This window comes from Cyrtonyx montezumae, unplaced genomic scaffold, assembly GCF_038088225.1.
Source record: "Cyrtonyx montezumae isolate F1298 unplaced genomic scaffold, pur_monq_1.0 scaffold_50, whole genome shotgun sequence".
NCBI lineage: Eukaryota > Metazoa > Chordata > Aves > Galliformes > Odontophoridae > Cyrtonyx > Cyrtonyx montezumae.
The window spans coordinates 646,938-711,318 of NW_027072057.1; the positions used below are offsets into that span (position 1 = coordinate 646,938).

The 64,381-nt window shown below is 39.6% G+C and overlaps 3 protein-coding genes across 4 annotated transcripts in view; 1 reads left to right on the top strand and 2 right to left on the bottom strand.

The window, feature by feature from the left end:
• DHRS7C (dehydrogenase/reductase 7C) overlaps positions 1–181 on the bottom strand; it is an 8,986-nt gene extending 8,805 nt beyond the window's left edge. Inside the window, exon 1 of the mRNA XM_065748620.1 lies at positions 66–181. The gene's annotated coding sequence lies outside the window, so the exon portion shown is untranslated. The remainder of the gene's footprint in view (positions 1–65) is intronic.
• An 11,199-nt stretch (positions 182–11,380) lies between these two features.
• On the bottom strand, positions 11,381–24,765 carry GSG1L2 (GSG1 like 2). The gene is made up of 5 exons (XM_065748627.1): positions 24,420–24,765; positions 22,492–22,539; positions 20,153–20,305; positions 15,113–15,224; positions 11,381–11,674 (listed from the first exon to the last, which is right to left on the bottom strand). The coding sequence occupies exons 1-5, from the start codon at positions 24,763–24,765 to the stop codon at positions 11,419–11,421; spliced, it is 915 nt and encodes a 304-aa protein (XP_065604699.1). The 3' UTR covers positions 11,381–11,418.
• Positions 24,766–27,570: 2,805 nt separating this feature from the next.
• GLP2R (glucagon like peptide 2 receptor) lies at positions 27,571–60,675 on the top strand. 2 transcript variants are annotated; one of them, XM_065748625.1, is made up of 13 exons: positions 27,571–27,753; positions 34,302–34,395; positions 36,885–36,989; positions 40,179–40,300; positions 42,015–42,121; positions 42,339–42,495; positions 43,631–43,790; positions 45,521–45,581; positions 48,224–48,293; positions 50,122–50,210; positions 51,259–51,397; positions 56,761–56,802; positions 58,986–59,492. In XM_065748625.1, the coding sequence occupies exons 1-13, from the start codon at positions 27,649–27,651 to the stop codon at positions 59,322–59,324; spliced, it is 1,590 nt and encodes a 529-aa protein (XP_065604697.1). In that variant the 5' UTR covers positions 27,571–27,648; the 3' UTR covers positions 59,325–59,492. The 2 variants fall into 2 exon arrangements, with proteins under 2 accessions (XP_065604697.1, XP_065604698.1); XM_065748626.1 differs by lacking the exon at positions 27,571–27,753 and adding an exon at positions 60,062–60,675 and having other exon boundaries at positions 34,350–34,395; positions 58,986–59,141.
• Positions 60,676–64,381: the final 3,706 nt, after the last annotated feature.

A 64,381-nucleotide genomic window follows, 5' to 3' on the forward strand; every position in this document is an offset into this window, starting at 1 on the left:
ATAAATGTTTCCTGTTCTGAAAGATATAGAATAAAAAAACAAAAACAAACAAAAAACCCACTTACTATGACTTTGTAGAATCCTGGTTTGGATAAATATTTTTTTCAATGATTTTTTTTATTGCGAGTTTATTTAATGTCCTTCAAGATTTTCACAGAAGATTGCATTTGTTGAGGCTGCTTGCCCTTGCCCTGCATGAGAATGGCTATGTATAGCCTGCAGCTGTGACAGAGAGACTTCAGAAGTAAATATAGCATCTACAATGTGATTCATATGCTTGACTGTTTAGCTCAACAGGCTGGAAAGTCGTGTAGAAGCTCTTAGGTACAGTATCAATTACACTGTACAATGAAGCATTTGTATTTTTGTCTTCCCTTTGGCTGCAGTTGTTCCTAGGAATATCTCAATTCCCCTTCTCAGGTCTTCAAATAACTTTATACTAAAAAATAAATAAAAAAACAACCAACAACAAAACAAAAAAAATTTGTATGAAATCCATGATGATTATATGCTTTAAAATTATCAGAAAGAACTTGCAATTTGAAATAGTAACTGTTCTAAAATATAAATCACATAATCACAGAATTGTATGGGCTGGAAGGGACCTTTAGAGATCATCTAGTCCAACCGCCCTGCCAAAGCAGGCTTCCTAGACCAGGTTGCAAAGGTAGGCATCCACACACATGTACTGGGAAAAGGTCTCCACACAAGCTGGCTTTGGGAGCTGACATTTCATAATTAGCCAAAAGCTGATGCTGGGCAGCAGTGTATTGGAAGTAACATATGGGGCACATACCACTTTCCAGTTTTGGTATTTATAAGGTAGATGTGTATCTTTTCCAGTAATTTCAAGACCTTATTAATTTTAGGTTATCACCTCTTACATTTCCTTCAGAGGCACAATTTTATTAACCTGACAGACTTGATTATAGGATTTTTTGAGGGAATTGTAGGGGAATGTATCATGAATCATTCCGAATCTTTTACCACAATCATATGAATGTAAATGCTGACAACAAATACTCCTGTTTGTGATGCGTAATTAGTCATCTAAATTCTACAGTGCAATTCTCACTTCCATGAGAAAATGACAAGATTAGAAAAAACACTGAATCATTGATATTGGAGTTTTGTTACAAGAAGAAAAGATGTTGTCACTCTCTGCAAGTATGAAATAGTATTAGTGTTAAACAGATGTGAAGCGTAGAAAGTTATTCAAAATGCCACAGGAAGGAGACTTAGAGTTTATAATTCTAGCATCTAATAATACTGGGAATCAAGATGCATATTCCTTTCTGTGACAGTTGGATCTCTCTGCCAAGGAATGCAAGATTTAAGAATCATAGAATCAGAATCACAGAATCATAGGGGTTGGAAAGGACCTCAAGAGTCCAACCCCCCTACCAAAGCAGTTCCCTACACCAGGTCACACAGGTAGGCATCCAGGCGGGTCTTGAATATCTCCAGAGAAGGAGACCCCACACCCCCAGGGCAGCCTGTGCCAGTGCTCCGTCACCCTCACCGTAAAGAAGTTCTTGCACACATTCATGCAGAACCTCCAGTGCTGCAGTTTCTGTCCGTTTCCCCTTGTCCTGTCTCCACACACTGCTGAAAAGAGTCTGGCCTTGCCACTTTGTCCCCCACACCTCAGATATTTATAAACCTGGATCAGGTCCCCTCTCAGTCTTCTTTTCTCAAGGCTAAAGAGACCCAGTTCACTTAGCCTTTCTTCATAGGGGAGATCCTCCAGGCCCTTCACCATCTTTGTGGCCCTCTGCTGGACTCTTTCCAAGAGATCCCTGTCTTTTTTATACTGGGGAGCCCAGAACTGGACACAGTACTCCAGATGAGGCCTCACCAGGGCAGAGTAGAGGGGGAGGATCACCTCCCTTGACCTGCTGGCCATGATCTTGGCCATGAGAGCACACTGCTGTCCACCAGGACATCCAGGTCCCTCTCTACAGAGCTCCTCTCCAGCAGGTCATCCCCCAGCCTGTACTGGTGCATGCAGTTATTTCTCCCTAGGTGCAAGATTCTACACTTGCTTTTGTTAAACCTCATCTGTTTTCTGACTGCCTGTCAGGAAACTCCAGCCTGTCCAGGTCTTGCTGAATGGCAGCACAGCCTTCAGGCATGTCAGCCAATCCTCCCAACTTCATATCATCAGCAAACTTGCTGAAGGTGGCCACTATCCCCTCATCAAGGTCATTGATGATGTTGAACAAGGCTGGACCCAGCACAGACCCCTAGGGGACACCGCTGGTTACAGGCCTACAACCAGACTCTGCACCGCCAATGACAACCCTCTGCGCTCTGCCAGTCGGCCAGTTCTCAACCTACTTCACTGTCCACTTGTCTATCCCACACTTCCTTAGCTTTGTTATAAGGATGTCATGGGAGACAGTATCAAATGCCTTGCTGAAATCAAGGTTGACTACATCCACCCAACCAGTGACAACATCACAGAAGGCCACCAGGTTGGTCAAGCATGACCTCTCCTTGGTGAACCCATGCTGGCTACTCCTGATAACCTCCTTTTTTTCCAGTTGTCTGGAGATGGCATCCAGCACAAGCTGTTCCATCACCTTTCCATGGACAGAGGTGAGGCTGACTGGCCTATAATTACCCGGATCTTCCTTCTTGCACTTTCTGAAGACCAGAGTGACATTGGTTATCCTCCAGTCATCGCGCACATCCCCCATTCTCCAAGACATCTCAAAGATGATAGAGAGCAGTTCAGCAATCACCTCCGCCAGCTCCCTCAGCACCCGTGGATGCACCCCATCGGGTCCCATGGATAATGTCCCATGATCCCATGGAATATTAGCATTGCCTAGGTGCTCACGGACCACCTCTTCCCTGACTAAAGGAAAGTCTCCAATTCCCCAGACCCTCTCACTAACCTCCAGGGTCTGGGATTCCTGAGGGAGAGATTTTTCACTGATGACAGAAACAAAGAAGGCGTTCAGTATCTCCGCCTTCTCAGCATCTCCCGTTACCCTCACCTAGTAGGGGGCCCACATTCTCCCTAGTCTTACTGTTAACATACTTAAGAAGCCTTTTTTATTATCCTTTATCACTTTTGCCAGAATCACTTCCAGATGTGCTTTAACCTTCCTTGTTGCATCCCTGCAGGCCCTGACAACCTTTCTATATTCTTCCCAAGTGGTCAGACCCTTTATTGTGGTTTTGTGGTTTTGATGCCATTATTCCACATCAGAACATCATGCAGGCAGTTAATTAGTTAATGCTGTTGGGGAGCAGCAGAGGCGCGGAGCTCCACACCATGCCAGGCCGCTGCTCTGTCAGCTGTCATGGAAATTCAGCAGGTGTGCTTCCCCTGCGGTTCCTCCCTAAGGTAAGCTCCCAGTTTTTGTTTTGGAAACTGTCTCTCTCTCAACTGTTCAATTTTATTAGATTTAGTAAAGTTACCGTTCCTTCTCAAATTGTGCCCTTGTTTTTTTAGTTTTTTTTTTTGTAGACCCATCTCTTCCCTTTTTTTCCCCCTCCCCTGGAGCGCACAGCTCTGCTCTGGTGACCGCTTGGCCACTGATGGTACAGGTTTTTTTCTTTTCTTTTTCTTTCCTTTCTCTCTCCCTTCTCAATTTTCCTTTGGTCACTGTCATGGATTACACCGTGACAATTATTGGTGGAGAATGAGGGCAAAACAGTATTTGTACTCTATTGTAAAACTGGTGCTAAGTGGACTAGGGGTTTTCATGTGCCATAGAGCATGCTGGCATTTTTTTTAAGCTCATGTTCAGCACTAGAGTCATATCAGCATACATCGACTTTAGTGTGCTGATGGGGTTACCTGCCTCCTGCCTAAACACCTTGGCTAATGTGACAGACTATACGGCATTTGGTTGGTTTCCAGGTACTCTTTTCAGGTCTTTACCTATATTCAGGATGCCAGCCTGGCAACTGTGTTATCTGTTTTTCTGCATGCACTCTCTGCAACAGTAATTTACATCATGTGGAGGAAGCCTTCCTCAAACCAGAGAGTGTTGAATGGCAGAGAAGGTGGAAAAAATTAGGAAAGAAATTAGAAGCGTGGGGACCCCCGGTGTTATGAAATTTTGATCTTGATCACCTGTGGGATCCTGAGAAATTCAGTGAGTGTTTAGGTAAGGAGTCATGTAACTCAGAAAGATCTGAGAAGGAACAGATTGTTTGGGGTTTGGCTTGTGCTTATTGAGCTATAAATGATATTCTGGAGAGAAATGGTTTCCAAACCGACGTCCAAAGCAAAAATGGAAACCTCGAAGTTAGACCTGACCAATCACAGGAAGCTCTGCCATCAATGTCGGTTGCCCCTGTGAAAGGCCAGAAATGGAAACGGGTGTCTGTTTTCTATTTCTGGCCTTCCATTTTCATTTTCAAAATATTCCTTTCCATTTTCAAAATATCCCCTTTTGAGGTAATCAATACCAAGTATACATGGAGCCCCTGGGCCAGTCACAATAGGATGCTTTTGCCAGTCTTTACCAGTGAGGCTTATTTCAGCCTGCAACATGGTTAACTCTTGGGAACCCCCAGTCACCCCAGAAATATAGATTAATTCTGTCCCTTGGTGACTCGAGGGCCTTAGAGTGCACTATGCACCAGTGTCCACCAGTGCACCAGTATTTTTGTGGTTCTGATGTGCCAGGCCATTGAATCCACACAGTCCAATAGACTCTATTATCCTTTTCCCCCACCTGGCTGGGGGGCAGGGGCTATTGTGGCTGGTAGGGACCTTGCTCAATTCTGGAGGAGTACTGTTCAGACAGGAGGACATCTCGCTCAAACCGGAGGGCATCTTTTTCAGATTGGAGGGCACCTTGCTCAGATTGGAGACCATCTTGTTGAGACTGAGGGTTGTTGAGTTCAAATTGGAGGGCATCTCGCTCAGTTTGGAGGGCATCTCTTTCGAACTGGAAGTTGTCTCGCTCAGTCTGGAGGGCGTCTCGCTCAGTCTGGAGGGTGTCTCGCTCAGTTTGGAGAGCATCTAGATTGGACTGGAGAGTCTGATTGTCAGCTAAAAGACTCTCTTTCTGGATCAGGAGACTGTCCCTTTTGGCTCGGAGACTCTTGCTCTATTTCAAAGACTCTATGCCTATCTGGGATAGTATTGAATAAGGCCTGGTAAGCATAAGCCAGACCCCAAATAATTTGGGCCTCCTCAGATCTGTCTGAGCCTCAACATTCCTGTCTCAAATATTTGCTTAAGTTCTCAGGATCTTGCACGTGTTCAGGAGAAAAATTCCATGACACCGATGATGCCCATTTCTCTAAAGTCTCTCTTAAGTCCCTCAAAAATCCCTGCCAGTCAGGATTCTCTGGCTCTGGGGAAAGCTTTCTCAAAGTATTATAAATACAGATACTGATGAAGAGTACGTTCAGGGAGACTGACACCACAGTCAGTACAAGCATTGGATGGGCATTTAGAAAATGAATAATGAATTCAAAGGAGAGGCCTGGAGTCTGTTTAAAAATCACAAGTTCCATAGAGTTAGCAACTCCATCTGGAGTTACTCCCTCTGGAACTGAATGCCACATCGTATACAAAAGCCAGGTAGGTATGTCCATCAGTGTTTTCAGTTTATCATATAGAGACCAAGCTCCATGGATCAGACTGGCAAACTTAATTAAGTCCCAGTATGTTCTGAGCATTACAAGGGAAAAACCGATGAAATGCAGTCCCTTTAAGAGCAGTTTAAAAAGAGAAAGCATTTTTTTTCCTTTTCTAAAACAAGCTGGCAGCACCCAAAAAAGTTTACAAATATCCCAGAACAACTGGCAGTACACCCAGACTTCAAGGTCGTGTTTTGCCGTACAGCACCTGCAGTACAGATAAGCTAACGAAGCTCTTTCTGAGAGCAAAAGGAGATTCGTTCTAAGAGTATGTCTCTGCCCGTCTAAGGCAGCTGATTTTGCCCCACGTTGGGCGCCAAAAATGTCAACAGTTTACGGGCAGGTTCGGCCCGGTTCCGTGATGATTGGTGCGGGGGACCCACGGACCCACACCCTAGGAAAAGGGAAGGGGGAAAGGGATAAGGGAAAAGGGAGATGGGTCTAGAAACAAAACAGCAGCAACGATCTGAGGAGGAAAGCTGATTTACTAAATAGATATAGGAAAGCAAAATAACACAACATAATACACTATAATTGGAATTAAAGCTAATAAATCAAATAAAATGAGCAAGTGTCCGATAAACCGAAGGCCTTACGCTAACGCTGAAGGCGGATGGCAGCGAGCACCCACTGCTGAGTGGATCCCAAAGAGAGAGTCCCGTGACCGCAGACAGCTTTTATCTTTCCCTCTGAGCGTAAACACATAAAAACGCAAAGCATCACACAGTCCTCTGGGGAATGTAGTTCTTCTCTTCTGAGACAGGTATACCTGGAACTATCGATGATCCACGGAGCTGGAGCATTAACTCTTTAACTCCAAATGCACTACATGATGTTATGATGTGGAATACCAGTACCAAAAATCATAAAACCATGACAACGGGTGTCCTCGTGCCTAGAACGGAAAGAAGAGGAAGCAGAGAAAGAAGAGGAAGATCCAGGTGAGGGGCCCTCCTCAGCACCACCACCACCTAAAAAGGCCACTAAGAAAGGTGAGAGACATGGAGAGGACAGTGATGATGAAGAAATCACTGTTACCACTATTCGTCGACCCCTAAAGATGACTGAAATCCAAGGTTCAAGAAAGGAGTTTGTACGGCGCTTGGGTGAATCTGTTGTCACCTGGTTGCTGCAGTGTTGGGATAATGGTGCCAGCAGCATGTCCCTAGATGGCAATGAAGCCCGCCAACTGGGAAACATTGCTCAAGACCCAGCTATCGACAGAGAGATTAGCAGATGTCTGAGTGGAGTTGCTACCCTCTGGGAACGAGTACTAGTGGCTGTAAAGGAGAGACATCCTTACAAAAATGATCTGGAGCCTACGGTGGAAAGATGGAATACCATGGAGAAAGGCATCCAAATTTTGAGAGAAACAGCTGTAGTAGAGATGCTGTATGATCCCAATTTCATCCCTAACAATACACACTGGGACTGTGATCCTGAGAAAGTAAGGTGTACACCCGATGTATATTGTAAGCTCTCAAAAGCAGCACCAGAAAGGTACGCAAGTACACTGGTAGCAACACCCTTTTTCCACATTTCATGGACCTTCTTCCCTTTGAGTTTGCGCATGAACTCCTTGCTCATCCATGCAGGTTTCCTGCCACCCCTTCCTGATTTCTTGCTCAAAGGGATGCAGTGATCCTGAGCTTGGAAGAAGAGCTGTTTAAATGCTGACCAGCTCTCAAAGGCCCCCTTATCTTCTAACATCCTAGCCCACAGGATATCTCCAAGTAGGTTCTGGAAGAGATCAAAGTTGGCTCTCCTAATGTCCAGGGTAGCAATCCTACTTTTTGCTTTGCTCCTTCCACTCAGAATCTTGATCACTACAACCCAAGCTTCCTCCAACCTTTACTTCCTTCACAAGTCCTTCCTTGTTAGTGTGAATGAGATCCATTAACACCCCTCCCCGTGTCGGTTCCTCCACCATCTGCATCAGAAAGTTGTCTTCAACACATTGCAAGAACTATCTGTACCGTGTGTGCTTGGCCAAGTTGCTCATCCAGCAAATATCTGGACAATTGAAGTCCCCCATAAGCACCAGTGCCTGGGAATGTGACACTACTTCTAATTGCTTATGGAAGGCCTCATCAACCTCCTCTTCCTGATCAGGGGGCCTGTAGTACACACCCACAACAATGTCACACTTACCAGCCTGCCCCTTGATTCTCACCCACAAGCTCTCCACTGCTACATCATTCTCCCCCAAGTGGAGTTCAATACATTCTAACTGCTCTCTCACAAATAGAGCAACTCCACCACCTCACTTTGCCAGACGATCTTTCCTAAAAAGCACATAGCCCTCCACGGCAACATTCCAGACATGAGAGCTGTCCCACCCCGTCTCTGTGATCACAGTGAGATCATGGCCTTGTGACCATACGCAGATCGCCAACTCTTCCTGTTTTCCATGCTGTGCGCATTAGTGTACAGACACTTAAGGGAAGCAGCATCCCCCTGCCTCTCACCATGCCTAGGAACTCCACTCTCTTCACCCAGCAAGCTCTGTCTTGAGCCTTGAACTACCCCCTCAGCCTCAGCAGCCCTCATTTTATTCCCTTCCCCCTTCATACCTAGTTTAAAGATCTGTCAATAAGTCCCAGTTCCTCAGCTAGAATCCTCCTACTCCTCAGAGACAGGCTGCTTCCACCTACAGCCATCATGCCAGGTGCCGAGTAAATTGCCCCAGTTTCTCCAGAAAAGGTTCAGGGAATTGGACATCAAAGCTGAACATGTATTAACATTGTCCTTTTCTGTAGAGCCAGGTAGATTTACCATTAAAATAAGTGAATAATATTTTTGCTCCTTTTTGCACTTCCTAAATATCAGCAGAAATTCATTGCTGATTTCAGACATTTTAAAAACTTGGAACATTTCAAGGAATGAAAGGGAAAATGGTGGGAATAACATCAAGAGATTTTGAAACTAGGAAGGAAAAGAAAGTTATACCTAAACACTATTAAAATGCATAAATATGTTGTCAAGAGGATAGAACTGTTCTCCCATTCTCTTGTTGTAGGACCAAGTGCTAAAATTACTGAAAAGGAGATTTACAGGGTAAGAATTTTCCACTAAGAATAGTTAAGCATTAAGAAAAAATTGTCTAAGAAATTAAGAAATTTTAGAATGCCTATCTTTGGAGGCATTAAAGAACAGATTAATGAAGCATCTGTAAAAAAGCAATGTAGCTTTGGCTTATCCTGCCTGGAGAAAAAGAAGGATTAAATGACCTTTTAAGTGACCTTTGAAATGGGTCACACTTTTCAATAATCCTTTGGGTTTGTTTGTTTGTTTTTGTATTGAGAACAAGATTTCTCCACTGACGTTTCTGAGTTGTTTTTATCCCCTAGAGAAATGTTTTATTTAATATAACGCTTTGTTTCATTTCTCCTTGTAGTATGTCAAGAGGCCTACAATAAAGCTTTAACAGAGATGGTAGTTATAGAACAAGGGGCAATGGCTTTACATAAAAAAGCAACATTTAGTTTAGATGGCAGCAGCTCTTATTCTTTACCTCCCATAACACTTGTAATCAGTGGAAAGGAACAGGTGTCTGGAGTCTGTGATTTGTCTGATGCAAACCTTAGGATTACATAAATTGCATCCTGGAAGTGCCTATTTCTGTCACAAACTTTTGCTTCACTCTGAGTAACCAGCATAATTGTAGCTTTGTCTGTATGGACCTCTGAGCACATCTTATTAAGATGTCATATCCATCACACTTGATTGGGTCTGCAGTATAAACGCCACAATATTTGATGGTATAAATGCCTAACTGACATCTTTTTGCAAGTTCCACAGTGCTCTCTGCAATGAAGTGTCTGCTAGCAGGACTCGGTCCAGCCCATCCACTGCCTAGTGATGCCATCTTGGGTTTGTTTTGTTTGTGTTTAGGTGTTTAGAAGTTGGGAAAAGGATAAATACCAAATTAGAGAAGGAGAATACAATGGCATTGATCCTTCTAAAGTTTGTGAGAATGAAGTAATGGTGCACAATGACCATGAATTAACTGTTCTAAAGCTAGCAGACTGTACTTCCTATTTAATTCTACAGGAGATAATGCTTAAATTCTATACCCTGAGATACTGTTACAGGACAGGAGCTGATGATTGTAGGAAAATACAGGCTGACGACAGGGATTTTCTGCTACTGAATAGAGGAAACAAATCTTGAACCTTGAAAATGAAGGCCCATTTGGTATTAGAAATATTCAGAAATAAGCATGAGATAGGAGAAAATTATTTTTGAAGGAGAAATTCCAAATATTTCCCCATAAGATTCAGTTTTGAGGGAATGAGGATTACTCATGTGGGAAGAGACCTTAGGAGGTCTCTGGTCCAACTTCACAAAGCAGGATCGTGTCCGAGGTATGACCAGAGATTTTTTTTCTCAGAGATTTACCAAGGCCGGTCTGGAAAGTCTCAAAGGAGAAAGACTGGGGAGACTTTGTCACTCTTGATGTCTTCATAGTGGAAAAGTTTCTGCTTACATCCAGTCCAAGCATCTCTTTTCTGAACCTCTGTCTAGTGTTTCATGTCCCACCATACACCAGTTTAAAAAGCCCAGCTCTGTATAATTGTTGTAAATACCAAAATGCTGCTCTATATACCGTGGGTATCTGAGGGCTTCAGGTCCCTTTGAAGCCTTCTGTGCTTGTAGAACAAACCCTTTTCCCTCAGACTCTTATACCACATGTAGTCCAGCCCCATGACCATCTTTGTGGCCTTCTGCTGAAAGACTGCTAAAGTTGTCAAAGCCAGCTATGCAAAACCAAGTGTTGCTTGCAGCATCCAGGCTCTTCACCCAGACTTTCTTCCTGTAAGGTCAAGGAAAACACCTGGGGTAGGTAGCCTGCTTTGGCAGGGGGGTTGAACTCGATCTCTAGAGGTCCCTTCCAACACCTATGATTCTGTGTGATTCTATGTCTTACACCTTCCCCCACAAATCAGAGTTCTGGCAGAACTCTGGACATGCTCAAGTCCTCCCCAGTAGTATATTTGGTGTCCACATGGATAATCAGCAGGGGATAGTAGCTAGAGGGCAGGACAGACTTTAGCAGATTCCCTGAAACACCTTACATGCAATGCCTCAACAGAGTGCAAACATCCCTATATGTTATCAGATCACCAGAAAACAGCCTTCAGTCCCTGAAGGAATAAGCCTCCCACTGCCGTCACAAACTGGTGCTACTGCATATTTCAGGATTTGCAGTCTCTGAGCTCACCCCAGATAGAGCATCTAACTCCTTGCCCAATGCCAAACCAGTTCTGCAGTTGAAGATCTGCTAATGGGGAAAGAGCCATCTTCTCAATGGAAGCCACAAGCACTCAGCATTCCCAGTCCCATGAGCCTCCAGCAAGCAGTGTCTCCAGCTGTTCTTTCTTCTGTGCATATTGGGGTTCAGGCACTCGTCTATCCACAAGTTATCTGTCAGTCTCTTTTTCATCATCCTTGGTGCGATGCAGCCTGCTCACCTCCTCCCACAGCTCCTTAACTCATCAAAACAGCACATCTCCAGCAAACAAGGGCACACATCTTCACTTTTCTGAGCTTCAGCAAGATACATCAGGCAGAGTCTGCTTAAAAATCAGAGCAATGCAAAACCTGTAACAATGTTTTTTTCTGAACTAGGACACTGAATCTGCTTTACCAACACTAAGACTTCCTTGAAACATTAATGGAGTTATTATTTTTTTATTAGAGAAGATCACTAAGACTACACAAATATACAATTTTATTAAATAATATTTCATTCTGTTCTGATTTTATGGTTCACAGTATGCCTTGAGAAAAGGTTAAGATTTATAGAACTGAAATAGTGCCCCCATGATGTAAATCTTTCACTGGATGCGCATGGTCCTCTGTAGTGTTGTGAAAAGAGTTCACATACACATTGCAAGCTTTCTCTGGAGCTGCATGATCAGGAAACTTGTATTTAATCTTTAAACTCCTTTCCAGCATTTTTCTTTTGTGCTTGAATTCCAAAATAGTTTTTGTGTATTTGTTAATAGTGGTGACAGCTGCAGCCATACAGCAAGCGAAGGAAGTCCAAGCGAGGCTATAAACAAAAAAGTTTATTAGAAATTAGCAGAATATTTTCATATCCAAGTTCTTCAACTTTATTTTTGAAAAAAATTAACCCAAGTGGTTGCATTGGTTTATACTAGGGAAAGAGAAGAAATATGTTTAGTTAATGGCCATCCGCATATCTGAGTTATAGAATAGATCTCTGTATAATACTTATCAACATTTAATGCCTCTGATGCCTCTGTTAATTCTGAGTTCATTATCAGGAAAAGGAACTACATAAAAATGAAGATACTTAAAAAATTAAAATGTGCAGCTACTGAGACTAAAATCTCACAGGTGCCACTGAAGAAAATCTGCCAGTTACCTAGAAAGATTAGTAGGAAAAGAGTTAAATAGCAGGCTCACACACTGAATTGCATTCCTGAGAGTATACAGGTGACAACTAAAGAGAAAGAAAATGACATTAAATGTTTAGAGTAACACCATAACAAGACAGAACTAAAAAATGATATTGAGGTACAATTTAATGAAGATACAGGAAAAATCTAGACTAATGAGCGGGCAATGCATGATAGAAGTGTAAAATTATCACGTAAAAAATGCTCACAGTGGAACAAATTAGAGTTTACAGTGGAGAAATTTAGCTTTCTTAACATGGCAAGGTCAAGATAATCAAATAAAATGTGAGCTTCTGTGGAGAAATCAGTTTAAGCAATTCCTGTTAATGTCTTTTCTCCTTCATAGCTGTTTGATCCCACATCTTTGCTGTAGTTCAATGAACTCATTTATGTTGTTAAATAACTTTATTTTATTTTATTTTTCCCTTTTGAGTACTATTTTCAGCAAGGATTATTTTCCAGGATAATCACACAATCAGATGCGTTGACACAGTTTAAGTGCAATGGAATATGGTACACAGACACAGGACTAGTAGGAGCAGAAAGAAGGGGGAACAGTTTCAGCTATATTTTCTCCTCAAGTGAGTCAAATTACACGTTGACTTACCATCTAAAGTATGAGGATAAGTGGAAAAAACCTTGTAACAAAGAAATAGCAAGAAATGGGGAAAGTCAGCATAAGCAGATAGATGTACATCACCATTCAAACTGAACACAGATGGGACAGCAGATCTACCTGTGGTGATATGTAACCCATGGCTTGAGCCAACTGTAGTAGAGAAGAGCTGAAGATGGCAGCAGTGAAATCAAGTCTTAGCCTATAAGATACTTTAGTCTATCTGATTCATGTAAAAAGCATTTTGACTGAATAAATAAAACACTAGCATTAGTAGAAAAATTGATACAGTTATTACTAAGAAGCGCAACTCTTTCTGAGGGCATCCTAACCAACCTGTTAAAACCCTTTGAAGGAGCTAATGAAATAAAGGCAAGAAACTGATTTCAAGAAACCTTCAAAAAAGGCCTCTTACCAAAGACTGAAAAAAATGAGTTCTTATGAGCAAATGCTTCTAAGACAGATGTTGTGTTAAAATACACAAATATACTTCTGTTGTTTATAGAAGAAAATTATTTCCTTTGACAATATAAGGGGATATTAATGTAATTCTTCAAGATTTTTTTTTCCCAGAATCTTTCCTTTTCCATAAATAATTTTGAAAAAAAGAAAAAAGAAAAACAAAAAAGAAACCCATTGACTAAGAAGAACCAAGTAAAGAAGTGAGCAAAATCTTGTTACTGAGAGCCAGAGGATAAAGTTAGATTGGCTACAGTGGAAATTCAGCTTCAGTAAATAAATTCAGTTTGAGCTCTGCTCAAAGAATAAAGGCAGAAGGGTCATCAGAAAGATTAACTGGAAAAGATAGTGGACTACAGCAACTAGTTCATCTGGATAAAAGATCTATAGATAAAAGTGCAACTGGATTACATATTTTTCCATCACTGCTTAGAATAATCTCTTGGTCGGTAGCAATACAGTAAATCTTAAAAGAACATGTGTGAATGACAACGACCTGTGATCTCAACTCTCGGAACTGGTATGAAGAGAATTAGAGAGTTTTGCTCTAGTGATAATAATTATTGGGCCCAGCAAACTTTGTATTTAACCCAGAACAATTGCTTCTCTACTGACATAATGACAGCTGTTTCCAACAAGTATTTGAAAGTACAAATACATACTGACCAAATTTGAATGGATTTTCAGTGGCACAACAAAGTCATCCATATAGCAAAAAAATCCATTGCATAGCCCTCTTTCTTAATAAATTTACTATAATTCCTCAGAATAAATGTTGCAATTACTTATAGGGCAAAATTAATTATAGGGCACAAGACTCTTCTCGGAAATTTACATTTTGTCAGAAATGTTCCATATGCAACAACTTGAAGTAAGGAAACACTTAGCCTAAATGAGTGAGGGCAGGATAGTTTTAAGTAACTAATGCAAGGAAGTCTTCCTGAAAATAAAAGGCACCAATCCTGGGTCTGAAAAAAATGGGCAATCTGATGCATGTGGAAAAGAACCTTTGCTTTATGCAGAACCATCTAATCACAGAATCACAGAATCATAGGGGTTGGAAGAGACCTCTAGAGATCATCGAGTCCAACCCCCCTACCAAAGCAGTTCCCTACACCAGGTCACACAGGTAGGCATCCAGGCGGGTCTTGAATATCTCCAGAGAAGGAGACCCCACACCCCCCAGGGCAGCCTGTGCCAGTGCTCCGTCACCCTCACCGTAAAGAAGTTCTTGCACACATTCATGCAGAACCTCCAGTGCTGCAGTTTCTGTCCGTTTCCCCTTGTCCTGTCTCCACACACTGCTGAAAAGAGTCTGGCCTTGCCACTTTGTCCCCCACACCTCAGATATTTATAAACCTGGATCAGGTCCCCTCTCAGTCTTCTTTTCTCAAGGCTAAAGAGACCCAGTTCACTTAGCCTTTCTTCATAGGGGAGATCCTCCAGGCCCTTCACCATCTTTGTGGCCCTCTGCTGGACTCTTTCCAAGAGATCCCTGTCTTTTTTATACTGGGGAGCCCAGAACTGGACACAGTACTCCAGATGAGGCCTCACCAGGGCAGAGTAGAGGGGGAGGATCACCTCCCTTGACCTGCTGGCCACGCTCTTTTTAATGCATCCCAGAATGCCATTGGCCCTCTTTGCCAAAAGAGCACACTGCTGGCTCATGGTAAACCTGTTGTCCACCAGGACACCCAGATCCCTCGCTGCAGAGCTCCACTCCAACAGCTCATCCCCCACACTGTGCTAGTTCATGCAATTATTCCTTCCTAATGGTAAAAGCAAAACTCACATGCTTACACATTCTATGTAATAATCTAAGAACTGAATCTGGAGGAAAAAACATCTAGGTACTGAATTGTTTCATCAGGAGGAAAGTAGTTTAGACCCATCCATTATAAAGTAAGTATAAATTCTTACATATAATATATCTATAATTTAGGGTGAAGTGATTGATATTTAATGGAAGAACCAAACATAGACCAATAGGTACCAATAGGACCAGCAATAATCCCATGTGTGAGGTCTCCAGTCTTCAGGACCAAGATTCACAGTCATTTGAAATACAGTTGTATACATCATGTGAGCAACCATGCCCAGAAGACCTAAAAAATAAAATATCATGAGAATATTAGAAAATGCAAGCTGCAGCCTTTCTTCATTTTCAACTTATTGCAGTTTTCCCTTGAGCTCCTGAGGAACATTTTTCAACATACATAAAGTCCATAAGACGTTAAAAAAAAACTGGGCATTGTTATCTAGTTGTATTTATGTATTGTGTGTTTGTGCAATCTCTATTTCAATCCTCTGACACCTGTGATGTTTGCTGGTAGAACCTCTGGGTGCAGTGGAATAAGTAACGCTTGGATTTTGAAAAGCAAAAATGTTATTGGTTCTCACTCTGAAAATAGTTGTAATGTAGTAATTTAGCCCTCAGAAGGCATCAGCCAAACAATGAATTCTCACTTAATTGCATTGCACAGGTCTCATTTCCCATAGTTTTCTGTCTTTCAGTGGAAAGATTTTCAAAGGTGCAAGTATTGGTTGTTTTGGTGCCTCTAAAAGCAGGCAGATTTATCAGCACTATCTACACAAATGAAAAAGTGAACAAGTACTTAATGCCTATTAAAAAGCATTTAAATACTCAGTTGTTAAAGTGGATTCTATTTAATCATCTACTTTTCAAAATTCCTACAAAGCTTCTTCCTAAGCCTAATGATATCTCTTTCCCTCAGCATTTTATTTTCAATCAGTGAACTTCTCCATTAACTTCTGTATTTTTTGTTTTTAGCTAAATTTACAAATCCACAAATATCCTGGATGCAACCCACTGTCTAAAACACAAGATTCTCAAAGCAGACAGTCCCCCACCAAACTTGCAAGACCTGACAGATGTTCCCAAAGTAGCTCTGTTTCATGAATTTTTGTACAAAAAAAAAAAAAAAAAGATAAAAGCAATTGCTAGTCCACAGAGGCTCCCAGTCTAGGGCATAACAAGTAAATGTTTACAGTGACATGGCTTCAGTAGTCGCTATGAAATGATCTTCCCTGAAATACTGGATGGTGAACCTGTTGTTTATTAGAACTCCCTCCTTTGAGTTTTCATATAAGGATAAAATTTCACACTAGTTCTTTTTTTTTTTTTTAGATCAACATATTGTACTTCACTTAGAATGTACATTTAAGACTTTATTTGGTCTGAGATAAAGACTGAGGGAAATTAAATCCTGACCTTTTTAAATGGTTAAGTAATATAACTGTTTTCTTAAAGCATATGTTTTCTGTATACCTTTAATTATGTAGCTATACTTTGCTACACATTCCATTAATTGAATGTTAGTTAGCTTTTGTGTGCTAGATTCAAGAGCACGCTGGTATAAAAAATTGCATTTTTGTTACAGATTAAAGTGAAGGAATATTTAATCAATTTCCTTGAAAATTTAACTAGATTTGGTTTATATTTACAATAGATTATATGTAGATTTAACAACTAACACAGTCTTCAATTTTTTAATATCTTATGAAATGTTTAAAATAAGAGTCTAGCTGAAGTAAGTATCCAGTAAAAACTTGCCAAGTAAGCCTCCTTAGTACTGTAGAAAGATTTATCAGGAATATTAATAATGGTGAATGTTATAACTACTGACAGAAGGAAAATGTGCTAGTGATTTGTGATACTGTCTGAACAATTAAATAAAGCTCATAAATGTGTATGGAAAGAGAGTTTCTGTTCCTTTAAGTGTATCTGCTCTAGAATCTTTTTCTTGTGCAATGAAAGATAAGAAAGGAAGAAAGCCACAGACAAAAACATATAGGGACACAAACCTGACAGACAAATGTTACAGGAAGCAGTGATAGGACCCAACCTGGAGAGGAGGTAGAAGGGAGGATAAAGGAAAGGAGGAGGAGCAGGAAGGAGCAATGTGGGGAGGTAGAGGAGTGGGGGATGGTGAAAGAGTATAAAGGTGCTGAAGCAGCTGGTCCTGTGTGAAATGGGAACTGTCAGTGCTTTTGTCTGGTGAAGCCCATTGCCTGATCATAGTAGTCCATCCTATCTTCTTGTATTTTCTTATTAAATCTTTTTCTTAAATATCAGTCCGTGTATTTGCATTCTCTGCCTTGTGTGTATGTGGACTGCAGAGACTATGCTAGCTGCTGGGGATATCTGATGTGTGCATGTGTGAAAACTGGTGCTAGCTTCTGGAGTTTGGCCAGGGGATGAGGCACCCCTAGCTGTGTTGTCAGCTGGTGAACTGAGTAAAGTTTCTATTGTTGGGTCCTGCAGTCTCTGAGCCCGAAGTGCCAGCCACTGAAATCAGACTAGGGGTATGGGCCCCTGACCTGTGATACCAGATCCTGGAGCCAGTGGGGGTCTTTTATTACCCATCACTGAAACAAAATTGTGCATTCCCCAAAACAGCTACTGATAAAAAATAGTGTGACTGAGGGAATGTACGTGTGTGGATGTGACTTCAAACCATTAAGTGCAAACTACTGAGGGCACTAGCATGAGTGGAATTTGATGCCAGTTACTGGAGTAAGGCTGGGAATGTGGGTGCCCCAGCCTATGATGTGAACTGCTGGAAACAGTGGGGTCTCAGTGCAGCTTCTGTCATCAATAAGGTCTTCTACTCCTGGACACTGATTCAAGAGTGTTGTGCAGTCCCAAACCATCTAACTGGTGGGATGCGATATGAGTGAGGCAAGTGTTGGGCTCCAGTGTTGATGCTGAAGCCAGGCCACGCATCACAGATCATGTGCCTGGTGCCAGCTCCTAATGGGGGGCGAGTTTACATATTTTCCCCAGAGCTGATGTGTGTGTGTGGGGGTGTATTAGCCATCAAACTCCAAGTTGAACCAGCCAGCAAGTAATGGGGTCGCAGGTCTAGGCTGGGATATCAGGAGGGGTGGGAGTCCGTGCTATTACACCCAGGGGGACTTGCAGCATGGAGTGCATATGGGATGAGTGTCTGTATGTGAAAGTTGTGTGTTCACAGTTTGCATCAAGCTGGAATAATCCATAAGCAGGAGACCTGAGAAGTAGACAAGGGAGCCCAGGATCTGGGCAGGCATACTGGACAGAGGGCTTGTGCCAGCATGTATGAAGTCTGTGAATGTCTGTGTGCTTGTGAAACTAAGGAGTGCTGTGCATGTGCCTGTATTACTGATTTCCCACCTCTGCCCGCTCAAGTTGAGAGTCAGCTGTCTGTGTTCATGTTTTTATGTGAATCCACTGTGTTCAAGCCAGTGCGTTGATTATGGCACACCGACTGACTATGTCACAGTTCTGTGCATGTCTGTGTGTGTACTATGTCACTCTGACATCTACTTGGCATTGCTATTGGATGAGCCTGCAAAAAGGAAAGAGGCAGCCATGACCCTCAGCCTGGGATAAGTTTTGTTTTGTTTTATTTTGTTTTGCTTTGTTTTGATGGTGGTGGCTCTGAGAATTGGAGATTTTTCCTAAGAGGAGGTTAGAAAAATACCTGTCAGATAAAGATAAGGAAATTTGGGCCTAACTTGAATGCTGAAATAAAACTGCAGTGTTCTAGACATTACTATCTGGAATGTAAATTGTTGCCTTCTACAGTCCTTGGAGGCTCACCCCGTTGTCCACATTAAGCACTTTTCTTTAGGAAGAATGTAGAAAAATTGAGGAAGAGAATAACTAGAGCAGCAAGAGTGATCAGAGGCAGTAGAAATACATGTGAAGTCATGTGGTATATTTTTCTATCATTTCTTTCAGAAGAAGATGAAGGTGAGACACAATAGGTGTCTTCAAGTATGCAAAGGCATCTTCAGAAAGGAAGTTTTTTTCCCCATAATCATGACTGGGCTTTTAAAAATCTTGGTATACTTATTCAACAGATGATAATGGCAAATTAATTAAATAAGTGATTATGTTTAAGAGGAAAAAGTATAATGAAAAATCTTTAATTCGTAAAGAAAGGCACAGCAATCACAAATACAAGAACACTAAATCCACCAACATTAGAATTAGGATCAAACCCAATTTTCTCAGTGAAAAGCATCTTGAGATTAATTCATAAGGACTTAGGCTTTGCCATCTGCCCATGTACTCAATTTGCAGCTGTATGTGCTTCTGGAAGATATGCTCCCAACCAGCATAAATCACTTTGGACTCATGACAATGTGAAAGATGGTGGTATGTGTTCCATAAGAAGTTACGTCGCTTCTAGCTTTAAAATGTGTAACTATGAAACATTGTTCATGTTACCAGTAATTTTAGCACAACTTGCTTCAGTAATGATTGTTTGACATAGACAGAACTGCAGAGTAGTTCAGGCTGGAAGACACTTTTAAAAGTCTCTGGTCTAACCTCCAGTTTTCAGTGCATGGTCAGTGATGAGCTCAGACCAGATTGCTCAGGTACTGACACACTAAATTCTTCACCATGAGGAAGCATGGGATTCAAGCAGAGGAATCAGCTTCCAAGGAAGGCTGCAGGTCTTTAAGAACCAGCAGGATATAGCCCTGCTATGCAAACTGCTCTGATCTCAGAGGTAATCATGCTGTGAACAGGGGGGTGAACTGAGGACCCTTTGAAGTTTCTTCTAAATTGAATTTGCCTCGGATGCCATTATTAGATAGCACTGGATTAAAAAGTAAGATGCAGAAAATTAGACACAATTTTTATGATAGTTTTCTATTAAAAATGATGTGATTCAATTTTATTCCCTCTTATAAGTGTCATTTTGATTGGACTATTGCTCATTTTGTTCTCAGCATATTGAAAATAGAAAATCAAGTTATTTTTTTCTTTGACAATCAGATAGATAAATTAAAAATTATAAAGCACTGACATTAAAAATAATAAGTATAAATATAAAATGTTAAAAAACATGTTAAGAAATGACAACAGTATTTTTCATTTAAAAGAAAACAGTTTCTTGTTAATGTCTCAGTAGATATGGTAGTAGTTTGCAATCATAGACACTGTTATTAATCTTCAGCTAGAGTTCTATCTGTTAAAATTTCTAATGTTAGAATTTCTGGATGTAATAAATTGTACCTGCTAGTACGATGACTACTGCAGAAAAAGCGTTGATCTTTAGCCCATCAATGACAGAACTGTAGTAGCACATTTCTACTGACATAAGAACAACTCCAGTCAGAAGTAAAATGTTATAGAGTAGCTCTGCTACAATAGACAGCCATAAAACCCCTGTAAAATCAAATTAATAGCACAGCAATTATAAAAAGTCATTTAGTATTTCTACCATTTATCTCTTTGTTTATATTGTTTATACAACTTCAAATAAAAAGTCAGAGCTTGTGAGAATGCTATTATAACATCAATAAGAAGACTTCAAGTTCAATAGCTACCCTAAATTATTATTCCTCTACTGATTTGGCCATGTTGTGAAAGAGCTCTTGCATGTTCCTTCTGTACATGTAAGAAACTCACAGTGCAAGGTGGGGAAGTATGTTTTTTACTTTCAGTATTTACCCTAGTCATTAACAAACATCTTCCCTTTTAATGCTCAGTCTTTTACCAGATAACTCGTTCTGTTTGAACAGAGATGCCTTCATGTGCAGTCTCCAGTTTTCACTGAGATTCATCTCCTAGTTCATCTCTGTCTGGTTATCTGTTAATTACATCACTGTTTTACTGATAATATGCTAGTGTCACATAGGCAGGAGCAGGCAGAGTCTTCTTGTGTCCAGACAGTAGCAGGAACTGGCCAACAATTGGTCAATGAAATGCACAATTGTTCTTAAAAACAAATTATTGTGTACTTAGACATCTGGCTGTATATTCACAAAATGATTATATAGATATATATACACCAGGTATGTACTAACATTCATAACTTAAAAATAGAAACATCACCAAGACATGTAATTGATCATTAAATACTACATACTTTGTCATTATATTGGTGGGCTTAGCCTGCTGTGCATGGGAATTCCTGGGCAAGGTGTATTTCTCAAGAAAATCTTCATCTTAGCAAAAAAAAAAAAAAAAAAAAAGATTTGTTCAGGAAATTATGTTTTAGTAAGAATGACTGGTGATAGGATGGTTGGACTGGATGATCTTGTAGATCTTTTCCAACCTTGGTGATTCTATGACTTCATGATTCTATGAAATTTGAATTACACATTAACCAGCAGTATGGTCCAATAATAGGACCTTGCATCTAAATATTTTTGAGTAGTGATCCACTGTTACACGTGCACTGAGCACCTGTGTATATCACGTTGCCTTGTGTTACTCAGTTCAGGAATAGTGAGCTTGATGTATCTCAAGTCTTGTGCTCACAGCACCCATATGTATGTGTAGAACACAAACATTGTTTTCCTGTACAAGGTGGGATGTGACAAGGGCAAAACCCTTTCGCTGCCCTGACGTATTCTCACAATGCAGTGTTTGGAGGTGCTTTTTTAAGTGTCTTAATCTGATCTGTGGATATCAGGGACCCATGTCCTGTTCATGGAGGTGTTTCAGTACTGCATCCACTAGTGGTTCTAGGTATGAGGAGCTCAGGCCCAGACCCACAACCTAGCATCCATATGCTACAGACATCTTGAATTATTTGTGCACAGAGACATGGCAGCACAGAGGTGAGTTGAGGGGCTAGTCCTCAAATATTCAGTCTTTATGCTACCCTCAGTAGTTGCAATTTCATATCCAGGCTACTTGTTCAAGAGTACTTTTCTAGTCCATATTTGCAAATCTTGGGGAAGATTTTATTCTGGATCAGCCACTTATAGATTGGTCTAACAATTTAAATGATAGTGTTAACATTGGAGGGGGGCAAACTTCATGGCATCTGCAAGCAGGTTTTGTAGGAACAGGAACAGTTCTTTGAAATAACTGTTTACTCCATGCTTTCTGTAGTTATCTTTGGTTTGCAAAACCCTAATAAATGGATACACCTACTTAGAGCTATGTGTAGCATACAGGGAGAGAATTCATCTGAAGATTGGTTTAGTGCACAGCACATCTCCCAAGTTCCCTGGGATTTAATGGGGACAGCAAGCTGCTTGTCCCCATTTATATACTGCAGTTTCTTTGTCCTTCCAGGTACAACAGTGCCAGCATGAAATTCTTGACTGAATTTGGAGGTATGAGGAGAGAGATGGCAAAACTTTTGAAATCTTGATTTCCAGTATTCATATTCAAGATACTTTAATTTTTAATTTAAGTTGCTATTCAAAAGAAGTGGCTTCAAAAGACACTGACGTATACTTCAAGTTATTTGGGCTTCATTTTGAAGTGGAAAAATTAAACGAATAAAAACTATATGGGATTTAAATATTTTTTTCCAAATAAAAATGCATTATATTTATTACATTGGTAAATGTGATCAAGAATGCTTTATTTTGTAAACAAAATTGCATATTTACCTCGATCAGAAGCTGGAGTCAAACTGATAAAACTTCTACATTTCTCACCTAAAAAAAATAGTTATTTTAAAAGAAAATTTTTCATTATTTTATGTTCTGTAATGATCTAAGGAGGCAGTTCAATAGGAAAAAAAAAAAGAAAGAAAAAAAAAACCCAACAACAGAAGCACAAATTAAGATGACCAGGAGAAACTATTTAGTGTGTGCTTTCACATAGTCTCTGGTACATGGATCAACTCCTGTAGATCCTCCCAGACTGTTTCAGAGCATAAATAGTGTTACATTTTCATGGGAGGCTTAGAGAAAATCTTGGAAGTTTTTTCCAAAAGGTTGCAGCTGTGAAAGCCATAAATGGAAATCTAACAGTTTATTTGAAAGACTGCATTCCATTCAGCTTATGAATCACAGAACAAGATTAGAAAATATGACTATAGCAACAAGGCTGCTGCTCACACTAATTTCTTCTAAGTTTGACTGCTTTTTTATATGTAAGCTTTGATTTTCAAAACCATGTGACCTCCTGATCCCTATGTAGATGCTTTGTAAAAAGGTCTTGGAATTAATTTTCGTCTGCTCTTAGAACAAAGGGTGGGCTTTTTTCAGCTACTAACCACACCAAGTAAGAACCCCAAAAAAACACAGCCAACAGACCAATGCTATGAACAATCTCTACCTAAAAATGTCTTTTTTGTTGTTTCCTTTTGAGAGATGTATTTTGCTCTGATCTTTGACATTAACCTTTTTAAAACTGTGTAATTTACAAGATCTTCTGGCAGAACTGGCTCTTCAGGACATGCAACTTCTAAAATATTAGTTTTTTGTTGCAACATTGACAGCTGACTTGATTCCTCGTTTTGTTCAACTTACCACTCTTAAACTGATCAGAACAATAAGAAGATAAATTTAACTTTGACCTGAATTCACAATAAATATGAATTCTATTTCTCAAATCAGTTATGCAGTTCCCATATACAAAGATCCAAAATTAATTGGAGATTCTCTTACAAAGCAATTTTTTTCCATTCTACTGATACTTACAAAGTCAGAGTGAAACTCTGGTTATATGCCAGCACTCGTGATTAATGAATTTCCAAATTCTGTTTTAGGAGGGTGAAAATAATATTATGCTGCATTGGTTTATGAATTGTGAGATCACAGTAAGAAAGTACTTAATCCTGTACTCAAGAGAAAATCCATTAAAAAACTTTAGTCTCACAGATTTAGCTGGTAAAGTGAAAATCTAAATAATTTGTCCTTAAAAATGTGTATTATGGTTTTTATATAGCTACAAGGCAATCATTCAAGGCAAATATAACCGAATCACAGAATTTTTGGATTTGTAACGGACCTCTGCAGATCATCTACTCCAATAGCTCCTAAAACAGGTTCCTTATAGCAGATTGCTCAGATACACACCCAGGTGAGGATCTCCAGATTAGGATACTCCATCACCTCTCTGGGCAGCCTGTTCTAGGGCTCTCTCACCCTCACTGCAAAGAACTTCTTCCTCACATTTGTTTGGAACTCACTGTGCTGAAGTTTGTTCCCACTGCCCCTTGTTCTGTCACTGCACACCACTGAAAAGAGCCTGGGCCATTGGGGATGGTTGGTGGGTTTTTTTGCCTAAGAGAGTAACAACATCAGAAAATGAAACACTTCCCTGTTAAAACAATTCTTGATCTGCATGATTGTCTGTCACTTTAAAATTCTTTACAGAATTACTTTTTTTAGAAATTGACTGGGTAGAATCCTCTAAGATTCCGTTTTCCAGATAAGATTTAAAGGTTTAAATTAAAAGATTTAACTTTTAAAGGCTACTTATTCTTTAAAAATACATACATGATATTGCAGCAAAGAGGAAATTGACATCGAATAAGTAAAAAGAAGTCTGAGTATTTTCTAAAGTAAGTTCATGTGCTTTTACTCACCTTCCCCATTTATAATTTCTTCACAGGAATACCAAATGCCAGCATGAAACTTTTGGTCAACAAACTTGTCATCTCCTGTCTCCCAGATATACTGCACAGCATTACTGTTGTTGGCATCAGGACTATTAAAGCGGATGCAGTGATTCCCTTTGTCCTGTCCTATGCAGAAAGGTTTGGCAACTTTTCTTGTCCCTTCACACCAGTAATTGCTACTGAATGCTGTAATAGAGAAAACTAAAGAGAGAAAACTGAGAAAAAATGCTGCTGAGGCTCTCTGCCATCTGTCTGTGCCTGTGACTGAAACTGGCATCCTCCAGGACTGCTGTATCAGTTCTGAAACAATCATTTACAAAGCTATGCATATATCTGCTGGCTGCCTGTATTTACCATCCTAATCTTCATTCCTCTCAGTGAATTGTATCAGCTTAGTAGTTAAAGCAGAAAGCAGAGATAGAGGCATAATCAGAAATCATGTGGTAGAAAAGATTAAGGATTTAGGGCAGTGTTGTTATTTTGTACTAACATCTTGTGAAAGAAGTATGAGGAGAAGAGATAATGAATTATAATTTGGCCCAAGAGTCACAGGATTAAAGGCACAAAGAGCACAGAAGTGTAAGAAGTATCACAGAATCACAGAATTATAGTTGTTGGAAGGGACCTCCAGAGATCATCAAGTCCAACCCCTGTGCAAAGCAGGCTCCCTACAGTAGGCTGCACAGGTAGGTGTCCAGGCAGGTCTTGAATATCTCCAGAGAAGGAGAATCCACAGTCTCCCTGGGCAGCCTGTGGAGTATACCAATATGTAATAAGAAAAAAATATATATTTAAAGAAACAAAATACACTTACTATCTCAATCAGCATGCGGAGTGAAATTGATGAAGCTTCTACATTTATCACCTAACAAATAAATAAAACTAATCTTGCAGTTCCAAATGCTCCTGTAACACAGGGCATTGAATTAATTAAATACAGTCATAAATCTTATCTTAAAGAAATAATTAAGGAGATGAGACCATTTCAAAGCATTACAGCATTTCCCACCACTTGTGCTGAAAGGGATGAGGTACAGAGTCCTCGAAGAACGCTGCACAGGGAACCACAGTGCCTAGTCCTTCCATATATTTGCAGGCAGAGGTGGATGTGTATCCTCTTATGCCATTTGTTTAATCCTCCTGTACAAGGATCTCTACTTTAAGTAACACCATGGTATTGATGCACATTCAGCAAAGTGTCTTGAGGACCTTTACAGCACAATCTAAGGCCTAAAGGAGCTGGAGAGACGTTTTTCAGTCCTTGGCCTCGCAGACTTCCTAATATTCACTGATGAATGGCTAAGCTTGAAGATATGAACAAGGTTGCTTGTCAGGTAGCTTCCTGTCCTGAACATTAGCAGTTTATCATTCAATAATTAGCTACATTTCCAAATAGAGTTTGTCAACTGTAAAATTACATCTTGAGCACAGGCAGGACCCTATCATAAAACACAGTGGTTACATACAATTGTTCATTTTTATGAGACTGGTTTACAGATTATTTTACAGTCACTGTATTGGAAAACTTGAACAATACAAATGTTGTGTTCTGAGTGCAGTTAGGAAATTTGTATTTATCCCTTTTAACAATACCCAGTTGAACAATTCTTAAAGTGTTTTTGAGGTGCCTCTCCTTAGTCCATCGGTGTGGCTTGGGGAGGACGTGTACTCAGGAGAACAATCCATGGCCCCATGGACCATGATGAAAGCATCCGATGTCCATTCTGACAGACCTCTCTATGGTGAGAGAAAAGCAAACTTCTGTACTATATCCAAGCCCTGTGTAAAGATGGGATATGGTTATACATCATGTCCTTCTACTTTTTTTGATTCATCTAGGCCAAACTTTGGGCATGTTAGAAGGGAGGGAATCAGAAACACTACTGAGCAGGTTGAAAGGGAGTACTGTGGTTTGCTAAAGTCTATGTATGACATTGAAAACTGGGCTGCCACTGGTTCTACAGTTTCAGTGGTATAACTCTACCCTTTCTCTGGCTGAGCTGGATGGGATACTGTCACGGTGTTATCCGTGACAGTGACCCAAGGGAAATCGAGAAGGGTGAGAGGAGAGAAAAAAAAAAACTGCGTCAGTGGCCGCGCGGCCGCCCGAGCAGAGCCGCGCTCCGGGGGGAGGGGGAAACAGCGGGAGACGATGGATCTACAAAAAAACAACGGCACGATCTGAGAAGGAACGGTAACTTAGTACTAAGTATAATAAAATTGAACAATTGAGAAAGAGATAAAATTTCCAAACCAAAAGCTGTGAGCTTACGTTAGGGGGAAAACTGCAGGGGAAGCACACGTGCTGAACCTCCACAGCCCTCTGCTGCTCCCCCACAGCATTAACTCCTTAACTGCTGCATGATGCTCTGATGTGGAATACCGGCATCAAAACCACAAAACCACAACAGATACCCATGAGTTCTGGGAGAGGAGTGGGACTCCTTCTGTACAAACAGCTGCAAGTCTGTTTTCTCTTGAAAGTGCAGAAGGAAGTATCTGCCTGAGTCTCCATGCTGCCCACTCAAATTATAAGCTATCTCTAAAATCATTATACTGTAAATATTTTTAGTTTCCTGGGCTTGTGTATCACATACACTGAATATGAAAAGAATTGTAAAACTTTAACAGCTGGCTATGTCAGTTTTTATACATTTAGTCTGTCCTTGACCCTGCACTGATTGTGCATATTTGACAAAGAATTGACTAGCATTGAGCAAAACACTCATTATTGAGACTGAGCTTCCTTCTGTCAACCAACTTGATTCTGCATTCTAGGTCATCTTTCAATTGCTCCATGTGGTGTGTATATGTATATATTTATGGAACTGTATTTCATTCTTCCTAAGTCACTGGCAAAATTCCAATGAAGTTTCAAGGGAGTAGGATCAACCTCTTAATGTTTTAATAGTTTTGTGACTTCTTATTGGCTAAAGAACAAGCTACAATAAACAGATTTCATGTGAAGTTTAGAATAAACTCTCTGTGACTTTAATCAGAAAATAAATAAAAAAGCAAGACGTAGCTGGAGACCATCAAGCCTAGACATTTTAGTAGACTTCCTGGTTTATTTCTAAGAAGATCCTTGAAAGAAAAGAATAAAAGAAGACTCTTCAAATCTGTTTCACAGGAGCAAGTAACACCGTTGGTCTATAGTACAGTGATACAGCAGCATACTGGAAACAAATTTATTAAAATGAGTGTGATTACACTTTTTAGTCTCTGCTCCAGCATGGGGATCTGGTCCAGAATATCTCCCATACCTGCCAGCTCAGTTGTGATATTATTTTTAGTGAAACAGGTAAGCCAATTCCATAATTAATAATTATCAATATAAAAATGCTGTATGTATCACACAGCACTGTAACCTTCCCTGCATGTTTGTTTAAAGAATATTTCTGATATGACAAAAAATTGTTTCTTAAAATTAGTTACAAGAAACATTGGCTGAGAAGCAATAGAATGATGTATTATAATTCACACAGAATAGATAATTTATTACAATTTTATTCTATAAAAGCTGTTTCATACAGTGAATAAACCATGTTTACATTTATTTATGCACTCTTTCCTTAATGATATTGATCATTATTAAACTAGTTCTATTTTTTTAATTTTCTGCCAATGTATCAATACTGTTGTGAAATGCCTTCATATTCTATTGTTTCCACTCATATTCTAATCCCAATGTTGTTTACTTTACAGTGCCATCATTTACCCTTTTAGAAACATACAAGGGGAAGGCACTGCTTCCCATATTTGTGAAAGCTGATGTTATTGGTATTGTTTGCACCTCACCTTCTAACATCAGGCTAGCGAAACTGTTTACAAATGTTACTTCTAATTCTTGGAGTGCTCTAGGAAACTAGTCATTTCTTTCTTTCTTCTAAATCTGTGAAAAATTAAAAGCTTTCTTCCTCATCTGTATTGTCTTGAAATTTGTAAGAGTTGTCAGAATTTACAAATTCTGACACAGAATTTTGTCAGAATTGACAAAATATCTCACTGTTACTCACTTCAGGGAAACTTTCTTCTTTTTTTCCCATTTTTAATTATTCATGATTATATATCTTTATTTCAGTAAATTAAAAGATACATATATTAATGTGCTATAGTTAATTCTGATTTGTCAAAAAAAATGCAAATTTAGGGAAATCATCTGTGAAGTATACAAGATAATGACTGCAACTGAAAAGGTTTACTTTACCCTTATTAATAAAAATTAAGTTACTTCTAATCACTTGTCCTAAAAATGCATGCGAATGTGCTGCAAATATTGAAATTTTGCTCTTCTTTGTTTTTTAAGATAAATTACCAGGAGATACATATTTTGAATCTAGAGCTTCTCTCATATAAATGGAGAACTAAAGCAGCTCTCAGTTTTCAGAGAATCCTTGAATCCATAGGATACCTCAAACAAAGCACCAGTACCATCAAAGTTAACTGAAAATCTTGCTATGACTTTTTGTTATTAAAGAAATTAAAGAGATAGAAACCTGATTACACAACAGTCATTTATGAAAAAATACATAGGTTATAATTATTCTGTTAGTAAACGTGGAGGTCTATTATAATAGCCAACTTCCTAGGGAGGAACTTCAAGCAGTGCTATCTACTGCATCCATCATATTTTTAAACAGTGGTATCATCTCTGTGCAGCTTCGTGCATCTGAGTGAACCAAATGAATGTAAAGACCTTTCCAGGAAGATCTGGTAACATTTCAGTGAAGTGTTCATAACCATATGAAAAAGCTTCAGACAGTTTGAAATGAAGAAACATCTGGCTTTTGGTCAGAAGATCACAGACTTTCTGAGCTTCTGTCTTGGGGTTTGAAATTTAATTTCTTCTAAGTTTAAAGTCCTGCTTAATGTGACTGAATTCTTGCTGAAATATAAAACTGGGGTCAAGAGTCATGCTTAGCTGGGTATGGTCAGAGTATGAGATCACTGTAAGTGTATCTGAAAGCTTGTGAGCATGCACTGTAGTGTTTTGATAGCAGGTTGCCCAAAATTAAAATAATAAAAAAAAACCTCTCTTATGTAATCAGACTCATTTCTGATGCAGGGAGTGATCCACGGCTCTTTTCAGAGCATCCCTACTGAACTGGATCTTCTACTACACATGATGGAGGCAGGAAAATTGTGCACAATCTCAGCAGCTGCTGCAGTGCTCCTCACACTGACTCAGGCTGTAGGTCTTTTGAGACAGCCTCTACTCCCTCTTAATGAATAGTTATGACATGGATATAAGTTACAAAGGCAAGCCTATTTGTTATTTTTGTTGAAATCTTTTTACTTAGCTAAGCTGCCACAAGACATCAAGGCATTCCTTGTCCTTAATTTCTGTCAACTTGATTTTATTTCATCAGAAAGTCTTACGGTAGAAAACTAAGGATCTCACAAACATTTACACCAATAGTGAGCAGGTATTGTATATCAGTCTGCCTAGTGCTCTGCAGAGACTGACAATTCCAATAAGAGTGAAGTATAATTGTCATTTGTAGCTAGGGTGTTCCTCATCCTTGTTAACTTAGGTTCTTCATGGATGGTTCTCAGCAATTGAATGAATCTCAGCAAGTGGTTGGTACTGGGGCTTGTCCTCTTCAATATCTTTATTGATGACCTGGACAAGGGCATCGAGTGCACCCTCATTAAGTTTGCAGATGACATAAAGTTGACTAGAAGTAGCATGGCTCTACAGAGGGATCTGGACAGGCTGGATAGCTGGTATGAAGCCAATGGGAGGAGGTTCAACAAGACCAAGTGCCAGGTCTGCATTTTGGCCTCAACAACCCCAGGCAATGCTACAGAGGGTGTTGGGGCAGAGTGGCTGGAAGAATGTGCGGAGGAAACAGACCTGAGGGTATTGGTTCATGCTTGGCTGAACATGAACCAGTAGTCTGACCAAGTGGCCAATGGCATCCTGGCTTGTATCAGAAATAATGTTGCCAGCAGGAGCAGGGAAGTGATCATCCCTCTGTACTCAGCACTTGTGAGGCTGCACCTTGAGTACTGTGTTCCATTTTGGGCTCCTTACTGCAAGAAAGACATGGAGACCATGGAGCACATCCAGAGAAGGGCAATGAATGTGGTGAAGGGTCTGGAGCACAGGCCTTATGAGGAACAGCTGAGGGAGCTGGGATTGTTTAGTCTGGAGAAGAGGAAGCTCAAGGAAGACCTCATAGCCCTCTGTAACTACCTGAAGGGAGGTCATAGTGAGATGGTGGTTGGCCTCTCTTATAACTAGTGATAGGAGTAGAGAAAATGGCTTCAAGTTGTGCCAGGGGAAATTCAGACTGGATGTAAGTAAATACTTCTCCTTTTACTAAAAAGAGTGGTCAGGTGCTGGAATGGGCTGCTCAGGGAAGTGGTGGAGTCACTTACTCTAGAGGTATTCTGTATGGGGACTGCCTAAACCACTGATTGGGCACCGGAAGGAAAGACCTGGTCAGCCCTGGGTGCACAGGTGAAGGCAATTAGACCTCATTTAAGGGCTGACTGTGACTGGGGAAAGATCTCTTGCTGGAGATCCCTCCTTTGTAGTTCTTTTACTGGAAGTCTAGATCCTTGAAGACAGGTAAGCATTTGTTTTTTCCTTCCTTTTGTAATGTTTCCTTGTTTGCACTGGTGCCTTTGCCTTCACATGTTCACAGTATGTTTAGACATTGTGTTGAGGAAGATGGTTTAGTGAGAGATATAGGTGGGTAGTTGGACTGGATAATCTTGTAGGTTTTTTCCAGACCTGCTGGTTCTATGATTGTACGAATTTCTCCAGAAAGTGAACTAAACAAGCAGCCCGGTAGCCAGCATGAGGCTTTCTCTGTGTTTCTTTATCTGTTCAATGCATTAGTTTATTAGAAACAACAGTGCTGTCTTTAAATCAAGAGTCCTTTATACAACTGTCTCATATTTTTTGCCTCTTCAGATGAGATTCTCTGACCTTGCAGTATCTGATGAATCTCCCTTGGCGCTCCTCATTTTGAGGAAAATGTCAAGAAGATTTTTATTTTGAAAACACACATTCTTTTCTCATGACTGTTGTAAATATTCTCTCCTTATCTTGCAAGCCCATCAGATGAAGAAAAATTGCAGTTTTTCTATTGCCTGAATTTCAAGTAGGGTGTTTGGAAATTAGCTAAGAGTCTCAAAGCAGAGCAGTCTGCAGATATCATCTTACACAGACAAACCACGTAAGAATGAGTGGTCTCAAAAAAAAAAAAAAAACAACAACAACAAAAACAACTAGATAGCATTCACTGTTATTTTGTTTTAAAAGTAAGTAAATACTGTTTTTCCTCTTGCTTTTTGGTGAACTTAAGTTCAAAAAATATGTTACTGTTGAAGTTGACAGCTGCAGACTGTCCTGGTTGTTTATCTCACCTCTTGGTATGTTACTTAGCTCAGAGAAGCTCGGTACAACTACACACACGTGAAAGACACTTTCTGAAAAGGGTCTAGTCCAGGTAAAACAAAATGGATTTTCCCTGGGGAGCTGAGAAGCATTTTTTTTTTTTTTTGGTGCAAGAATTACTAGTTTTTTAGAAAACTTCTGTTTGGATTGTGTAGTGGGATTGCCTGGTCACAGCCTGAACCAGTGAAAGCACCTGAGTGAGCCGAGCGCAGGAGCCCAGCCCCACCGCTCCCCTCGCTCTCTCCCTCTCGGCGGTGCTTCCGGGAGCACAGATACGCTCAGGGCCTGCGCGGGTTGCCCCCATCTCCCCGGCCCCCTTCCTTCCGGCGCGCCAGTGTTCGAACGAGAGGCGGCCGCGTTCCTTAATTAAACGGGCGCCGGGAGGGGTGAGTTCATTCCCCTTATCTCTAATATCTCTTTCTGTAGCGCCTCTGCCTCAAATAAAGGCTCTGTTACCGCCTTTGCTTGCTTTAAAGTTTGTCCTCCCAGTTTTGTCACTAGAATCTGTAACATTTTCAACCAGTAATTGTTCTGTTTTAGTGATGTACAGTGACGTTCTTGGACTACTTGCCTGCCTCTGGTCTCTCAAAGCCCTGGTGTTCAGGAAAACAAGTAGCATATTATACAGAGATTGCTTTGGCTAGTATTTATTTCAGCGGATAGTGATCAAATCACCATACTGATTTTGAATTGGAAGCAGTGTCCAGTATTATCCTTTCTCTACTGCTATCATCCTAGTGGGGCACTACTTAAACAGCCCAAATCTATCAGGATGCAAGGCAATTTTACATTTAGCTCTTCTGTTTCACACATTCCATTCCTAAACAATGTTTATCAAGTATAGCTCTCTGAAGGCCCCTCCAGTAGAAGAGCATTGTATGAATAAGATATGTTGGAAAGATGAGTATTTTATCTTTCTCTCTTTAAGTTGTAAGAGTTGTCTCAGGATAACAGTTACCCTTACACTGGTCAAGTGATAAGATGTGAGGTAACAGTCTCAAGTTATGCCAGAAGAAACTTAGATTAGTTATCAATAATTTCTTCATGGTAAGGGTGGTTAGCCACTTGAACAGGCTACCCAGTTTAGAAAATGTGTGGATGTGGTACTTCAGGACATGATTCAGTGATGGGCTTGTCAGTGTTAGGTGATGGTTGGATCTGATGATCTTGATTATTTTTTTCCAATCTATGTGCTTCTGCAGCTGCAGTGCTGTCTGCATCTTATAAACGCAGTTCTGAAAGGACTAGCTGAGAGGAGAATTGATTTCTCAGGCACTCCAAAGAATCTGCTGTCATCAAACTGAATAAACCCATAAGTGAAGCCTGTACTACACTACTCTAGTAAAAGAGAGATTGTTATTGTAGTGCTTTTAGATGTCTTCTCTTTAAGCAGATAAGATCAAAGCAGTTATTCCAGATCATATTCTTCAGAATTTAAAAGCCTTCTTGGTCTTCTCCATAATTTTAACAATAACAGGAAGACTCAAGCATCCAGGTTTGAAAATATCTAATATGAAGAAAGAAATACACCTACAGGGCATAAACATCTCATTTTCATGAGATTTTTTTTATCCATGACATGTTTTATATGGAGAAAACCAAGCATTTATGCTTCAGTTTGCATCCTTAGAAATCTTGAGGGCAAAGATTCTTATACCTGAAGGCACAAAGGGGTAGTAAAACTGTCTGCTGCCCAGTCAAAAAGGACAACAGATTTGGTGTAGACAGGTAAGGAAAAACTAAAATGAATGATTGTAAGTTTTTTCAGAAAGCTGAGGAACAGGAACGTATTTATGGCATGGTTCCTGTGTGGTTTTTGAGTTGCTGAAATGGAGAACAGAATCACTGGATAATATACAACAACAGCTAAATGTTATTGCTTATTCATTGTTTCTATTCAAATTATTACTGAAGTATTCAGTCAAATAAGCTTGATTATCTTCAAACATACTCTTAAGAAAAAAAGCCCACAGAGTTGTCATCTGTCAAATTCGTAAGTTACTCCAGCAAAAAGAGAAACATAAATACATGATAACAATTAGCCGATGTTGGCATAAATTGACTGTGGAAGGTTTGGAAAGACTGTAGAATTTTTGAAGCTTAGCACACGTTTTCTACAGTGGAGGAATTAAATGCCTTTTTTCAACACCCCCTTCTCTTCCCCCCCCCCCGCATTTGAATATCAGTCTCGACTTTTAAAAAGAATTTAACAAAACTTGGATAGATTTCTACGGCAATACATTCCTTTTTCAGGCAATGAAAACAACTCCTTCCTTCCTCCCAGGAATGGGAGGTCTCTTCCTCCCTGTTTACCAAACTTGCCTTCATTCTCCTCCTTTCTCCTCACCTCTTAAATTTGTTAGAACTAATGGAAACCTTCCCACTAAAATACCACAAGGCTAGCTGATTTTCTCCATGTAAAATATTTTTACTCACAGGCCGAAGGATCTCTGCTGGAAAAAACAACTACTAGATGGAACAAATACAAACAAGAATGTCTGAAAATGTTACAGGAATCAACTGTAGATATTGGTAAGTGTACAAACAGCAAAATAAATGTGTTAAGCAGTGTTGCTGAAAATGCAAATATTCGTATAATGTTACTTGATTTGTGAAAATGTGACTCTTAACTGACTGTTTACATTTAGAGCTTTTAACTAGACCCACCAATATGCGGTCACGGAGTAAATGGCTGCCTTTGTTCTCAACTGTAGTGTATTGAAATGAGCCATTGAACAGCTGGTCCTGAGATACTGCTGTGATACAGCGCTGGCTACACAGTTGAGAGGGGGCTGCTACCCATTACTGGAATTAAATATGTCCTATGGATGAAGAAGACCTGTGTTCACTCCCTTTTTCATCCTAAAGGAGGTCAAACATCTATTTCTGTAAAATGTGCTAACCATAATATAATGAGCCACCAAAAGATAAGATGAATCCCATTCCTTTTTTAGAAACTGAGTGTTGGTGGACAAAAGCACAAAACAAAGGAGGCAAGACAGTTGAGGTATCCTTCTCACAGGACTGCATTTTGCAGTTCAATTCTTACTCAAACTAAGACAAGGAGACCAGATTTCCCTATGCTTACCTGGCACCTGTAACCCTTACTTTACAGTAATTTATTTTCCAGACTCTACTCTTGAATCAAAAATCCAGAAGTCATAGATTAACCTCAGATAATACACGCTTCTTCTGAAAAGTTGCACAGGGAGGAACAGAATCCACATTTCTTCTGTCTGTATGCTCTAAGGCTTATGTTTTTGCTTTCCTTTTCTCAGTTAAGGCAGACATAATCTACAGATTTTTCACCATACTTCTATCCTAGTCTGGTTCTTGACTGATTTATCCAGTTACATTTCAAAAGGCTTGTTTCCAGACCAAGTTTAGAAATGAAACTCATGGATTTCAGAAACCATTGCTGAATTGCTGGGCTAAGGCCAATGGGATAAAGTTTGATAAGACCAAGATCTAGGTTCTACACTTTGGTCACAACAACCCCAGGCAGTGCTACAGGCTTAAGGTAATGTTGCTGGAAGACTGGGGAAAAAAGTGGATCTGGGGGTGTTGATTGACACTTGACTAAACGTGAGCCAGCAGCATGCCCAGGTAGCTAAGAAGGCCAGTGGCCTTCCGGCCTGTGTAAGAAATAGTGCTCTGAGCAGGGAAGCAATCATCCCCCTGTACTCAGGTCTAGTGAAGCTACACCTCAAGTACTGTGTTCAGTTTTGGGCATCTCTTCCCATCTTTCTTTCCCTAAACAGTGGTAAGAAGCTAAAGATCAATGACCTGTACTGAAACTCTGTCAGAAAAACACATGAATAAAATGTAAAAGAGGAGTATGTTATGGTGGGAAGTGGCAATTGCAAATAATCTTGATGACCCAGGAAGCCAAAAAGCAGTGACACATAGTAAGATGTCATAAGACAGTGGTTTGTAGAAGAACTATACATACTCAAAACTCCAGTTGTCATGGAGTAGGGTAAAAACTACTTTTCTCCTGTTGGCCTAAACAATCTGCACTTGTCTTAACTACCTGAATTCTGTACCCCTGATGAGATATGGAGGAAGGGAATAATAAGAATGCATCTATATAAATGTTATCAACTGTGTGGATTGTAAGGCAGATGGAGTCACAGGTTGAAAGGTATAGCAGAATTGTTAACAGTGTATGTGTTGTCCATATATTTTAGCAAAAGCACCCCTAACAGATTCTGGCAAGAAAGAACAGTTATTCTTGTTTATTTTAACAGTTACTCTTGTTTCTTTCCACAAAGATCATCAAAGCATTGCTGATTGTTATGGTAGACAGAGCAGGATATAGTCTTCTACCTTGTTTTATAGCTTACTGTCCATCCTTGGAGATGAGAACTTCAACTTATTCTAAAAAATGACAGAAAGACAGAGAACTCTACTAGTTTCTGGGTTTTCCAACCAGTAATGTGAATGTGCAATTTGAAGAGTATCTTATCCTTATATCTTGTGAGTGATGTGGTATCTGTGAAAACTGACAGAGTTGGTCTGAGTGACTGCCAGTTCCTAATCCTCTATTACCCAGACAGCAAAAGAAGTTGCTACCAGAGAAGATGATGATTATCTGAGCTGAGAATTAGTGTCACAGAGGTCATGAAAAATGGAATATCTTGTATTTTTCAGCAGTCAGTCTTTGATGTGTACACAGTGACTGAGAACTTGAGCATTTAGACTACAGAGTTCTCAGGATGATTTTAAACAACACTAGAAGCTCATGATGAAGCATGTAAAACCTGTTGCTGCTGTGTACACCAAAGCAAAAAGAGCAGCAGCCAATTCTGCACTGTTCATCAAACATTACATAGCACTGTGAATGCAGTTTTCTGAATATTCTTTTCTTGCCTGAGCACAAGTGATGTTGATTCCATATGAAAGGACTGATATCTTTACAGCATGCTTGAAGTTTACTTAAAACAGCACATTGTGTTTTTCATGATCATCCATTGTCTGAACCATTTTTTTGTAAAACATCTATTTGCATCTTTCTTCAGGAGTACACTGTAATGGGACTTTTGATCAATTTGTTTGCTGGCCATACTCAACCCCAGGAAAAGTATCTGTTCCTTGTCCTTCATATTTGCCATGGTTGGAGAATGGTAATGTAAAAGTTGTAACTTTTCTTTCAGTTTATGCTGGCAATCCAGACACAGGACAAATAGTGCTGGTCTATTTTGCTCCATTGTCTTCTTTTCAAGTCTTTTCTGATTTGACACATAAAATTATTTTCAATGTTTAATTATTATTATTTTCTTTTTTACTCTTAATTATTTACCACTAATGAAGTTCAGTGCTTCACCTCTGCTCTGTCAAAGCAAAGTTTCTAAGAATGTGTATCTGTACAGCTAGGCCTTGATTGGCAGTAAAAGATTTGGGGTTCAGCTTCTGGGATGACCACTGATACAAGAGATTAAGTACTCACATAGGAGAATGGAATAGACAGACTGAGCAGTCAGCCCTTCAGTGCAAGGTGCTGTACCAAAAGCAAGTGGTGTGTTGCAAGCTGTGCTGTCCTGGACAGAGTGGAGCAAGAAGGCCCTCCTTTCCCCCCAAGAAGGGATAAAGCAGTAATATCTGTAAGAGCAAAGCCATCTATAAGCAAATAGTCTCCCCTTTCCCAAGAAGAAATTAAAAGGCACTTTTATAAGACCACTCTAGTGATTCTGACTCCGCTGCTTAGTGTTTCTTAGCTATGTATGGCTTTTGTAATCATATTTGTAATAATATCTCTTAAAAAACCTTGAGTTCTTTAGTTGGCAAACTACTGTGGGCTGCTTATCCTACCTTTCACCAGTCCACCCCACATAGGATTTAATGTCATCATTATCTTTTTTGGGGGCTGCTGAGCTCCAAAAGAGGGAAGACTAGCCTTTATCTATTAAGTATCTGCTTCTGCCAAGCACTTGAAAGAAATTCAGCTGTTCAAAATAAACATAGTAGCATCTTACTTCCCTCCCTGTAATAGAAACTCTTTATTTTTTTCTATTTTTTGTCTGAATTTCTAAAAAAAGCAACATGTAAGACACTGCACGAGATCATGGAGCTTTCCACTGTGATCACTATGGGGAATACTAATACTAATGAGAAATAGATTGGGATGGATTCTTATCCATACCCCAGCATATTAGGAAAAGAGTCACTGGGACAGCCCTGCTGTCTGTCTGTTCTAAGGATTCTGTGGATCTGGGGTTACTTGTGGTCTCCTCTTCATGTTTCCAAGGTACAGTTGTGTTTGTCCTGAAACTCAAGTAGACACGAACCGAAAATGCCTGTGGGCTTGAGGTAGTTGTTTGTTTGTTTTATGATTTGGCATCATTGCCAAGTTTGAGCACTGGAAAATTAGATTACTCTAGAATTAAGGTTTTTTGGACTTCATTTCATAAGAACGCCATTTTTTTTTCAGTGTCAAGGTAGAGTATCTGCTCCAGTTATGGTTTACATTAATTTTTATCCCTTTTCCTGACTCTTGAATCACAAGGTCCATCCTCATAGACTAGTTCCTGCATGGCCATTCTGAAGATTAGAGCTTATGAAGTGTTGCTGAAGTTCTCCCTAATGATAATGCAGAATAACTCGCAGAGCATTCTTTTGTCTCTTCCACATTGTATCTGGCATTGGTCAGTTGACTGCCTTTAGAACTAGCCTAGAAATAGAGTGGTATCACACTACAGCAGAGCAATTTTTGAATGAAAACTTAAGATGGTTCACTAAATAACATAAATCCTAAGATCCGTCTTGACATGTTCTGATATGAACTTCTGGGATCCCTTAGCTTTTTGTCCTAGACAGGAAATTTCTTCTTCTTATATTCAATTTTTTACTTTTTAAAGAGATATTTGGCATATTGTATAAATCAGGTCCTTAAAGAGTCTCCTTCTCTGCGCAGTGTGCAAGAATACTAGTTGAAGTGGAGGTCATTTCCTGCTTGGATAATCTGTTAAAACTGCACTACTTGTTGAATCATAAAATATGCACTGGACATGGACAGGTAGTCTTTGCATCATCACAGCAAACCACGCTCCTAAAGCAGTTCTCTCAATTCCAGTCATTTTAAGTAAAATCAGATGTTCTGGTGCCTGCTGCTATATGGAGAGGGCTAAGAGGGTGCCTCATAACAGTTGTCCAGACTGAACAGCCCCAGATTTCTCAGCCTTTCCTCATAAGGGAGTTGCGCCAGACCCCGTCTATTTATCTTTCCCTGTCTGCCTTGAGCTGAGGAACCCAGTTCTCTAGACGGGACCAGAGCAGAGACCTTGCTCACTCTACTGGCCACACTGTTTGTAATGCACTACAGGATACTACTAGCCTATCTGGCCATGAGGGCACTGTACTGTCTCATAGTCACCCTGAGGGCCACCTCTGCAGAAGGCTTTTCTAGAAGATGAGTCCCTGTCCTATACTGATGCATGTGGTTATTCCTCCCCAGGTGTAGGACTCTTCACATGCCTTCTTCACTTGTTGAACCTCAAGGTTTCTCTGCCCAACTCTCTAGTCTGTCCACGTCCCACAGAATGGCAGCCTTTCAGTATGTCAGCAACTCCTCCCAGCTTTGTATCATCAGAATATGCTGAGGGTGAACTCTGTCCTATCACCTAGGTCACTGATGAAGATACTGAGGCAAAGCTGGACCCAACGCTGTCCCCTAGGGAGCACTGCTAGCTGCAGGCCTCCAACTACACTGTGTGCCACTGATTACAGCTCTCTGAGCTCTGTTAGTCAGACAGATCTCAGTCCACCTCACCATCCGCTCACCTGTTCTACACCTTGTTTCATAAGAAGGATGTTACGGGAGACAGTGTCGAACACCTTGCTCAAGTCAAGGTTCACAACATGCACAGCTCTACCTGTATCTACCCAGACAGTCATGACACCATAGAAGGCTACCAGATTGGGCAGGCATGATTACTCTGTGGTGAATCCATGTTAACTACTCCTGATAATTTTCTACTCTAATTGCTTGGAGATAGCATCCAGAACAAGTAGCAGTAGCTCCATCACCTTTCCACAGACAGTTGGAGCTGACTGGCATGTACTTTCCCAGATCCTTCTTCTTGTCCTTTTTGAAGATTGAGGTGACACTAGCTATCCTCCCTGCTTTCTTCTATGCAAATATGAAAAACATATAATCGAAGACAGAGGTGTTTTTTGTTGTTGTTCGTTTGTATTTGTGCAAGGGTTTATTGCTGTGGTGTAAGGGAAAAATCCTTAGATGAAAAATGAAATATTTATTTTCATCTTTTAGTCTTAAACTTAGCTTAGTCTTAAACTAAATGTCTATTTACTTTCAGGAAGTGCAGGAAATGTATACAGAGTCTGCTTAGATGAAGGAACTTGGCAAACAAAGGAAAACTCCACAGACATTTGGCGTGACAGTTCAGAATGTTCTGAGAAAAATAATCTCAAAAAAAATGTAAGCATGATGTGGTTTAAACATAAGCATACTGTGGTTTAATACTTTAATCTTCTTAATCCCTTCTTGAATAGCTGATAAAATATTTCTGTTGAATACCTGTGAAAGATGTTCAGATTTCATTGAGATTACCGAATTGAAAACTGCTAAGAAGCAGAGGAAGAAAGATTAAGGAAGGAGAATCCTGCTTTCTGTTTAGAGCCTAGTGTTCTGATGTGCTGAATAAAATTGAAATGTCCTAATAAAATTGAAATAAAAAACCTGCAAATAGCTGAGAGAACTGGAAGCTGGCCAAAGCCAGATTTCCAACCCCCATGACCTCCTGAGCCTTTTAGCACAGCAGTTGAAGGTAGAAACCAGGTATCATACTGCCTTGCCCCTTGCAATGAATGCAGTGATTTCAGACAACAGTAAAATATGGGATTTGATTGGTTTCAGCTTCTTGTAACTTCTTTTGCCATACTGTTCAGCTTTGCTGATCTCAAAATGAAGTATGTTTGGTGAGGAGTATTACTACTGAACACTTTATTTAGCTTTTGTTACTTCAGTAAGCACTATTAACATTTATTACTTTATTGATTTTATTTTTATTAGTAACTTATTGATCATTTATTATTTGTTAAGCAAGATTATTTCAGAATTACCAAGATCTTAGTCAACTCCTTACATAGTGAATATGTGGTTTTCCAACCTCATAGATTATTCAAGTGTGGTGAACTTGGAGGACTATTGGTTTGTCTGGATTGTAAATCTGGGTGAAAGACTACCACTTTAATTCATCAGGTGTGACAACAAGAGGTTTCTCTGAAACCCTTAGCCAGCTTTCCAAACAAACCCAAATGTGTGTTTATACCATGTAATTATATTTAGTCAAAAGCCACAAGCTGTTAGGAATAACGAAGAGCTTGTATTCAGCCACATCTGATGAATCAACTTCATTTCACTTGTTTCAGTTTTGAAAAAATGTCACAGCCAATATAATTCAGCCTGTTGGAATGTTTCCATGGAGCTGAGTGACTAATGAACATCCCCTGGGAATCTCCTTCTGTTCCTCTGGGCATACTCTCCAAGAGTTCCACCAGCAGGCACATCTCACTCTTCTATCCAGATAGAGCTTATTAGCATACACTAATTAGAAACAGCTAAATGGTAGGAGGAGAGTGTTACATAGTGGCTGTATGAGTAGCTAGTTTACACAATTAACAGCAAAACTGTTGCTGGACAAACCCCAGCCCAAATAAAACTCCTTAACACCCGTATAGTATTAAGTACACAGTCTGTGTCAGTGACTTTATAGGTACAGTTGACTCTGAAAACTACTCACAAGAACAATGTGTATCTTGTGTCCCCAGACCACACAAACAGTGATTGCATTTCAGTGCATAGGTAAAGCGGAGTCTGCAGTTATTAAATGGTTAGGGTCCATTTCATTTATGTAATGATTGTTAATGGTTAGTAATTAAGACTCAAAATTGGATTTGTGCAAGAGAAATATGAATATGGGACCTTGAATGCCTTCAAGTTTGACAAGAATCTGAATCTTTTCTCCAGTATCTCTCCCACAAGGTTTTCATGAGGAAATGCAGGAAGCAGACATCAGATATCTGCCCTGACTATTCTGCATGCAAAATAAATCGGACTCAAAACTTCTGATTTATGTTCATACACTACTTGTCTGCCTGCATGTATAGCTTCTCTTTTTTTTTTTCCCTAGGAAGAAGAACATAAATTACTTACCACACTACAGTTGTTGTATACTATAGGATATTATTTTTCTCTCATTTCACTTGTATTAGCTCTCCTTGTACTTTCTTTACTCAGGTTAGTACAAATCTGCATGCATTTTTAAATTATAGAACACAATACACACACTATTGTTTTTATATAGTTGTGCTTATTGTTTCTGATGTAAATCATGGAAAAAAATTCCTGTATAAAATCAATAGATGGCAACAATATTACTATAACAGTATTTTTTGTTGCAGCTTTCTTTGAATTGAATATAGTCCAGAGGATTTATATAATTTTTTCCTCACAGGAAACTTCACTGCACAAGAAACTACATCCATATGAATTTATTTGCATCTTTTATCTTACGTGCCATAGCCATTCTTATTAAAGACACTGTATTCTACAAGATTTACTCCAAAAGACCAAATGATGAAACTGGATGGATATTTTACCTCAGTCCTGAGGTAACTTCTTAGTTCATAGCTAATAGCCAATGGGAGTACACATTTGCTATAACAGTTACTGATTTATAAGTTTGCCATATGGCACCAAGTTTTAAGGTGTTTGTTATTTGTTATATCTCAGACAGCATGAAAAAGCTGTGTTGATAAATTATAACATATTATTTAAACAACAGAAACAACAAACATAATGCTCCAGATGGGGCCTCACAAGAACAGAATAGTTCTGCTGATCTGCTTGTATACCAGAGCATTTCTCTTCTAGTAATCAATAAAATTAATACTCCTCAGTGCTTGCCCTTGTTCCCAAGTTCCCTTGGCATGAACTCTCAGTGGTTTCCAAAAACATAGTGAAACCTAAGTAGGAAGAGACCCCAAGTTTCATAGAATCGTAGAAATGTAGAATGGCTTGGTGTATGGGAACTATTGAATTATGGACTGAACCACTGATTGACCTGAGGTGGCACTGAGTCAGCCACAGGAACACAGGTGAAGGCAATGGGGGTGGAGTCTGGCTCCACCTCTCCCAGACCCCATTTAAGGGCTGACCACCACTGGGGAAGGATCTCTTGTTGGAGATCCCTCACCTGTGGAGTCCTGGGCAAGCCTCGACCATCAGCAACAGGTGAGCCTTTCTTTATTTACTGGTTGTCTGTATACCATCTGAATAAGCCATACAAAATATACCATCCACCTCCATTTTTTTCTGTGGATGCTATTCTTTCAGGTTATGCACCTTACGCTTGGGTTGGAGGGGCTCTTAAAGATCATCTAGTTCTGTCCCCTTTGCAATGTAGGATCATCAAGTCCAGCTCCTGTCTCTACAAAAGACTATTCTAATATCAAGTCGTATGTCTGACAGTTCTCCAGCTGTGTACTGAACTCTGGTTCTACCCTTTTACTCTTCAAAGGCAGAGATATACCCAACTTAATTGCAGCACAGGTTTACCCCTATTCCTAGAAAGTCCAGATCTCCCAAAATAACAGTAGCTCAGTATCTTGAAAGAGATATGACTGAAATACATACGTACCACAACCACATACTGATTTTAAAATGATTGCTAAAGTAACAAGGGAAAATTAGGATTTGCCAGAGCTTTTATGTATTACAATGGTTCCTGATCTTTCATTCCTACAGATTTTAATCATTTGCAGAACTGCTCAGTTTTCCATGCACTATTTTGTTGGGGCAAATTATTTTTGGCTATTAGTAGAAGGAATTTATCTGCATACATTATTGATTACTGCTGTGCTCTCGGAAAGACGACTGCTGCAGACATACATAGTGATAGGATGGGGTGAGTACCTAACAATTTCAAAGTTCTTGATTCTGCGGTATTTTTTCAAGTCACTGGTGAATATTTTCTAATGAGAAGCGGAAAAAAATCCTGTTTCTCTTTTGTTTTGAAACAAAAGAGAAGTTCAGTAGAAGTATATAATAAGTGACATGTTAGTTTTTTGATGAAGATTAAAGAATATAATTTTAGACAATATGTAGGTTTGGTGCTGAATATATTGATTCATAGTTGGTGGACTAACCTGAGGAGGAAGATAAGGTGGACGGCCATGAGAATATAGGCTGATCATAAAGATTTTATCAGTGTATAGATTCACTACCTCACTCACTAACACCATTCAGTTTACTTTTTCAAATGTAAAATTGCATATCCAGTACTATAGAATATGTATATATATGTATGTGTGTGTATTTTTATACATACATACATACATATATATATATATATAAGCAAAAATAAAAAAGCTGTACTAAGGACAATCATTTTTAAAGGATTAGATTGTAGTGGATGATTACATAGTTATAAATTATTCCATATTTTCTCTGCTTTATTGCATACTAAAATCTTTACCTGGGTAAACTTTAAAGATCTGTTTAAACTCGAACAAAAACAAACAAATAAAATGACAACAAAGTTTGAAATGATACTAATTACAGTTTCCCAGCATAAACTGGGAAATGTTACTGAACTAGCACACATCAATTCCTTTTGCTAAACAAATACGCTGGTCTTTGAAATTTGTATTGTTCTCTATTGCTAAACTTGACTATATCTTAAGGTTAGTCTATCTGATAGAAGGAGGGACTCATTTTATCTAACCAAGTTAATTTATGAGGGTAATATCTACGCTCTTCCTAGAACTAAAGGAAGAAGACAAGAAGGAACAGAACTGTGGAGATCATCTGGTCTCATCCCATTGCTAGACGTAGTGAGCATTGTCCAGCCAAACACATTGTTGTATGGAAACCTATTTTTGTCTTTGTTTTTATTTTTAATAAAATGGTTTTCCAGAATGAACCTCTGTTGAACCTCTGCTTCTCACAGAAAGAAAAACAAAAACAAACAAAAAATAACAACAACACAAAACTTCACTGAAAATTACAGTCATAAGAATGAATTATTTTCACTCTTGGTGTTTCATTGAACAGTCTGAATATTTCCCATGTCGTGTTACTCTAAGCTCCTTTCTCAAAACAATACCTACTTCAAAGTTACATGAGTTTGCTCAAAACCAGTAAAATTCTAATTATTTGGAGGAATGAAAATTCTACTACTTGTTTGTATCCACATTTCAATGTTTCTTTACTATAATTGTGAAGAATATTTTCCTTATACCTAAGCTGAAGTTTGCCTGCTATAGCTCTTGCCTATTTTTTACCACCTTTTTGCTGTGCACCTTTGCTCTATGTGCTTCTGCTGTCGTTTGTCTTGACGACAGCAGTTAGGCCTTGTCTTAAATATTTCTTCTTAAGGCTGAAGAGATCTAGTTCTCTGTCTCTTCTTTACATGATGCACTACAGGTGCCAATAGTCTTGATGGCCTCTGCTGGAGTATTCTTATTTCTTCTTGTTTCTCTACATCAAGGACTTATAAAATGTAGACTGATCAGCAATGTTTATGTATTTATATATGTATGTACAATTTTCACACTGAAAATGGGATATTCAGTTCTACAAAGAATTTTCTAATTGACCTCTTTTTTATTTTTTATATTTTTTATATTTTTGCAGTTGTTCCTATTCTGTTTGTTGGTCCCTGGGGAATAAGCAGATCAAAACTGGAGAACACAGGGTAGGTTACTAAGCTTAATTGTCGTAGAATACTGGTTTTCAGTTTGGTAATTTTTTTCAAGAAGCTTTAGATAGTAATTGACACAACCATTAACTACTGGATTGCATTAAGATTATATAGCACACAATAAGGCTTGCTAGATATTAAAGGTTAATTTTATTCTTTTCACATTTAACTACTAGAAATTCATGGATTAAATTATACATAAATCAAGAAGGAAAATGAACATTCACTGTTTCTCAAATGAAAACTATTGTATCTATGTTTCACTCATGTGAGGCAATATTTCTGCACAAACATCTTCACTGAGAGCATCTTAACAAGAAAAGGAGACCAGTGCTTTCCCTGTAGAACGTCTGTGATTTTAGTTTTATTAATATTCAATGCCAGATTAGAAAAAAATATATTAGTTATAGTAGATAATGACAAAATCTGATATTCATTAAAAACTTGAAGTTAAATGTTCAGTGTTCAATGAATTAAATGCTGAGGGCATGTTGCATTGTTAGCCATCAGTTTTTCAGTTTTCTGGACTTTGATTTGCTACTGGTGTCACATAGACTTGGTTTTTCATGTAAGATTTGTTTTCTTTTATTCTCTTTTTCTATTTGTGGTTCCTAAAGTTTTGTTTGGAATAACTATATACTTATCAAGCAACAACATCAAGAATCAAATCACAATTTCAGTCTCACAGAATTAGAGTTTATACAGATGCTAAATGACAAACCATATTCCCACAGGCTTACAGCAAGCTAATTAGCAAAAAAGAATCACAGGATCACAGAATCATCCATTTCTACCCCTATGCTGCTGGGGTTGCCAACCGCTAGATCAAGCACCAGATAATGAATATGTGTATAGGACAAATTAGAAGTGTAGTGTATTCCTGTTGACAAGAAGACAGCCAATGTTACACTCATCTACAAAAAGTGCATGTGAAACCCAGGACAAGGTACCTTAGTTCCTTGAAAAGCTATGGAGATTAGCCTGGGAGATGTGAAAGGCAGTTTAAGGTCAAAGCTATTATCAGGTATAATCCGCATGGATTCATTAAGTTAAACTATTACCTTAGTAGTTTGTTCTCCTTCTGAGATAAAGTCATCAGCTTAGTGGATGAAGGTAAGGCAGTGGACATGATCTTTCTGGATTTTAGTAAGGCTGTTGGTACTGTTCATTATGGCTTCCTTCTAGAATAATTGTCCAACTTTGAGATTAACAGGTTGAGACTACTCTAGGTGATGAACCAGCATAATGCTAGAGCTCAAAGTGTTGTAGTGAATGGGGGTATATCTACTTGGTGGACAGTTACTGACAGGGTTCCCGAGGGCTCAGTTTTAGGGCTACTGTTTTTATTTTTATTGGTGATCTGGATGCAAGAGTACAATGCGTCATCAACAAGTGTGCTAATGAGTCTAACACGGGAGATTTTGTTGACTCTCTGGAGGGACAATTAGCCTTGCAGTGGGATTTACATAGGTTGATCATCAGTGGCATGAACTTCAGCAAAAGCATATGCCAGGTTCTGTGCCTGAGAGAGAATAATGCCAGGTACAGTTATGGACTGGGAGGAAAATGTACAGAGAACAGCCCTGCAGAAAGAGACCTAGAGGTGTTGGTTGACAGCAGGCTCAATCTGCATCGTGCCAACAGTATGCCCTGGCAGCCAACAGGGCAAACTGCATTTTGGGGTACATTAAGTACATCATGCCTGTCAAAAGAGATAATTCTCCCACTATATTTAGTGTTGGTGTGGTCTCACCTTGCATATTTTGTACAGTTCTGGTCTCCACAATATAAAAGAATATGAAGGTCATTGAAAGCATCAAGAGGAGGGCAACAATATTGATAAAAAGGCTGGAAGGCATGTCCTGTGAAAAGTAACTGAGGACATATAGGCAGTCTGTTTTGGAGAAAAGGAGGCCAAGAGGTGACCTCATTGCTCTCCACAGCAACCTAAGGAGGTGAAACAGAAGGAGGAACTGGGCTCTGCTCCCTGGTAACTGCATTAGTGGAGATTTCAGACTGGATATTTGGCAAAATATCTGTAATTGTGGTGATGGTCAAACAATAGAACAGGTTTTTGAGAGATGTGGTTTGTGCCCTATGCCTGTCAGTGTTTGTCATGCAGCTGGGTAATGCCCTGAATAAAATGCTTTAACTTTTGCATAGCCTAGAAGTGGTCAGGCCGTTGGGCTTGATCTCTGACAGTCCTTTTCAACTGTTCCAATTATTCTGTTCCATTCAAAGAGTCTGTATGCATAATTTTTGGTTAGTTAAGAAGTTACAGCTCACCGGTTACTATTTTCTGGTTGATGGTTTTAGATGACTAAATTTAGGTAAGATGTGTCCCACTGTGAAGGTTCTATGCCACATGCAGTTGTAGTGTGGATCCAAAAAAAAATTGACCAGATTGTTGGGATGTTTGCAGCCTAAGGAAACTTCTCTCAAAATTCTAGCAGGAAGACCTTCACAAAATGTACAATTACAGTTGCTGGTTATAGTCTTCATAGTTTAATTCAATTTCTCCTGAATACCACCTAGAAGTTTAAACTTTGTCAAGTTCCCTTTGAAACATGAATTATTTAAGCTTTCTTATTTATTTCTGTGAAAACAATATAATTATTTTTTAAATTATTATGCAGGTGCTGGGGAACAAATGAACACATGGGAATCTGGTGGATCATCCGAGGACCGATGTTGTTTTCCATTACAGTAAGACCTATTTTGTCTGTTCCTAATATGATGGCAGCATTGAAAATAAAATCTCTTATCATGTTGGCCCATGATGCATGAAAAACAGTGTTCTATAGCTGCAAATTTGCTCAATCAAATAGCATTTTTTTTGTATCTATTGTAATTTCCATGGAAATAAATAGGAGGCATTACTTTCAGATAAACCTACATATCATACACAACTATATCTTTTGTGACCCTTTCTATAAATGTAATCAAAACATAGTATTAGGGGAGACAGGAAAGATTGTAAATGAGACTTCTTACTCACTGTTAATGCATACAGCTTCATTTTATCTATCTGCAAGAAACTTCTCAGTGTCAGCCTCTCCGTGACTTCCACAAGGCTCTGCACAAACTAACACAAAACCTTTTGATTCTTGTATTTTTATCATACTTCTATTCAGTGAACAGGTTAGGAGAATACTACCATGTGGTGAGCAGCTATAGAGTATGTTTTTATAATAGAAAGGATACAAAGAAGTAGCAACAGAAAATATTGATGGTCGTAGGGAGAAAGCATTCATCTAAACAAACACCAGAATAACGTAAAAAAAAAAAAGAAAGTAGTATGGCAGAACAAGACTAATATATGTTTTCAAAAAAAAAAGAAAAATTAAACCTGAAATTGGATGGTAATGAAGAGATGAAAATAGCACAATTAGAACAATTCCTGAGGATACTATTACAGAAAGAATTTTGATAGGTGAGGATTATGTATGTCTCCAGCACAACTTACTTTTCACATAGTCAATAAGCCATAAAAAGTTTAGAGGAATAGATGATTTGATCAGCATCTATCTAATCTGTCTAAAACAGCAAATACTGTAGAGAAGAAATGCACTTTATTTATGGAAGGATTGCTTAGTCTGCAATATAGAGGAATTGATGCATGTGGAAAGAAGGGTATAATTTTCTGTCATGCTGTAGAAGAGATGTAGCAATTATGACTTTAGAGAAGAAGCAATGGACTGTTTTGCTTTTTCTGAGCTGGAGAGAAACATGTGAGAAAGGGGACATAGTTGGGACTGATCTGTGAAGCAGAGACGCGCACTTAATAAGCAGTCAACAAGAAGTAAATAATTTGATGGGCAACAGCGTGCTCTCTCTCAAAAGGCATTGGAGAGAAGAGCCAGAAAAGAAAGAGATTTGAAAGGTGTGAGTAGGCAAAAGCTGAAAGAGCAAAACTGCTGGAAAACTAAGAGAGGGATCACAATAGCCAAAGTCTGGAACTTCAAACCCCAGCATAATTTTATAGTGGAAGACCATGTATGTGTAGATCAGGCTGAAACAAGGCAATGTTGAGTTTCCTAATTTCACAACTTGAATATCTTTTTTATATAGGAGATTTGGTTTCTGGAATTACAGTAGTGCTGCATAGACCTTTGAAGACCTTCTTAGATATAAATATTTGCAGATTGGTCTCACTCAAGTCAGAACAATTTAATTAACAGTGTACATTTTATCAGTGAAATTATTTGTAAAAGGATGCACTGCCCAGGGCTTCTTCATCTGGCTGAATAAAGCTTAGAATTCTGGAGAATTCCAGTTGTTGCTGTAGTTTAACCATATTCTGCTCATCTAATGAGTTTGGTGAAAAGTTGCATTATTAAGGTACATAAATATTGTAAGTGCCTCCACTGGAAGAGAGCTCATATTGGGAAAGTGTCACTGTACTGTTCTGTGCTCTGTCCTATACCAGTATGAACAACCTGCTTCTATTTAATGCCAGTTTTATTTCTCTTTATTAGGTATATAAACAGTGTCACAGGATTTATTGTAAATAATTCATGTTTTTTCTTTCAAGGTTAATTTTGGCATCTTCTTAAAAATTCTAAGGATGTTGATTTCCAAACTAAAAGCCCAGCAGATGAGCTTCCATGACTACAAATACAGGTATGTAATACATAATAAGAAATCCTAGTCCTTTTTATTTTCACAGCATTGGAATGTCCCCATTGTGTCCTTGCAAAGGAGGTGTCCACACTTACCTACCTACCACTACCAGTGTAAAATGTATTCAGAGCAAGATTTATAGAAGCCAGCTGTCAGAACAGGCTCTGCAAATAATTTCTTATTGGAGTGATAAAGGCTGGTCATTATTTATGTGTTAAACTCCTCAAGGAGCTTAAAATGCAGTATGAATTCTTCTCTCAGGTATCCAGAATGTATATAAAATAGCCCTGACTGCTGTGACACGTTTTCTGCAATTGTGACAAAGGGCCCTCAAAAGAAGGAACTGTTTAGAAGACCTGTGGAATGTTCCTAGTTTCCTAGGACACCAGCACCTACCTGTTTTTCACAGACACAGGCACTATCTGAAAACTTACTGAGGGTGCACCCCTTCCATCAAGATCATTGATTAAAATATTCAATAAAACTGAACCCTGAGGAACACCACTTGTGACTGGTTGCCAACCAATTCTATTCACAGTGACCCTTTGGGCCCAACCATTTAGCTGGGCTAGCCATCCATTCAAACTATGAGCAATCAGTTCCTCCTGGAGAAGGAGAAAAAAATAGCAATTGGGAAATACCTGAAATACCTTGCAAATGTCCAAGTAAACAATATATGTAGCTTTTCCCTCATGCGCTAAGCAGGTTGTCTAATAGGAGATCACGTTAAGTCAAGCAGGACCTGCCTTTTGTAGACACATGCTGACTGTCTGATCACTTGGTTGTCCTGTACATGCTATGTGATTTCACCCAAGATGATCTGCTCCATGACCTCCCCTGCACACAAGTCAGACTGAAAGGTGTGTTAATTCCGCAATCCTCCTTCCTCTCTTGTTATAGAGGGACGTCACATTTGACAACATTTAGTCATCTGAGACCTCCCTAGTTAGCTGGGCAATCACTTCTGGAATAATTTCTATGTAGATCTATTTTCAGTTTTGCACCAAGGATGTTGAGAAATACTATAATTAAACATTTTCTTTTTAAGACTGGCAAGATCTACACTTGTGCTGATTCCATTGCTGGGGATCCATGAGTTTATATTTTCCTTCATCACTGATGAACAGGTGGAAGGATTTCCAAGACATGTAAGACTTTTCATTCAGCTGACAATGAGTTCATTTCATGTAAGTACTGTTTTGCAAGTACATTTTAGGGGTCATATATCCACCACCTATTTAGGTTGCTTAACTTTAGATTCCACAGACGTACAGCATCCTTTTAAAATAGTTTACTACAGCCTGTAATGCCTTTAAATGTACATAGAAATGATAAAAAATACACACAGCGTTTAAAACATGGTAACTCTGAAGTCCAAAAAAAAGAGTCTGATGTTTTCATAAAGCTGAAGTCCTGTGTTCTCTGATAGTGAATGACCTGAAAACAGTAAGACCAGCCTATTTTAAATAGTTCTTCACGACTATTTTAAATCATGTAAATTCTTAAAAAGCACTAGCCAGAATTTTATTAAGATTTTTAAGTGATCTATTGGTTTTGTAGTCAGGAGAAGCAGATTGGGTCATTGGGTCTGGGTTCATCTTTTCCAGTTAATTTTGTACATCCAGCATACGTCAAATACACTACAATGATCATGTCATATCACATTAACACGTAATAAAAAAGAAAACAAAAGAAAAAATGGACACAGTACATGAAGATACAAGACATAGTTTCACTCCATCTTGTGTAATCCTACACTGACCATACAACTCACACAGTAAGCCTGAGATGGTCCTTAACGTTTTGGGTTTTTGCAAAAGGAGTTTAACTTGGACTACATGGCATTTAGAGTAGTTTGATGAGAAGAGATACAGTCCTGAATAGTGAAATAACAATCAGTGCAGTTAAAGCATTTTCTATGAGGATAAGCATCTGGATGGAAAATAGAACTTAATGTGACTACCATGCTGATGTCATTAGGCAAGTACCTTGAAGACAAATTTAGCACATGAACCTCGCCAAATTCCCTGACATGCACGTGTCATGAGCTATGTGCTGCTTGGTAGCTGTAATACCAGGCACTTCTATGAATGCCTTCAGGAAAACTCCAAGAGGGTTTTTGTTTTTTTTTTAGTTTGAAAGTATTTCCCCTTATCCTATCACAAAAGACTCTCCTCAAGAGTATGCCCCCTTCTTTCTTATAGACCCTCATTAGATACTGACAGGACACGCTCAGGTCTCCCTGGAGCCTTCTCCAGGCTGAACAGCCCCAGCCATCTCAGCCTGTCCTTGCAAGGGAGGTGTTCCATCACTGGGATCATTTTTGTGGCCCTTCTCTGGACATGCTCCAACAGTTCCACATGTGGATGCAGTTCTCCAGGTGAAGTCACACCAACACAGAGCAGAGGAACAGGATCCCCTTCCTCATCCTGCTGGCCATGCTGTTTAGGATTCGGCCCATGATACAGTTAGCTTTCTGTGCTGCAACGGCACATTGCTGGCTCATATCCAGCTTGCCATCCATCAGTACTTTCCAGGTCCTTTTTGGCAGGTCTGTGCTCCATCCTTTTGTCCCCCAGCTTGTTCTGGTAGTGGAGGTTGCCATAACCCAGGTGCAACACTTTGCACTTGGGTTTGTTGAATCTCCTGAGGTTCACCTGGGCCCACTGCTCTGGGTCTCTCTGGATGGCATCCCATCCCTCAGGCAGGTTGACTATGCCACACAGCTTGGTGCCATCCATAAACTGCCTGAGGCTGCGCTCGATCCCACTGTTGATTTCACTGATGTATCAAAGAGCACTACTCGTAGTACTGACACCGGAACATCACCACTTGTCATGTGGGGTACCATGTCAAAGGCCTTACTGAAGTCCAGATAGGCAGCATCAATGTCTCTTCCCTTGTCCCCTGATGCAGTTACACCATCATAGAAGGCAACCTGTTCGGGCAACCTACCTTGGTTTAACACACAGTTCAGAGAAACTGCTCTCTGGGTGAATACTCTAAGATGGGGCTGTGCTTGTTTTGAGGAATTAGGTATTTCTCCTATTATTTCCAATGCTTAAAAAAAACATTTCTACATTTTGCTTCCATAGTTCCTGAAATTTAAGTCTTGCATGGTTAACACGTATAACTGTAAATCATATTTCATATCTGCACATATCTCTATTTAGAACTATTTTTCCTCTTTGTAATCATTTCAGCTTGACCAATGATCCTGTTTTGATGACAAATAACTGTAAAAAGAAACTTCATACAAATCCTCATGGGATGCAACTCGTAATTTTTAGCTAAGATTTTAAGAGAGCATCTTTTTGATGGAGTTACCATATTTCAATTTCTTTGGGAAGGCAGAAAAGGTAAATCAGTTAGCAACTTTCCTGAGTAAAGAAAGATCTTTGTTGCTGTCTCCTGAAAGAGCTAGGCAATTCACAATGTACCAACAGTTATTCAGATGAATTAAAATGAGGTTTATTCCTGTAACACCTCTCTAGAAATGTCTGTGCAACAAACTTTTTTTCCTGAACAAATATTATCTGTCCTCATCTAAAGTTTGGCTCAATTTCTCTGAAGGATGTGTACATTCATAATTACTGAGATGTGACAATATGGCCTCTTAGATGTAAACTCACAAAGTACAGTACATGTGAAAAAGCTAACAGGGCAAAGAGAAGACTGTCAGTGTACATACATGGGTGGAACAAACACAGACTAGCATCTCCAGGCAAAAAATATTTCCCACCTATACAATCAGTGGAGTGTTTTAAAGATGTTTGCTCACTTGGCTCCCTTTCAGTTATTGTGCCTTAGTAGCGACTAAATACACATCAACTTAAAGCAGTGAAGGCATATGTATAGTGCTGGCAGCTCTGCACACTTATATCTTGGGCAGCAAACTTGAAGGTGTAAAGGAAACATGCTCCATTACAATGATTAATTTGGAATATTTAGTCCAAATTCCACAGCTAGCCATTACTGAAAATGAATGGTGATTCTCACCACTTCCACCATCACTTCTGCATAACTACACTTGTGCTTCATGGTAACTTCATTTTCCAGCTTAGAAAGGCTATAGAATGGACATAATCAGACCCTGCACTGCTATAGGCATCAATCCACGTTATACAATGTTGTTGAGTATTGATTTTTTACATGTAACACTGCAATTTAACTACCTTTCTAGGTAATTTGAGAGAGCTGGCGATGTTCAGCCTGGAGAAGAGAAGGCTTCATGGAGACCTCACTGTGGCATTCCAATAATTCAGAATGTTTTACATGGTCTGATAGTGATAGGACAAGGAGGAATGGTTTAAAACTAAAATAAGAGAGACTTGGGTCAGATATGAGAAGGAAATTCTTACCTAGCGGCAGTGAGGCTATGGAACTGCTGCTGGGGTGCGGGGACAGCCAGTGCACAGCAGGAGGGTCTGGGCGGCTGAGAATCCTTCCAACCATTCCTGATTGTATTATGTGATTGGTTTACCTGTTGTCCTTTACTCATGAGAGATGATACATTCAACACTCTTGCCATGCCTTACCATTCAGTCTTAACAATATCAGTGGTATCAGTGTCCGTTGTCCTCTTTAATGAGGTTTCCAGAAATACCTCAGGCCAGAATTCCTTGTTGTTCCACTAACTCTTTCCTTTTGCCCTCTTCTGTAGTCTGAAATATGAAGGAATCAAAGCACCATCCCTAGAATTTATTGTAGTCTTTGTTTTCAATCTGTGCATATGCTCCAGTGCTCTGGTATATGCATCAGTGCTCTGACAGTGCTATTGAGCATTTAATGAAAAATTTCCACTTGAGCAGAAAAATGTATGGGCAGGCAGAAGGTAGTTCACGTGGAACCATCACCCTAAGAGGACTGTTTGATATGGTGCTGAAGTGTATGTTAGACATATCCTTACTTGGAGAGGTTGTGGGGATTAGATGTTATTTTAAGCAACATAGTCATTTTAAATAAAGTTTTTATTTAGTGGCTTGGACAAGGATACAGAGGACAGCTTACTCAGTCCTGGCAAAAAGCACAAACTTCAATCTATTTACAGGAATGTGCACATGCTCTGCTACATGGCAAGCTTTAGAAGCAAAACTTCTCAAAATGCACAGAAATATTACGCAATGTTTATTGTAGATTCTCTTTTTTAGTCACAAAATTGTCTATAAAGGGATTAGCAAAAAAAGTGTATAAACTGTACGCAGTTACATTTGTTTAGTCTATAAAGCTTCTGAGTAGTTTAAAAACAGTTAAACTGCTTTGTTAAAGGAAAACAGCCACCTCTGGGATCTTCCCTGGAGGCTTTAACTCAAACATTTTTAAAAAGCACAAGAAAAGTATTGTAGAAATTGGGATATAAAATGAACAGCAAACACAGACAACTATGTTGCCTTCTGATGTGAGTTTACAGTGTTTCTGTGCATTTCTGCATGTTCTGCTTTTGCAGCAGCAGTGGATTAAATTCACATGGGGGTTGATAAACCTACATTCAACATAGAGCTGCCATGAACACTCACAAAGCCTTCTTCTTTTCTGGAGACTCCACATTTCTGGCTGTGCCCTAGCAGCACCAGGCAGCACAGTCCGAGTTCCATGGCATTTCTATACAATGAGAAAACAACCTTCAGACAAAGTTCTGCAAAAAAAAAAAGCCAACCCTTTTTTCATATATAGTTCTGCATAAAAGCTACTTTTTAAGCCACTGATTTTGTATTTATTCATCATAAACTCCCTGTGTGGAACAATATTTAGATTTTTTTTTCATATTTCTGTGAGATAATTCAGATGTGGAGAGTCATTTAAAAGGTACACTCTCAAAGGACATGTCAGAAGCATCTAGATCTTCCAACCATTATCCAGGCGAAGCATGAAATATGGTAGAATTAAAGTATTATTACAGAATTGTATGTAATTGGTTTTTCTCCTGCCCTTACGCCCACTGGCATGACATAGCAAGTGTTTTATTCCTACTTACTGAACACATGCTTAGGGAATTATTGGTTCTAACTTTTTCAGGATAGCTAGAAAATTCTGTATAGATTCAAAGTGCTTTTGGTCTATGGTAGATATAATAAAAATATTGAAAAAAATAATAAAAATATTGAAGCTGCTGTGAATTCCATTGTAAACCTGAGAAAAACAGAAATATTTTGGAAAAAATAGTATGAATGTCAAAAAGAATGATATCAGGTGTATCACATTAAATATTGGGCCTGTCTGACATGCATTTTAGGTTGTTTTACCATATCTAGGAACAGAAGTTACAGTATAACAGTGATAGCATAAAAAGAAGAACAATGTGTTATTAAAATACAGTTAAAACATAAGATCAGATAGGGTTGTAGAGCCTCTTTTCTTCAACATCTGCATATGAACTAAGGCACATTTGCTAAGGTATAATACAAAATAAATTTATGAGTACTTCAATGATAAATGAAGACAGGCGACTAGTTTCCATTCTGAAAATCAGGTAGCACAACGTATATGTATAGCTTTCATACTAAAGCCTTCAAGTATCTAACTTTTCCTTCTTATTGTTTGTCTCCCACAGGGTTTTTTTGTAGCAGTTTTATACTGCTTTGCAAATGGAGAGGTAAGAGATGATGGTATAAGTTTTCAGTTGATTAAATATTTTACTGACACAAAGAAGGATGAAAACACTAACTCTGGTTATTGGAGAGTATACTTACATTTTTAAAACTTATTTAATCGTTTTTGCATAAAGAAAGCAAGACTTCTCAGATTCAAATGGATTCAGATGCAAAGAATTTTCAATTAACCTTGACACTGTAGAGGTATAGATACCCTAAGACATGTGAAATACCAGTGAAGTCATAAGCCAGATAAGCCACCTGAACCTCGCTCCCTTACACAGATGAAATCCATGATTTCATCTTTGGCCAGGGTAAACTCTTCCTTTGCTTACAGTCTAGGTGCAGTTGCAAAATCTGGCATGCTTACATGGCAAAAAGCAACAAGTCAAAAAATTAGTTTAATGTGTGCACTGCAAAGAACATTTCTAAATTTGAGGTGAAAGCAGTTCTTGACTGGAGGGTGTTTTCCACTAAGCCTCAGGGTCAGTTTGGGGGTGTTGTTTGCTCCATACCAGAATGGAGCCATATCATTAATGGCTATTGTGCAAGGAGGTGCCAGCAGAGAAATCACAGAACAACTCACAGGGGACCTCAGGAGAACCCCAGTTCAATCTCTTGTTCAGTACTCAGTGAATATGGAATTCAGAGAAGGTGAATTGGTGAATCATGGCTTTGTCCAGCAGAGCTTTGAAAAGTGACCAATGCAGGCGTTCTGCCACCTCTCCTGTCCTCTGCTCTAGTGCTTCACTATTAGGAGAAAACATCTTTTCCATAGCTCCAGATAGAACTCCTATTTCAGTTTATGACTACTATCTCCCATGTCCCTATAAAACAGCTCAGTAGAGTTCCTAGCTCCAGATCCTCCACAATCTCCTCATAGGCTACATTCAGGCCCGCACTGAAGCTTTTCTCTTCTGCAGGATGAACAGGCTGTACTCATGCAGCCTCTCCTCAAAGTACAAATGCTCCATCACTTTTCTCTACTGAAAAGTCCAAGCTTATCACCGTATTTTTTATACTGAGGGTCCAATATCGGATACAGAGTTCATACTGAGTAAAAGAGTATAACCTCTTGATCTCCCTCCCAGTTCTTCTCTGCATCCTGGTGTACTGGAGGCCTTCATCACTGTCACAGCTGCATGCAGTGTTGGCATGACCACGACGACTCATTACAGGCTGCCTCCTGAAATGAGGCTTGTGTAGGCTAAGGAATTCATGTCACAATTTTAAATATTTTCTAAGCTGAAGCTTGCTGTTTATACCTCTTTTATAGTCTAGGTGTACATCTCCAGTACATTCAAGAAGTGCTTATCTTGCACAGACAGTTGATGTGGTATACACTACACTTGTACTGTGTATACTGTGGTATACTGACACTTGTTCATGACTTTGGACACATTTTTAAAGGCAAAAAATGAGATGAGCTGAATAGAAAATGTAGGGCATAGACTCCTAATATTTAACCAGGAAACCTGGAACATCTTCTGAATTACTGCCAGAGACCTGGTGATCGTCTGTAGCACGGGCGAGCTTGTTCAACAGGCACAGAACTACTAGCAACTCTCAACAGCAGTTAAAAGTTGTTCTTCCAGCTGAGCTGAGCTGAGCTCTCAGGTCAAATATCCTGACAGTTAAAGCAGGGGCTGCTCCTCTGCATGGGCTCTGAGTCCTGATCTCCATCCGCAGAGCTGAGCTGGGGTCAGGGCAGGGAAAAACAAGACACTGAGTGCTGGGGATATAAGGCAGGCTACCAAATAAAAAACAAACAAACAAACAAACAAACAAACAGCAAAACAAACCTGATATCCAAGCATAACACTTGAAAATCCACACAGTCTTTATTTCCATAGCCCTTGGGGTTTTCCTCCTCCTCATCAGGCTGTAAACATGGAAGGCACTTGAGCTCTCCCCTTATATGCATTAGGGTCACAATACATATAATTAGAGAGGGATTCAGACACTGGAAAAACTTTCCTGAGTTTGAGTGACGAAGGTGGGCCCTGAAGGCTCCCTTAGCAAACAAGCCTATTTCTGCACTAATAAGGGCCATCATAGCTATAAGTTGTCCCCAAAGGGACAAGAAGCTCAGCACTTCTGCAGTCCCTCTCCTTTTATAGCTGGTGTTTAGATGTGTATGCTGCAGGGCTGGCTCAGGACATCACCTGTTTTCTGCTTCCCCCAGGTAAAAGCAGAGCTCCAGAAGCAGTGGTCCCGCTTCCTGCTGGCAGAACCCTATGGTTGTACACTCTGCTTTCTTGGGAAAAACATCAAATACCTCAAAAACTGTTCACGGAAACAGAAAAAACAGCACCCAAGCAGCAACCACTTGTGCCTGGAGGTGAGTGAACCCTTGGGCATGAAGCTCCAGCAGGTGCTGGTGAAGCAGAGGGCATTTCCACGCACAAAGCCAAACCATGTGCTTCCATCTCATCTGCGGGCAAGTGTGTCAGAGAGCAGTGAAGGAGAAGTCACTACTGGAGAGACAACTGAGGAGGTGGTCTTTGAAGAAAGTGAGATCTAGAAAAAAGTTTACTAGGACAGCACCTTCCAACAGTATTTTGAAAGATCATCTTTCATCTCCAGGCTGCACAGATCTCTGGGATATGCAATGCAGAGAGAAAGCAATCATACTTCCTGCCAGCTTCAACTGTCCCACCTCAACTGTCTGGGAAAAATCTTAATGTTCCTAACCCATGTGTCCGGGGAGGAAGAGATCTTATGCATCAAACAATTATTTGGGTTGGCCAACAGAGATAATAACATGCTGAAAGAGATGTACATAGGGGAGCGGGACATGTGCTGGAAATGAACGGACTGGTCATTTTGTCACCGATCAGCTTCATCCATATGTGTCCACTATTCTATTCACACAACAATGAAGTTGTTAGTTGTTTGGTTTTCTCCTTTATAGTTGTATTTCATAGAGATATGTGATCAGGAGATTTTTCTCTCTGCCGACTGTAATAATCATCATCTCAAAAAAACAAACAAACGAACAAAAACACCCAACCTTCCTCCCCCCCCACAAAAAAAAACCAAAAACAACTGGCTCCATTTTATTAAAGCAACATGATATATAATAAGGCTTGGGATGAAGCAAGTTTTGGCTTGGATGTTTAAGCTTCTTCCCTTATGGTCTAATGCTGAAAATGCCTTTATGAGGTGACAGATCAAAGAGTACTTGTTCTTTTTTTTAAATGCCCAAAAGAAACATTTTGACAGAAGTGTTTATTTATTTTTGTTTTCACTACTTTTAAGCACAAGTCACACATTTTTGGTGCTTCTACCTTCCCCCTGAGGCACCCAGCGTGGATAATGGATATCTGATTGTATCTGCATCGAAAGATAATTGTGAAATTTATCCACCAGCATTTAAAAAGAGTAATGATGAAATTTTCATTCTCATACACAACACACTTGGAAACCCAAGGAATTGAAGTTTGTTAATATTTGATGAGACAGCCTGCAGACTTGCAAACACAAGCTACGTGGTGCACTGAAGGAGAAAGAAAAAGGCAAAAATAAAGATAGCAAATAATATTTATCTACAATATAAATCTATACTCCAGGCACACACATTGTAATTACTGAGCCAGCAGCAAGTTACATAGCATTTGTTATGATTATCTCCTATACATTACTAGCAAACATTCTAATGTAATATAACATAGCTAATGCCCCTTGAACAAAGTTCAGGTCTGCTCATGAGCTCTGTTCTCCCATCTTTCCTTCTCTCCACCAGGTGCCACCACTGCATCTGCTCTCCTGGCTTTCCCTGCCCCTGCATCTCCCTACAATGCTGATCTGTCCCCAGATTTCTGCTGACAGGAGAGAAATGGCACTTTTTGGAAAGAAGTTGCCTGTATCTTCAATCAGTTTGAGCTGACAGTTCATGTAGGTTTTAAAACTTACCAGTGTCTCTTGCTGTGATATACTGCTTTTGTGCAGAGGTCACATAGGTTCATTGACGAGTGCTAGACCAGGAACACGTGAAATATCAAATTTCTGTTACTTTTCAAAGAAGTATTTCTTTTACTGTTTTATCAAAATTAAGGATTTAGTCTTTTCAGTATATGTAGCGAACATATTATTAAAAAGTAAATATTAGATCAACATGAAAATATATTCTCAATTTTTAAAGACCTTTTTCCTACAATGTCTGTTTTACTTATAACATTTTAATGCAATGGATTACAGGAACCGAACACTACCTATCTGTTGATGTCTTCTCAAATTTAAAGATTGATTTCTTCCAGAGATATTGTCTGTTATAAAAAAGATTTCTGCAGTTTAGAACACATTTTACATGAATGCTAAAAATGTGAACTTTGTAAGAAATGTATCTCAATAAAGTACCTCTTAACTATAAGAGTATTTCTATTTCCATTTCAAATCTTCATTAAACCTTCGCTGTGCTAGGCGTCAAGTTGGTTTGGAGTACATTCACAGTCATTCCCAAAGTTGCACAGAACAGCTGCAAAATGCAACTGCTTGTTAGCTATGTCATTGCAATTATCTTCAGGAAATTAAGTGGGTGCTGCCACATCATCAGTCCATGTCTGTCAGCTCAGCTTCTTGTATCATGTGCATCACATTCAAAGGTTATTTTCTCCTATCACAACTAAATTCCTCTCTTTATTTAAAAGGGGATTATAAACAGGAGGGGAATCAACTTTTTACAAGGATAGTCAGTGATAGGACAAAGAGGAACGGTTTTAAGCTCAAGGAGGGAAGGTTTAGGTTGGATGTCAGGGGGAAGTTCTTCACAGAGAGAGTGGAACAGGCTGCTCAAAGAGGCTGTGGATGCTCCTTCCCTGGAGGTGTTCAAGACCAGGTTGGATGGGGGGGGGGCAACCTGGGCAATCTGGTCTAGTACTCTATCTGGAGGTTGGTGGCCCTGCCTGTGGCAGGGGGGTTGGAACCTGATGATCCTTGGGGTCCCTTCAACCCAAGCCATTCTGTGACTCTGTGATTCTAAACTTTGCTGTTGTCAATTATTTACAGTCAGTTTTGGACCGGTTCTGTGACGATTGGTGCGGGGGACCCACAAACCCACACCCTGGGAAAGGGGAAAGGGAAAAGGGAGATGGGCCTAGAAACAAAACAGCGGCAATGATCTGAGGAGGAAAGCTAATTTACTAAATAAGATATGAGCAAAAATAACACAATATAATACAATATAATTGGAATTGAAGCTAATAAATCAAATAAAATGAGCAAGAGAGAGTGTCTGATAAACCAAAGGCCTTACACTAACCGCTGAAGGAGATACGACAGCAAGCACCCACTGCTGAGATGATCCCAAAGGAAAGAGAGTGTATCATGACACACAGACCGTTTTTATCTTTCCCTCTGAGTGGAAAAACATAAAAATACAAAGCAATGCAGAGTCACCTGGCGAATGTAGTTGTTCTCTTCTGAGACAGGTATACCCATAACTATCAATGATCCAAAGAGCTGAAGCATTAACTCTTTAAATCTCAATGCACTACAATGATGTTATGATGTGGAATACCAATGCCAAAAATCATAAAACCATGAGAGCTATTTTACCTGATTCAGCTTTCTTTACCTTCTCTGGAGGAAGCACTGATTTTAAACCCGTCAGAATCTGCAGACAAGAGAGAGCAGCAGCCTTGGGCTGCTCAACATCCATCTAGGACCTCTTCCCCTTGCATAGCCGAGTCTGAGACTGAAACTCCTGGAGCTGATTGACACTCCTGTCTACACAGCAACCCTTTTAAACTCCCGTTTGATTTTATGGTGTTCCACATAATTATATTCCTCACAGCAAGATTCTTTCCCTCCCTGGAGAATCATATAATTACAAAGATGAGGCATGACTTGCAGGGATTGTGCAATCCAACTTCGTCTGCCACTAACTATGGACACCACATGGATCATATCAGTGCCAGAGATGAAACAAGCTGCCAAAGAGATTCTGGCTCCTTTCTTCCCTTTTGCTTCACACATCCAGTTGCTCCTTCCTCCCCTCTGTATTTCAGGGGTGGTTCTTAGGTCTCTCTGTAGAGCGCTTTAGGATTGCAGTCTCATTTGCAAGTCCTCTCTTCAGGAAGACAGTGATATTTAACAAATGAGGTGCTGAATGCTGCCTAGCAGGGCTAAAGAAAACAACTAGAAAATTTATCCAGGGCTTATTCTTCAGATTTTCCCTGCCTCCTTTGTCTTGCAGCCCCACCTCTGGTAGGTACCCAGAACTTTGGGGTGAGAAAAGCAAAAGGCATTTGTATGTACAGCTGTCAATACGTGGTTTAAGAACACTTGTGCTTGAATTCACAGTGAACAGAGAGCTGGGGCTCAATATGTTTACATTTTACAGATGATGAATTCTACCTCACTGGGTAGCTTTGAAAAAGTCATGCCAGCTCTCTGCTCTTCAGTTTGTCCTGTGTGAAACAGAGGTAACTATGATGACTGGTTGTTCAAAGCAAGTGAATCATTGCTTTTTATTACTCCAACCCATAGTGTCAGAGATCCATACAAGATCCATAAATGTACAAAGACAATTAAAAGTGCTATGTTTTAGCCTATTTATTTTTAAGTTTTCTCTAAATCTTGTTGTTTCCAGGCCAATCCTCTGTTCTGGGTGGTTTGATGCAATTGTAGGAGCATTCTTCTAAGTGGCATCCTTAAAGACAGAAGGGGAATTGTGTTGATAACTGTTTATGATTAGTAGCTGTGAGGAGCAGTAAGACAGTAGTAAAGGCAGAACACAAAATCTGTATCTTATGAGCCCTAAAACTGTAAGCATTGAGAATTTGGGAGCACAGACAAATATCTAAGAAGTGCCTTGGCAACTAAAAAATGGCTGTGTGGTCTAAGCAGAGCAAAGCAGGATGTTTAGCTCTGCCCTTAACCACCTATGTAGAATGGAATGGAGAACTGAAGAGTTTCCTGACTTAAAAATTTTCTCTCGTTTTTCACAGATTTGAATGTCACTGAACTCAAAGCTCCACAATAGATGAGGTCACAAAGAGTAACTGCCTTGTTTTTCTTAACAAAGTAAATTGCACTGTAATTGCTTTGAACTTAGCCCAGCAGGAGAGACGTTGCTTTCTACCTCCCACTCTTCTACAATCCAAGAAGTCACGAGTTAGATGTCATGTATGAAGTTTACAGAATGCTAAGTTTCTTCCACTCCTAGCTAATCTTCCATCGCTCACACTCGCAGTGCCTCAGATCTCCTGTACTTCCTGGGGCTCAGCACCAACAGAACTACCCTGGAGGGTTCCCACAGGTGACCTTGGTGTCCCAAATCCTTACACTGGCATTCAGCTGAATTGTCCCAATAACTGCATATGTTGTGTGACAACAATGCAGTGTTAAGAAGGTAAGGGTGCAAGAGTGGAGAGGGAGAGTTGGCAGCTGAAGTAATCTGGGGAATAACTGCAACAGCAATTCAAGGAGGAGAAGAGGCTGGATGGGAAGATGCCATTGGATGAAAAATGCTTTGAAAAGTAAATGTTTGGAGCAGGTGGGGAGTGTGAAATATGATAGATTTGTGTCAATAGGGTGAGGAAGGGGGACAGACTCAAGGATGATGCTGTACTAGAGATA

Coding starts and splice junctions, on each gene's coding strand:
- GSG1L2 (XM_065748627.1), bottom strand. CDS start 24,765: ATGATTGTTTCAGAACTGATACAGCAGTCCTGGAGGATGCCAGTTTCA. Junction 22,540..24,419: donor AGAAATTATAAATGGGGAAG/GTGAGTAAAAGC, acceptor TATTTTTTTTAG/GTGAGAAATGTAGAAGTTTT. Junction 20,306..22,491: donor GACTCCAGCTTCTGATCGAG/GTAAATATGCAA, acceptor TTGATTTTACAG/GGGTTTTATGGCTGTCTATT.
- GLP2R (XM_065748625.1), top strand. CDS start 27,649: ATGAGTGTGATTACACTTTTTAGTCTCTGCTCCAGCATGGGGATCTGG. Junction 27,754..34,301: donor TATTATTTTTAGTGAAACAG/GTAAGCCAATTC, acceptor TTTTACTCACAG/GCCGAAGGATCTCTGCTGGA. Junction 43,791..45,520: donor ATACATAGTGATAGGATGGG/GTGAGTACCTAA, acceptor ATATTTTTGCAG/TTGTTCCTATTCTGTTTGTT.